Below are 72,089 nucleotides of genomic sequence, written 5' to 3' on the forward strand. Positions count from 1 at the left end.
TTTTTGCTCCTAATTAACTTCTTTTGAATTAAATTTATTTGACTTGCTCTTGAAGACTCAGACCCATTAATTGTTTCTTTTTCCTTAATTAGCTGCCAAACAATAATGAGATACAAAATGAGCCAAAACATGACCAGCAAACTATGACCATCATACAATATCTGAAAATAAAGGAAGATGAAGGTCTCATGAATGCTGATCTGCTCTTAGACAAGAGAAAATCAATAATTTTGGAAATGTCTGCTATTGCACAATGAGAGCAGCAACAAGTCATTCAATTAAAGAATGAGTTTAATTAACAACAAGACTTGGCACCTAATTAAGCAATTGGTTGGAGTTTAAGGCCCTGACTTAGTTGGTCTTCTGTTTCATTTCTGTTTGGGTGCCATTTAAGGAAGGAAATGAAGCAATACAGAGAAACAAATCTTAAAAACAATTCAATTAAAATTAATTCAAAAGAAATGACCAAAACAGGTCACTAATTAAGAAAAGGGTTAGAATGAAAACCTGCAGCCACTGGGGCCCTCCAGGACTGGAGTTGGGGACCCCTGCTTTATAGTTTTGCAAGTCGGTGTATACCTTTCTATGGGTAGATGGATACCTCAATCTTTCCATTTTGTAACCTAATTAAAACATTTTGGGGTCATAGCCACTGTAAACATCTATTTATCAATTCTGTCAATAATCATCCACCTGAAGACACATTTGGCATTGGCACCAATGTAGAAGCTACCAAATAATCAATAGTTCTTTACTTTATAAGTTATTAAGAAAGGAAAAACTCAGTTGCAGGAATGCAGCAAAACATCAGACCTGATAAAGCATAGCTGGCAGCATGCTTCTTACTTGGTATGCAGATAGGAATCAGCCTCAGAAGGATGAACATCACCAGATATAAAAAACAAAATAACCATTTATTCATAAAGTCTATTCAAAGAACTTCAATTCAAAAAAGAAGACTGTCCCAATTAAGCTCCCTCTGTTATTTTCCAAATAACTACCACATGACTGATGCTTCAGATTCTGGACAGATTGCAGGCCAATGTAGTGTTTAGGGGTGGAGCCTGAAGTAAATTTCAAAAACAGCATGATAACTAATTTAAGGCTACTTACCCTTACCCCACCTTCATACGACATAAATAGTACACAGTAACTACCTAAGTGCAAATGTAGGTTACTACTGCATTTAGCAGGGTCTGTAGTCTAAAACTTTACAGTACCAAAAGCTGGACTCTGTGTCAAGGTAACACACTACGCTACTCTATAAACACAGCAATTTAATTTAGATAACTGGCAGACTGCCATCATTCTGCACCTTTGATTTGCCATATCTATCCTTTGTTGAGTTTATTTATTCCACAAAAAGAGAGAAGATCTGGCAGTGCTAAAGTGAATAAAATAATGCGACAAACATTTTGAAGTCCGTAAAAAATTTAAAAAAAAAAACATCCAGGAAAGCTTCTGCAAGTGGAGAATTTGCTGGAATTGTTATGTTGAGGCCCAAGGGGACTACTTTGAAGAGGACAGTCTGCAATAGATTGCAAGTATACTAATTTGTTATTTACAGCCTTGGGTGGTGTTGACCATGAAAAGCATAATTTGAAATAAGACTGATCGATCAAATCAGTGTAAAATCCAGAGTGCTCTGATTAGAAGTAATGATCAGTATCAACACAGTCCTTATGTAGACTCGGCACCTTGGAAGCACTTGTAGTCAGTCACATATGTTAGCTGTTGGCCTTTTTTCCCCATCAACCAGAGGACAGAAGGCATTTGTTCCTGCTGTATGTATCCATTGACTTGTTATATTTTGAAAGCTAAACGTAAACTGACCCTAAATTATTATTTTTTCTGGATTAAAAATATACAAGATGCCTGTTTAGAAACAATTTCAGCAAAGGTTAGTCTAAATAAATAAATCAAAGAAGATAGCTTTTAGAAATGATGATAGCTTTAATTTTAGTTGGAAAATAGGCTGGAAAAATAGACACTTCTTATTTAAGAGGTATAAGAATATTTTGTTTAATGCCCATTACATACCATAGCATGATACTCTCATGCCTGCTTATAATATAGGCTTGTGGGAGATGAAAACAGTGAAGGCATTTACATATTTCATCGACCCCTTTATCCAAGGTGACTTACAACATTTAAGATTTAATTTGTTACATTTCTTTTTGTTTTTCCAGCTCGACCACTTGCACATGGTCACACACTGTCAATAGTGGCATTTGAATCCATAGCCTCAGAGTCTGAAGGCCAAAGCCTTAACCACTACGCCACATTCCCCATATACTATGGCACACTGCCCACAAAGCACAAAACAGGACTGGGTGACACATCATTTCTAAATGCTTACAGGGGTAATTTAGAATCACCAATCAGCCTAAAATACATCTTTTGACTGTGGATTACCAGGAAAAGAACCCACACGGACTTGAAGAGAATGTGCAAACTCCACATAGATAATAATCAAGACCAGCCGGGACACTGGATCCATGACACAGTGCCAATCTCTGCAACTGCATGCTGCCTTTCAATACTTTTGATTTAATAATAGTAAAAGTAATCACCTACTAAAACATATATTGTATTTCTTTCTCTTTCACACCTGTTTCTGTACTAAACAAAAGTAATGGACTTAATCGTTCACTTCAAGATGTGCTAAGAATTAAGCACAGTTAAGTGTGTATAAACTTCGTATTCTGTATATGTAAATACACTGTAAGCCTGTGTGGTACTTGCCAGAGCTGATCCAGTGGATTTTGGTCACATTTTTGGTTAGCTCACTGTCCTTACAAATCTAAATCACTTTAGATACACAAGAATGGCGATCAAATGACTGTGGCAAGTTCAACAGTTTTAAAGGCTCTCATGTGGTGGACACTGCAGCTGCTCTTTTGAAAATGGAAGTTCATATGATTGATGCTATCCCCTGGCTGATGCAAGAGTCAGCCCTGATACAATACTTCTGTTTTTTATTTCATACCAGTACTACTACTTGTTGGATTCATATATTAATATTTACTCCATTATAAGACTGAAGTATGTGGAAGACTGGAATCAATCCTAGACTGAAATACGTAATCACTGCAGCATACACCCTTACTCATACACTCTCACTTTTAGCCTCACTAATCAATTTAATCTGTATATCTCTTCTTCTTTTCCCATTTCTATGTGGAGTTGATGTGTTTGATCAGCCTTCTCCAAATGGCTCAGTTCCTGCATCTCCTTGCCAGTCAAGCCATTTAAATTCAGATCTTCTTTAACTTTACCCATCCACATTCACTTTGGCCTCCTTCACTTTCTCTTCCCCTGTATTTCCATTCCTATCACTCTTTTACTCACACATTCATTGTCTCTCCTCTTCACATGTTCCTACCACTTCAACCTATTTTCCCGTACTTTCTTAGATATTTCTCCCACGTTTGTTGTACCACTGATTATCTCATTTGCTATTCTGTCCTTTTTTGTAACTCCGCACATCCATGTCAATATTTTCATTTCTGTCACATTTAACTTCTTGTCCTGTGCTCCCTTTACAGCCCATGTCTCAGATCCAAACGTCATTGCTGTTCTTACAACTGTCTTTAAAAAAACTCACCTTTAACCTTTGCCTTAATTCTTCAATCACAAATACTCCTAATACTTTCTTCTAATTGTTCAGTCCACACTTCACTCTATGGGTTATCTTTTTATGTCTCTAATATATAGAAAAATTGGTGTCCCCAAACAAGCAACAAACAAACAGGCAATGGGCCAGTATCTCTTAAGAGACACTGCACAGACCTCCGCACCATGTCTTTCCTGATTTCTACATGAAAAGTATGTTCATATCTATAACCAGAACTGAATTTACCAGACAATAAATATACAGATGTAGGTTGGAACAACATTTATAGACTGTGGAAGTGACTGTCTCTATAGTTTCATATTTTATAGGCATTCATGGTTATATTACAAATAATAAAGATTTATAAATAAACAAATATCAAATGAGTTTTCACATTACTTACTTTAAAATGATAGCCTGGGTACAATAATAATATAGCATTTTGCGTTAATGAACTTGCCATCATCCAGAAAGGAAATTTATGCAAACAAAAGCATGAATACCAGTACATTATTATCAAAGATCGGAAGACTTAGACTGAGAACTTGCATTCATTTACTGATTGTGTCCTCGTTGGATAGTAGGGTTCAACATACAATTCTCTTACAGTACTGTGATCGCATCATACACTTGTTTAGCAAAGGCAACAAATGCCAGGCTACTAGTGCTGGATGGATACTAAAATTTTGAAATTGTTACTGATACCAAAATGATACCTAAACAAATAAGGGAGAATTTTCCTCCAGCTCGCATTGGTTCTTACACACCTCACATATCATAACGAATCATAATGAAGAGCATTCCTACACACAGATTACAGTGTGCTGATATGCAAATAGAGCTTTGGTGGGATATGGGGGCATGTGGTCTCCACCTTGGTGCTCTGATCGTGCAGATATAAGACAGGATGTGAGGTGTCTGTCAGTGCTAGTGTTAGGTTATTTTTCACCCTAGGCCAAGCTTATTAGTGCTCCACATCCATTTGGTGTTTTTGCTCAGATAGGTATGATCACTTCCTATAGGAGAACCTGATCTTGATTGTTGGATGTAGAGAGCTTTAATGAGGAGTAAATTATCTCACTCCGAGTCCAATGTCTGTATAAAATTTAGACCATTCAAACACTGTTTAATTATAGAAAATAAATTTACTTTAAGTGTGGAGAGCAGAATATCAATGACCTTTATTCATTTATTGGTAATTAAAGAACTGATTAAAATTTCTGAACTCCTGGTTCGGGTCTCATGGTAAAACAGGGAACGACGTGTTCTACGAATGTAAAGCTTACCATCAGGGCTATTAACATCCCCCTGCTCTTGCAATCAGATCAGGACAACAGCCTTTTATCTCTCTTTTAGTGTTATGTTCTTGTGATTAACCCTGAAGAACATCATGCATGTGAATGTTATGTTAATATTCTGAAGATGTATCCAGATTACGGTATTTAGAACCTAAATGTCTATATTATGCAAGCCAGCAAATAATTTATTTTCCTATTTATCATTCAATTGTATCTCAGGCTCAGATTCTGCTAACTTGTTTTTGCCAACTATGTATCAAACGCAGACTGACAGCCATGAATAATGGGGAACAAACACTAATGGCAGGGTCAAAGCAAGGTAAGTGTTACATATGTTGTAAAATATCAGGAGACAGCTACTGTTTTATGCTCTGAATCCATGATTCAGTTTTAAGTCATCTGATAGGAGTCTGTTTTTTTACTTCCATATCTGATTACAACCGTGCCCTATCTGTTTTCTTTATTATGCAGCAGTGAATGAAAATACGAAGCTAAGAATTATTATTTAATTTGAATACCTGCAATAGTCATTTCTTTATCGGCTGAATTATCTGCTGTAAAGATTCTATCTTTTAACAATAAAATATATCTTCTGCTTGTTGAGCAAGTTTGCTAAGCCTAATTATGAAGTGGCGTATTCATGCTCTCCTGGAAGAACACATAGATGTACACATTTTGGGCTGGTTTGCTTTGCCAGAGTGGGCTTCTACCTTGTGCTCTAAACAGCTGAGACAGACTCCAACATCCTGGTCCTGAATTAGCTTTAGCAAGTCTAAAAGTGGATGATAGGATGGGTAGCAAAGTGAATGGAGTGTGGCTGGGCCTTGACTTAAATCCACTTTTACAGAACCACACACCTGCCCCAGAGTTATGATTTCACCATTTGAGGGACACACAATATCCTTATATTTCAGAAAGTGGGCATATGCATTATTTTTGTTGTTGCTTTCTCAAACAATGCAAAAATATTAGGAAAGTGCTCATCATGAAAACAATCACATTAAAAGTTCAGCAGACTGATTTCTTGTACCAACTTCTTAATTTCATTTTCTCAAAAACTTAAAATGCAGTTCAATGATAATCGTTTACCAATGATCTCATTCTGCTTCTAGCAATTAACCGCCTAAGTGGAGTGGTGGCTCTGAGGCTAAGGATCTGTGCTGCTATCCCAAAGGTTGCCAGTTCGAAACCTGTCACTGCCAAAAAGAGATCCTACTCTGTTGAGTCCTTGAGCAAGGCCCTTAACCTTCAATTGCTCCAGGGGTGCTGTACAATGGCTGACCCTGCACTCTGACCCTAAGGGGTATGCGAAAACTAACAAATTCCTAATACAAGAAATTGTATAAGGCAAAATAAAGAACAAAAAAAAAAAACTCAATTTCATTGCAAAAAACCTGAACTAATCATGGAATAACATCAGTAATCCTACTACTTTCTATTTTTTAGCAACGAGTTAACTCGTGAACTAATAGTAAAAAGGATCTAATAACTAATTCACATTTATTTAAAGATGTGTCTGTGGTTGAAACAGCACTTTTTTACGAGTTGTCTCCTTCCTTGCTCTGGAAATGGATTGATAGATTGGAGAATTGTGCAAAATACTTATATATTCTTTCATGGTAGCCCAGAATACATGGCCTTTAATGTTCTACAGTTAAATCAGGACATTGGCTGATTCTATAGAGGGAATACCCATGTCTCTAAAATTTAAATGTTCAAAACTGGAATTTTCATTTTCATTTGCAGCATTTGTTAACCTTTAAAATTAAAATAAAAGAACAGCTGTCAGGTTTGTGATAAACCATATCAAGGACAAAAGACATCTGCAATGATCTAAGGAAAACGTGTTGCTGCTCATCAGTCTGGCAAGGGTCATCAGGCTATTTCCATCCTATCTGAAATTCATCATTTTGTAGTGATAATTATTATTTATGTACTGGGCTGTATGCAGTGACCATTTTTCCCAGAAATTGTATTCACAAAACAGTCCTCCAAACACCATATCATATAATGCTCTCAGAAATTGCTAACAAACTTAAAGGTTCATCCAATAATATACAGTTACAGTTCACAACTCTATGGTCTTTACAGAAGCTAATGAATATACAATCTATTGTAACCTAATAGTTTGAGGTGTAAAATTAACATAATTTTTTATTTGTACACATTGGCACATATTAGGGAACACTAGTCTAGCTCAAAGTTATATACAATATGGCATAAACTGTATTTGAATTTTGATTTACCAAAAATATATTTTGCACAATGATAAACAACATGGCCACTACTATGAAACATTGTCAAAATTACACAATGGCATAATAATAAATCTACTCTGTATATACAGTATATATAAAATCCTAAGCCTAAAAGTGCAACGATTTTATGTGACATTTTTACATCATGTTTTTTGTCACACTTTAAATCAGGCTTATTTTAAAGCCTACATATATATGTTTGGTATCATTCTTTTCAGAATTTATTGAACGTTAATGTGATGTTGTTAGATTTTCAGATTCTTATTCCGTTTTTAAATTATAAACTAAAAAAAAAACATGAACTCACATCCCGCGAGACGAGACTTTGTGCCAAAAGATTTAACCATGCCCGGGACCGGAAATAAAAGACAAAGAGTAGGACAGCTGCTGTACAGGCTTTTAAATGTTTGAAGCGCCGCGCAAGATGCAGATCACGCAGCACGGCAGCAGCAGCAAGCCAGCAGCTGATCAATTAAAGAGGAGGTAAAAAAAAACTGTATTTGTTTCCCATTGTATCACCGTTTAAGAGGGAGTTTCAGAATAGCGACCTCGTCTCCTTGGGGTGCGTTCAGCCCCTCTCTTCACAACGTGAGTGGCAGAGATGCGAAGTGGCTGGTGCGTAGCACAGGCCAGGGAGGTTGGCGAGCGAAGCGGTCATGGGGCGAACCCCGTAGTAATGATAATAATAACACAACAAATGTGTTAAAAACACCTTCCATGACAAAAGCTGTATATTGATGCATGGTGAAAATCAGATTATCTGAAGGCAATTTCATCAGACTTAGGAAGAACCAAAATTCAAAGTCATTAAACCTTTAATAATTCAAAAAACTGGTGACTTTATCATATTTGTTTGATTAAACTTGGTAATTTTGCTTTCCACTTCCACAAAAAAATGTAAGAGGATTACATCTTCGGAAAGATGGCTACTCTGACGTTACAGGATGGTTTGTGAACACCTGAGGATGTCAAGGCTGTGCAACACGCAGAATGAATAATGTAAACAGATAAAATAATGAAGAATGTATATTTCAAGATGTTAGGAAATTATCACAACAGAACTAATTAAATCTCAGACACCTCCAGAACCTGACAGAAAAGGTTTTAATTTCTATTTTTCAGAAATCATTGCAGATAGATTAAATTCCTTAACTGGAAGTCAGTAAATGCGACTGTCTTCGCTGTGGTAATTACAGGTCAGCTAGCTTAACGTGCATTACAAATCAGTAAATGGAGGAATGATTAAAGACAAGACATAAAAGCAGATCTCCATTACAGATGTGCCAGTGTATCGTTGGAACAGGTATAGAGAGGGAAGGTTCTGCTTCTCTGTTTTCTTGTTTTGATGGAGTTTTATGAAGACTCCTTACAAAGCTGTTAAGCGTATAATAATTTTATCCTGTACTTTTTAAAAGCTTTTTGATGATATGTTTCATGACAGGTTTAGAATCAAACTACTAGTAGCAGGACTTTAGGGAGTCTTGTGCAGAAAAAGTAAATTGCTCAATGTTTTTCAGATTTACTTGAGGCATAACCTTCAAATGAAAATAAAACACACAGGTGGATGAAAGTCATTATCATTGTGGAAGTTTGGCTTCAAAGGCACATTATAATACAATATTTTGGTTGATCTTATATTTTTGTACTTGTAGAATAAACAAATAGCAATGCAACCCACATTGAATAAAAGTTTCAAACTTCTTTATAAATTTTGCCCCCCACCTGCTTTCTTTGACTTTCTAAAATTGTGTTGAGAAAGCATTACTATTACTGTAAATGGGTAGAAGCAATGTCATTTTAACTATTGATCCTGCCTTAAGAAAAACCTTCCTGTTGGAAGTATTGGAATCACATGGTTAAGACGGATTACATTTTGCTATAAATTCCTTTGACCTACCCTGTATACTCAAGGAAATGCAATGCTATTTGGCTGTCATCTGCTGTGCAATATGGGACTTGAGTGCTTTCTAGTCATGCGTCATATTATTCATTACAGTAAAATATGCCATTTAAGAATACCTAATGATTTCATTACAATACAACTATCTGCCTAAGTATGATATGCCATTTACACCTCACAAATGTACTTTTTTATAAATAACATTTAACCCTAATATTATAAAGGCTTTTTTTAGTGGGATTTACTATGTTGCAAGTAAACCAAGCTTTGTACTTAGCAAACTGAAAGCTAGCAATGCAAAGAAACTTAAAGCTAATAGAGGTTTATAGGGATTTTTATTAGATCTATACAGAAAACAGCATTTTACCATTAATTTAACATTACCATTAGTTTAACAAACACTTTATGCTGGATCAGATTAAGCTAAACCCACTTTATCCTCAGCAGGGTCCCAGCAAGATGAGGGCACAAGGCAGGACCCGGACAAGGCACCAGTCCATCACAGGGTGCAAACACACACACATGCACACCCACGCGCACACACGCACACACACACACACACAAGGGTCAATTTAGTATTGCCAATCTACCTATCCTGCATGTCTTTGGACTGTGGGAGAAAACTGGAGCACACATCCATGTGAACACAGAGAGAACATGCCGTCTCAAGGCAAGGAGGACCCAAGACATGAACCCTGCGCTACCATACCAGTCTAGGCTAATGCCCAAAACTGAAATATTCCTAGTGGTGATCAATTTAATGAAAGACGGTGGTTTATTTTATACTTTGACTCTTTTGTCCCACATGCTAATTTGTCCTTATATTTTTGTACTGGCTGCGAAAAGACACCTGCTATCCATTTCAACAACTCAACACTATGACCTATTGGATTTTTTCTTCAGTTCCATTCTATAGTTAAGAGTATCCAGCATGACATTGGGATGATGTTATTCTCCTTAAATCTTTTCCTCTGTTTCAGTTAGGTTTTGCGAACAACAATGAACTTCCATCAGTATTCATAAGGTCACTGTGATCTGTGTATTTAATTAGCTTAGCACTCAAAATACTATACTTAACTTGCTTATAATATTCTTTCATACACAATATATATTTTATTTCTACTTATTCTGTTTATTATTGTTATGTTACATTTTCTTTTTTCCCTTTATGTTTACATTCTTGCTTTTGTTTTCACTACTGTACTGTATCAGTTTGTGAGAAGATACCCCTTGGGCTCTGCAAGGAGAAATACACAGAAAGTTATTGTTCCCCCCACAAGAGATTCCTACTAAAAGGCAGACAAACCTCCCAGGTAAATACTGTTTGGTACCAAAACAATAAAATCTTAAACTTATATAAAGCATTACCACATCCAGGCACTTGAAAGCTCCACAACCCCTGGGCACACTGGGGCACCAAATCTACTGTTCTGCTCAACCCTGGGAACTTTTGAATCGTGGCCCTCCATAACCTTCCACCCTCCAAATTTTTGCTTGCACTGAGAGCAGCGGATCTGAGCAGCAAATAAAGTAGAAAGCTTTGCTTTCTGAAAACAGCTTGTGCTCCTTTCTTTTGGCAACCTCTTTTTGAAAGCTCTCATGATGGAAGCACAGATCTCAGCCATTGGATTAGCTGCTGAACTGTCAGTTGGGAGCCACCCTTCACAGATGTTTGCCTTTTAATCCTAGAACATCTCCAGGTGGTGACAGAGTAGTAGGGATCTCTCACTATCACTCCCTGCAGCAGACCATAAGATCCTTTCCTTTTGATCCACAACAGAAACTCCCTTGCTGTGCCTCCTCAGCAACTTCCCCGAGTGTCTTCTACTACCTAGACTCAATAATCTCAAGTGTCTTCAAGAATTGCTGGGAAGATTTTCCAGTGAAACCTCTGCAGCCAACCTGTACCAGTAAGGTAGATTCCATCCATCCTCCTTCTTTGCATAGCCACGGATAGTTCACTGTACCTCTCTTTTTTTCTCTCAAAGGCTGCCTCCATGCCTTCCTCCCATGGGATAGTGAGGTCAACTATGACCACTACCTTGGTAGAGGTGGATCACACGACAATGTCTGCTCACAGGGGAGTTGCGGCAATATCACATTGGAATTTCAGATGTTGGTCCAGGTCCACTCTCATGTTCTACTCACACAAAGGTGTCAGAGCAGAACACTCCTTCTGACTGAAGTTTTGTGTGCCAACTCCTTGAATGATAATGTTTATCTGCCATTGGGATGTTGACAGGTTGGTCTTATTCACTTTGCATCTGCTTTCCTCCAAAACCTTTGCTATTTCTCACAGGGACTGGTCATGACACCATCGATACTAGCCCTTCGTCAAAGCTACCATGCATCCCAGCCCAATAGAAGGTGCGGCACGCTGGGGTTCTGGGCATTACAGAGGTGGCAGTTCTCTTCTGAGCCATACCTGAGATGTTTTATCTCTGGGGCTTGTGAGTGTGTTGTATGTGGGCCTAATGAGGAAGCTCAGTCTTTCTTATGGAATATTCAACATGTCAGGCCATGTTATAACCATGTTAGTGACTGCTTCATAATTTGTCCTCCTCCCTTGTTGCTATTGGTAATATCTCTGATCTTGTACATTGCATCCTCCATTCTGGTCATGTCTGAAACCACCAACTCTTTGCTGTCCCACTTTATTGCTTTGGACCACATCCTTGCAGCTGGTCCCCACCTGAGCCTGGCCCTGCCTAATTGTAGCCACCTTACTATCTTCTGGTACTTCAGCTTGCTGATAGTATGTGGTTGTTGAGAGTATGTGATTTTTGGATTTGCCTTGGATTTGGAGAATACCTGTGCTTAGAATTCTGGATTCAAGGTTGAGACAAAGGGTTTGTCATTTTTTTACAGTTTAATTCTAGAGTTTTTTTTTACTTTTGTTTTTATTTAATATTCTGGTTTATTCTGTACATTAATTTTTTTGATGATAAATTAGTAAAAATTAATATTTTTTTATGATTTTCTAAGGTTTTATGTGTTTACCTTTATAGGTTCGTTAGTTAAACCTGATGCCCGACTTTCTTTAATGTATGGAGCTCTATTACAATTGTTCATATTTATATTTTTTATCATTAGGTTAAGTGACCTGCTTAAATTTGCACAGTCAGTAAGAAGAGGAGACAGAAGCAGCAACCTTCTTTTATATAGTCCATCTCCAAAACATCTAGATCAGGGGAACTGCCTAAGTGCAATTTAACTTGATTTTAATACACTTTTTCTAACATGTTTGACTCAAAAGTGCTTCTGAGTTTGCTGACCCAACCGACTTTTGATTCTTAGTGTGCCGTCTGCCGCAAAATATTACTGAGGTGGATTCACCTATGTTTCTGACATGCACTTATGATGGCCTTCTGACACTATAGGGATTAGTTATGGGTCAGATGACAAGCAACGAGCATAGTGACTACAGCAAAATGGCCACAGAAGTGTGAAAACAAACAAAATGGCAATGCACCGTATTCCAATTTTTAATCCAAAAGGATTACAGGTGAGAGATTTAGAAGAGCCCAGAGAGGTAATGGGTCTGTCTGCTTTATTTATGGAAATAGTATACCCAAAAATTATCAATTTTAATGTGTTACTTACCCCATGTTGTTTGTAGGAATGGTTTAGAAAATGTAATGTTTTTATTGTGAATGGAGATCAGAAAGCTCCTGACAAAAAATGTTCAGCATTTGTTCATATAGAAGCAAACAGCAAATAATATCAAAATATCCAGGATATTCTCATGTCACATAATCCACATGTCAACCATCCAATTGTGTGCTCACAACATCTCAAACACATGTATTTTGGCTAAAATATTGTTAAATAAACCACATCTGGAAAATTCTCTTGTAAATTATTGGGGAGCATGTTCTCATGAATTGCCAGAGAATGCATTCTAATGAGAGGCTAGGTTTTTAAAATCAAGGTCATTCGTTGGTCATTAAGTCATATTGCTTTATTCTGGGTTTTTCAACATTTTGTTGAACTGCTCAATTAAATTGACCTACTACTTGTTTAAGCACCTCAGATATGCACAGACATGAGATATGCTTTCCACCTGATAATTTTTACACTCGCTTTCCTCATTGTTCACCTTATAGCCATACTGATATGACATGCAATGCTGTTAGCCAATGAATGAGCTATTACCAGGCAGAACACCTGACCAATGAATGAGGAGCATACAATAGGTGGTACTCAATTCAAGTGCTTATTCTTATGAGTGTGTATTTTCCAGTTGTTCATGAGAGAATTTTTTGAAAGTGGTTTATTTAACAATATTTAGGCCAAATACATCGTGTTTGGGACTTTGTGAGCATATGACTGGAAATCAGACTTATGGGTTACATCACATGTAAATTGATATTTTTTTCATGAATTTTGTGATATTGTTTGTTCTTTGATCAGCATTGGACCCCATGGGAGACTTCTGTGTAAGGAACTTTTTATCTCTTGTGGTTGAATGGTAGTAAAACCCAGGTTCAAGGAAGAAATGTTGAAAAACCAATCAGGTTGTCCCATTTAATTCTTTCTGACAGGAAATAATATGCAATGGTGCAGCAAACAGAAAATACAGGCTGTTGAGTTCCTTTTAAGGTATTCTTTGCTCATCTGAGTGGGTCCTGCTTGTTCGAGGAGCTCCATCCTGTTAGTTAGAGTGGGTCAAACTCAGACACCTCCCTCTGGGGATGTGCAGCTTTATAGGAATTTCCTTCAGAAGTGGGGGAGTCAATTGCCATTAGTGGACATTTTCAAGGAGCTTTAGAGACAGAAACAGGTGACAAGGATAGCAACAGCACCTCCTCTCACTTTGGGGTGCTGCTACATTCATACAGAGGCTGGAAGGCAACTCACTAACTCACATGTGTAACACTATGTCCTCCATAAAAACGTGAGGTTGCATTTTTTATAGCCATCATTGCAAACAAAATTGGCATATGAAATAAAAAAAAAAAGATCACTTTTGGATGGACAATTCCTTTAAAGTACTGAAGCTGTCTAACTGAAAGATAAACCATGAAAGGCTAACAGGCTCCATCTGTCTCTTCAAGTATCTTCGTTCACACTACCAGTGCCTTTAAAAGAATCTCCACAGCATTTCAGTCTGTATCTGACGATTTGAAAGAAAATGACTCCCTCATGTCATGTTCTTGCACACAATACTGGTAACTTTTTAACTCCTCTATAATATTAAATAGGGTATCAATTATCTTGGGCCCCAACCTTTTTCTGTTCTGTCTTTTTTCTTACAACAATAAGATACAAATTTGTTGATAATATGAATGCTATGATTATACGTAAATTCATAGCATTAACCTGTAGCCCATTAACCTAGCTCCGTATCAACAAATTCATTTACTGAACACAATGAAACAAGTTTTGATTGCACAGACTTTTTACACAGCATTGGACATTAAACAAGAACAAGCCCTGAATAAAGTGGTAGTAGTAGTAGTAGTACTTGTAGTAGCAGTAGTGGTATTGCCGTGTGTACAGAATAGAGTGAAATTCTTACTTGCATGGCCGACTAACATGCAATACATCACCACTCTTATGAACCATGATAAACCAGAATGTGGTAAAATCCATTTTTTCATTTTAATTAATAGAAAATAGTAACCAGTTTAACTGATGTACTCCTCACTCCTGTTTAGTCCACTGAAGAGCATTCTCACTCATGCAGCCATGCAGCTTAGTAGTGACCAATTCAGTACTGCCATTCAACATAGTACAATGTTTATTCGGCATGTTAGATGATATGGGGAGAATACACATTGATGCTATAGGCAGCTGGAATTTGAACAGTCATATGCATACTGCAATGTCATAGTTTTGCCCTAATACCTTATGTTTTCAGTGAATCACACAAAATTTTGCCTACTCACACCTTTTCCCTTTGAACCATCCTAAAGTCACATGTATTTAGGTTATATACGTTACTTACATCCTATATTATTATTATTATTTTTTTAATATATTTTATTAATTTTTATTGTAATCATTCCATACAAATAGATCAATGTATAACCAAATAAACTGAAGACAAATCAAACCCCACCCCTGAGAAGGAGAGCTTAGCTAAAGGAGAATTGCTTAGGGCTTTTTAATAAGACAACAATAAGCAAAAAAAAGGGAGAAATAAATATATATTTATTTATATATTAATTTATATATTAATATATTTCATCCTATATTATGAATGAACATTCAATGAATACTCAAAGTTAAGTGTGTGTTACCCAACATCTCCTGAGTGCACCACTTTGCACGTTACTAGCACAGAAATGAATTTAGCCATATCTATGAGCAAAATATACCACTAGAAATACAATCAGCTGAACCTTCACTACCTTTGCCTGGTTCAAAAGCCTTCAAATGAGGACTACAGTATATCACACTTTAAGGTGGCAAAATAGTGTGGCTTTACTCTGATTGCACAGGCATTGATTGAATGTATGGTCCCCACGTCTGCAATTGTTAACACTTATTCCATCAGAGAAACTAGCAGAACACTTGCATTTAATTAACTTGAGTGTTATGCAGACAAGCTAGTGAGACATCCAATCAGTGTGAAAGCACAATCCAATTGGGTCCCTCGGCCAAAAGGTAAGTACCAGATAATACAGACATCATTCAGGCCTGCTGAGTTTAATTTCATGTAATGAAACCAATCAATGATACAGAGTAAACTCTCAAATCAATATTTCTGCAACAAACTGAAAATCCCATGAAAGGGCTACCTAGGAATTACATTTTTCATGTAGGATTTTATATTTAACTAGGTTGTGTGCAGTAATAGCCATTATATATATATATATATATATATATATATATATATATATATATATAGTATATAAAATCAATGACCATAAGCCTTGCCCAGTTAATTTTCAGCTATGTTACACAATGTGAATTGATATGATGTATAAGATACCTATCAGGCTGCCACTTCTAAGCTGATGTAGTTGGGCCCAAATCCTGTTAGGTTCACTGAATCTATAATTCTGATATCTTTTTCCCTTTTATGCCTTGGTCATTATATAAAAAACAATAATAAATAAACATTCACGTAAAGTTGCTGATTGATTTGATCTTCTAAAAGAATCAATACGAATCACATCTGTCTACTGAACTATCCATTCTATGGTCCATGCCTAGCTACTCCTAGGCTATGAAGTCTAATGTCTTACAAACATATCTAAAGTGACATCTGTTTAGCATTCTGCAAAAATGACAAAAATTGTCCAAAGAAACTCAGTATATACTGTACTATGATGTACGCTGCACAATTTGTTTTTATACTCTTCAATGTCCAGGAATAATATTGTGCTTAAGGAAGGTTTAATTAATTTATTTTTCTTTTTCTACTATCTTTATAATGTAATTGTATTAAGGTTGAGAGGTCCACCCTTAAAAAAATTCCAGGAAATTAATGGTAAATGTTAGGGTTAAGAATTACAAGCATTTGCAGAAAGCTACCTGAAAATTTTTCGTTTTCTTGTTTCCTTTTAACAGTTCCACTCATTTATCCTCAAGCTGGTGGTGGTGCTGAATTATTCCCTACACGTTCATTGGTTTAAAAGATTTTTCTCTTCAAAGTTTTCCAACTTTTCATTCAACACAAAGAAGAAACAGAGGGAGGCGGGTCACTACACACAAAGGACAATAAGCAAGATGTTAATTTTATAATATTTTTTAGTTTTACAGCTAATTTAGTGGAGTTGTGGGGTTGAGTGATCAAAGCAGCTTAATTCATTTGTCTGTGACACTTTATTGTGTCAGAATCAGCCTGAATCAACTCAACTCACCTGAAAGAAGAGGCGGTGGAATCCTTAAAGATTTATTTTAGCCATTCATTTGTAAACACCAATAAATAATCTTATATTGGTATTTACTTTAAACTGTACAATCCCTAGAATGACTTGAATGATGAATTCACTTTTACTATACACTTATTTCTAAAATAGTTACATTATTTTACTTCGAGTAGGATAAGCTGGTACCAGTGGTGATGTAAATGTTTTGGACCTAAATCTGGAAGAGTATGCTATGGATCTGAATATGTAAATAGCCAAAGACCAGCTCTCATTTACAGATATATGTGGGGACTTTGGCGAGTAATTCTTGTCTAGTCAGTGTGTAACAGGACTCTTCATTTGGCATTGTGAAAAGATGAGCTGCAGAATTCCGTAACAAGGCAGAACATCTCTAGAAAATTTCCCAATGTGCTTGACATAAAAAAGTAAAATGTAATGGAGAGTCAAAGAGTGACTATGCGTGATTGAGATATCAGACACTAGAAATACAGAAAGCATAAAAATGATAAACCATTGTTCTGCATAAACAACTATACTGTACATGAGCAAGGTATATGCATGTTGGGTGTCTGGGAAGTTTACTCCTGAAAAAAAGCATCACTGTATTTAACAGTCCAAGGAGAATCTGGAATTAATGAATTTGGACTGGGAGAAATTTACGAACAGTTTCATTAGTTACATTGTCCAACCCCAAAAAATTCAAGATCCAAATAAGTGCAAGCAAGATTTTGGGCACAATGTTTTATGGTGTTGAGGATGTAGCCTATAATGATTGCATGTCTGAAAATGTCCAAATAAGTGGTCAATATTATGCTAAATTAACTTTGATGTTTGAGATAGTCAATCAGGGAATAGCAACAAGAAGCGCTGTTGACCAACCCTCCTTCCATTTCATGACAATACTCCCTCTAACACTGTGTGGTTTGCAAATTTTGTTCTGCAAAATTGTGTATTCTAAAAGATAAAATACCCAATCCTGTTCTTGAGGACCTGTGGTCAGATTTATAAAACTTGTGTATGCAGATTTTCACACAAATGTCAGGATTAATAAAAGAAAACTTAACGGGAGGACGTGCATATACTTAAGACAACTCTGACCAATCCGTATGCAACATTTTAGAGAAACTGCAAAATGACTACACCCTTGAGCAAGTTGGGAAATGCAGCCAAACTAGCTAAATGATGACTCATGTGTGTAAAAGTTCATGTCACCAAGCAGTTACTAGAATGTGCTTGACATAATAAACCTATTACACCTGAAAAGTGGTAATTATAATGTACAGACTGTTATTTTAGCTCCTTTTAAGAGGGACAATGCTGCATATTTGAAAAAGTGGAACATTTTTGCTTTTTTGTCATATTATATCAGCTACTTGCTGTCACATTTCAGGAAAATGGCCTACAGTTCAGTAATGTCTTAGCCAAGCTTCTTTCCATCATGCTTGTTGTACTGGAAGCCATAACCGACTTGTGAGGTGCCACATCCAGTTCTTGTATGGTGTTTGTATACATACAAAAAAGATAACATGTTTTTGCCAACTTAAAAAGGAAATTGGCAGCAGGGTCTGGTTCTTCAAATGCAAAAGTTCTTAAAGTCGGTCCTGGGGACCCATTGTGGCTCTAGGTTTTTGTTCCAACCAGCTTCTGTTTTTAATTGGACCTTGGGCTAATTAAGTGAACTGTTATTTCCTAGATTCTGTGTTTTGGGAACAATATAGAAATTAGAAAACTAAGTTTGGTAAAAATATATATATATATTAAAATGTACTAAGCAGTTATATGGGAATAATGTATTTTTCTTCTTTTTAACAATATTTTCTTATTGATTTTCATTCTGCTTTTCCAGGTGTTATAATTGTTTAAGTAATCTGTTATTTACTAATTAGTGGGTCTGATGCTAAAGTAGTTGCAGCCTTTCATGATTCAATGTTTTTTGCCATTATTTGTCTTTATTCAGATACAATGAAGGGAGCAAACTGCACAGAGAAAGGGAAAAATATAATGAAAGCAACAGAAGTGAGTTAAGCATTTAAATCTATGGCAAAAACAGAAATATTTCTAAATGTCTTATAAATGTAAAACCCATGCCTCTGTGCTTTCTTAATGTAGAATAAGAGAAAAAATACCAGCTAATTTAATTGAGATCAGTGTTATCAGTTGTCACTGATTATGAACCTGGTTGAAGCAAAAACCTGAAGCCACAGTGGGTCCTCAGGACCGACTTTGAGAACCCCTGTTCTAAAGTGACCGGAGCAATTTACTGCACTCATGTAGCAATAAGGGCATTCTGTGAGAATTAACATGCTTTTATTAATTGTACATTACATTAAAACACAAGCCATCTGTGGTGCCACGATGAGACAGACACATGTCATGGCTTAAGGCCTGGGTCAACACATCGTTCATAAAGGCAAAGTATCTTTGGCAGGTGTGATGGTTTGTATGTGGTGGCTGGCTGGTTGGAAAGGTAACTGGCTAAATCCTCAGTTTTTCATATGGTCTGTACTATTCAACAGCAACCATGTCATTACATGCACCAGATAATAGCAGCTACACAGACAATGGTGCCTTATGCTATTTCCTGACCCCCAGAACACAGAGAACAGGTGCTATAATGCTGCGCATGACCTCGCACAGTTGTGAGGCATTACCAGATACTCTTCAATGCAAGAGGCAGGGTCTCAATGTGTCAGGTGGAACTTTGCACTACAATCCAGTGAATTTCTGTAGCATCATGACTCCATATGTACGAGGGTGATTAACATTGTCCATGTAAGGTTGTTTCAGGGCGGCAACCAGGTGGAGCTTGTAGCGCTTTCACGTACTTACATGATTGTGATATCGCAAAGGTAAATTGAGTAGAAATTTGCTTACACCAGGTTTTATAAATAATATTTTTTTGGTGTGCACATTTTCCTGTTTTTTTGGTGTTTGCATATTTTTACGCCAGAATCCACACAACGTTTTATAAATGAGACCCTGGGCCTGTGTAACTGCCGTTAAAGAGGAACCTCTGTGGGACACTATATATATATGGTGAAAATGCCAAGTCAGCTACTGAACTGTGCTTACGCAAGCAAGAGAAAACATTTCACTTGAGTAACATGTTCTCTTTTACTATCATTCCTCTTATTAGGTCAGGCTCAACATTTTTGATCAATTCTTGTACTTGCCTCTCTCTCTTTGTTTGTCACTGATTGGCAAGCAAGTATGGAAACAACTTTATTAAGTCATTTAAAAGCTATCTTAAATTTATACTGTACATACTGTATATAAGCGATAGACTTGAATAGTTCCAGCCTTATGCCTAAGTATTTCAGAACAGTGAAATAAAAAGGAAAATGTCAAGGATAGATAGGAGTGCCATAAAAAGTATTAACCACTTGGAAGTTTTCACATTTTATGATCATACAACATTGAACCTCATTGTATTTAATTTGGCTTTTATGACATTGGTCAACAGAAAAAGACACTTTAATGTCAAAGTAAAAACAGATCTCTGAAAAGAGGTGTAAATTGATTACATTTTAAGTCTGTGTGCACAGGCGTCTCTATTAGCTTTCTGGTGTCGTAGAAGACACAGGTTAACTGGCATCCCGGCCATGGCAGATGATTCCTTACCCGGCCAGGAAGCCTTGATAAATGAAGCACATGGGTAGACGGGTATCCTGACTGGGCTGGTTAGTGGTACCTTTCCTGGTCGGGAGGCCATTATGAGGGAATGACAGAGGACGACTGCCTCCCAAGCCAATGTGTTTCCCCCAGTACACCGAGTGGCAGTACCGCTTTGGTATGGCTAATGTTTCAACACCTGCAGGGCTTCATGAGAACTGTAGTTTTGTTAACTTTGGGGGATACTTATGCAATTAATTATATTGTGTTTTTGTGACAATGTGGGTTCTGCTCCATGCTCACATCTTACTTCTGGGAGCTCTCGAACCTGACACTGTTGGTAATGTCACCGATGAGCTAGGCAGTGAAGACATCAACCATGAAGCAAGGGGATGGTGCAAAAAGTGCAAAGTGCTTTTATTAAAAAATCAACAAAATGAAAGTGTTCAAATAAATAGTGCAGTGCTTCAAATAAGCCATTAAATAAATAATCCATAAAAACAAGTGAACTGTGGAGGTTAAAAACACCCTAGAAAAAAATCCTTTAAAAACCGAGGTTAAAATAACAGCTGGAAGCAGTCTTTCTTTTAAAACTAATGCCAGGTGCGTTATTCTACTGGCGGCTCCCCTGCTTCTCCCATTCGGGCCCCACAACAGGAGAGTCGCCCTACCAGCAAATGCAGCTCCTTCATTTCTGGTCCGGTAGCCCTTCGATCCCCGGCTACATCAGGTCCAGCCGGAACGAGACTTTGGTTCCTTCCCCAGTGGCCAGGGCGCTCATGCTGGGGCTCAACACGCCCAAAGCCTCCTTGACTCCACTTCCTTCAACGGCCAGTCGACCCCTCTGCCGGTCACTCCAGTTCCTCAAAATTGCTCAGCTGGAGCGACCAGCTGCCCCCTCCAAGAGTTGGCCAAACACTCCTCTGGGGCTCTCCTATCAGCTACCTTCCACCTTCATAGAGCCTGTTTTTGCTCTCACTCTCCCGCACCGGCTTTCTCCTTCCTGCTTCCATCTCCTTTAACCTCCCGTTCTCTTTTTCTTCTCTCCTCTCAATTCTCTCCTCCTCTCTTACATCCGCCTCGCGCTTCTATTAAATATTAAATTTGTTAAATGGTGCGACTTAAACCACCTACAACTGAGCACCAGCAAAACCAAGGAACTGGTGGTGGATTTTAGGAGACCCAGGCCCCTCATGGACCCCGTGATCATCAGAGGTGACTGTGTGCAGAGGGTGCAGACCTATAAATACCTGGGAGTGCAGCTGGACGATAAATTGGACTGGACTGCCAATACTGATTCTCTGTGCAATAAAGGACAGAGCCGCCTGTACTTCCTTAGAAGACTGGCATCCTTCAACATCTGCAGTAAGATGCTGCAAATGTGATGGTTCATCAGATGGTTGTGGCGAGTGCCCTCTTCTACGCAGTGGTGTGCTGGGGAGGCAGCATTAAGAAGAAGGATGCCTCACGCCTGGACAAACTGGTGAGGAAGGCAGGCTCTATTGTTGGCATAGAGCTGGACGGTTTGACATCTGTAGCAGAGCAACGGGCACTCAGCAGGCTCCTATCAATTATGGAAAATCCACTACATCCATTAAACAGTGTCATCTCCAGACAGAGGAGCAGTTTCAGCGACAGACTGCTGTCACTGTCCTGCTCCACTGACAGACTGAGAAGATCATTCCTCCCCCAAACTATGCGTCTCTTCAATTCCACCAGAGGGGGTAAACGTTGAACATTATTCAAGTTATTGTCTGTTTTTTACCTGCATTTTTTATTACTCTTTAATATTTTTTGCTGCTGGAGTATGTGAATTTCCCCTTGGGATTAATAAAGTATCTATCTATCTATCTATCTATCTATCTATCTATCTATCTATCTATCTATCTATCTATCTATCTATCTATCTATCTATCTATCTATCTATCTATCTATCTATCTATCTATCTATCTATCTATTTATTACGGGGATGTGGATCAGGTGTGGCAATCAGCAGCTCCTGGCAACAATTACGGATGCGGACAACTCCTCACCTGAGTGCTTAAGCGAGGACCGTCCGCATCACGAATTACCTGGTAACCGCTCCAGCCACACTACCACGCCCCCTTTCTCAGCCACAAGGGCAGCGATTATTTATTTAAAAAGTAGCCTTTGCTCTGAGCTGTGGACCCGCTATACCACAGTTTTGTATTTGTAATTAATTTACACCACTGTGCAGATTTGTTTTCACTCCTTCAAAAATTACTTTCTATAGATCAGTGCCAAAAAAGTCAAATTCCATCCAATTTGATAAAATAACGTATAATAATAAAATGTGAAAACTTACAAGGCTGTGAATACTTTTTATTAGATAGATAGATAGATAGATAGATAGATAGATAGATAGATAGATAGATAGATAGATAGATAGATAGATAGATAGATAGATAGATAGATAGATAGATAGATAGATAGATAGATAGATAGATAGATAGTGTGGCAGGCGGTCGTGTCCCATGCCAGGCTGGGATGCCCCTTCACTGTATATTCAGGGGGAGCAGCCCTGGATGGTGCAATACCTCCCCCTGGACGCTGGATTGGAGCAGTGCCTCAGCTTGCCGCAGGGCTCCATGGGAGATGGAGTTCTCCACAGCCCTGTTAGGATCTGGGGTGGCCGCCAGGTGGTGCTGCATGGGGCCTGGAACCTGTGTTGTGCCTGTGGGGTTCACGGGGAGGACGTGCCCCACAGGTGAAGAAAAATAAATATTTGTTTTATTTTACACGTGCCTCGGTGTCAGTCTGTGTCGGGTCAGGTGCAATATAGCGCCTTTGCTACAATAGATAGGATATTTTACAGAGTATGGCATTACAACTATATAAATTGTTTTCCTTTACATAAAGCCTAGAAAGATTTTCCTTTCATTTTTTGCATCTTTTATTGATGGTTGATCTATTTTTATATATGACTCCAAGTTATTTTGATGTATGGATTTTGTACATTTAAGTGATATCACCTTTCACCTTTATAATAACAGAGGTGGGATATGAAAGAAAGAGCTCTTATGCCTGTAAATGGCAGAAATATGACAGTGTCATGTAATAGTTACTGTACATTGTTGAGGCTTTTTAGCTGTGTAATTAAAATAACACAGAAGAGTAGGTAAGAAAGGCAAATTATATGGCTCTTCTCCAAATTAAAAACATACTAAACAAAATTAAGCAAATATAGAATTATACTGCATCTGATACTTTGGCAGATATTACTGGTATGTCAAATAGAACATTTAACTTCTTTTAGCTGTGCTAAGTTTAAATTATGTCTACAATTACAAGTGAATTCCTTATTGATTGTAATTTTACTGCAACTTCCGATGAAGAAAGGGCTTTGGACATTAATGTTTGAGTGGAATGAAGATGTAACAGGGATTGAAATAATTGCTAGAACTGCATTAGAATTGTTTGACCATATATATAGTGTAATCCTGCTACATAATCACACAGATAGTAATATTATGGTTTTAAAATACTTATACCCTTATGCTAAATTACAGCTGTTATTCTAACTCTTTCTTTTGTTTATTTTCCTTGGACCTTTTTGTCATAAAACGGAACTTCCAGATATGTAGACCATACTATAGAAACACTTACCCACGTGAACACTAATTACTGACATTTTGCTCTGCTGTAATTACAGGTAGGTCAACCTAGACTTGTCATATCAATGCTTCAGTCCTTGTGGAAGACTTTCTACAACCATTGAGGTATATAAATAGATCAATCAAAGCCAACAACAACTACGTGACTGGGATTAAATCCTTGTTCTTGAAGAGCTTTCAAGTCAGCCTACTTAAGAAAACAGTGCATGTATTGGAACGTGATATTCTGTGAATTTGTGAACTTCTCAACAGCATGATAGGTTTTTCAAGGCCACTTAGCATCACTCAAGTTGAATTTTGACTAAAGAAAAGCTCTTTATGTAATTTTTAAATGTTTTGTTTTTATTTTTATTATTTATATAATTATTTTACTTATTATCAAGTTATACATGCTGTATATTATGCTTTGAAACCAATGACAGCTGACAAGGATAATTTTCTAATGTATAACAATTCAGCAACCACTCCTAAAGCATCATAAAAAGTCTTTGTAAATATTTGACATTTTGTTTTTTAATATACTCAGTGGCAGTGTGGTATTCAAACTGTATGGCATTGAGCAAATCACTTAACGTTAACTGTACCATGTATCCGTAAACAGTTATAATGTGTCCTAAATTTGATAAAGATGGCAATCAATTCTAAAATAATAATCTATTAAAAATGTGAAACCTTCATCTTGGGTGAATTGTTGATTAAGACATTTTGTAAGAGTGATCATACATGTTGATTCCTGTTGTTCTAAGGTTTATAGATAAACTGTTAGTAGTATAGACTGAAACATCCAGAAGTTGTTCACTTTGTTACAAGTAAATATACAGGAGCCTATGGGATTACAATTTGTGTTTAATCACACAGACCTAGAAAATATTCAATATTTTTGTGGGTGCACTTCTTTAGATTAACAGTATATTTAGCAACACTATATGTCAGGTGTTATGCTCTTCATACAGAGTATTGCTGATTTTTTAATAAATTTCTATGTATGCCAGTAGGTTCAGTTCATTGTTTGTACCCCAGCTGCTATTATAAGACAGGTTCTTGGGATTTATCTGAAGGCATTGGTCCTTTAAGGAGCAACAGGGGGCCAGAATTACAGTTAAATTAAGGGCTTCCTGAGGGAGCTCCAGGAAGAGACCCTTTAAGGAGCATTCCTTTTCTCATAGTCCTAAATATTGTCCCAAAAGTATTCCCAAGCTAATCCCAGGTTTAAAACTGTCTCATCCCCCAGAGGTAGGTGGGAAGTTTGTGGCAAATGTTTTTCTGAAGAGAGTTTATGAAAATAAAAGAAAAGTAAAGAACTGCATGCATGGAGAAGTAAATTGCTGTTAAACTTGAGTGGCAGCACCACAAAGTGAGTGTAAGTGTGGAGGACAGAAAATAGGTATAGATCAGTTAAGTACAATGAAAGTAAGAGAAGGTGAGCTTTTAGGGATGATCCAAGTGTTGGTTCAGATAGAGTCTCAGGCATGGGCTTATCTTAGCTATCACTGACCTAGAGAATCTCCAGAGAGCAGAAGCCAAAGAGCTACTGAAGTGATCACCAACACTTTAATACGGCATTGGAGCTCAGCTTTGATTCAGTCATTTCTGAATACTCTAATGACATCAACGATTACCCAACAGTGTTTCCACATGTGCAAACACCATCTGGGATGCCAAATAATAAGCTATTTCTAAAAGAAAGAAATGATTATGTTACTATTGAGAATCATCAACTATGAAAAAAGGCTGCAATGGGACCCAGTTGTTTCTTATGAGACCTTCATTGAAATTTCTTCACAATGGAAATAATTTCAGAATATAGTAATGACAATATTTTCTTTCACCCCCAAATTTACATCCTACCAAATAGTAAGTCTTACTTTAATGCTTTTATGTCATAAACTACTGCTTATGCTGACTTTTTCAGTCACTGTAGATAAGTCTAAAAGATAAATAGGGGTGTTAATTATCTTGAGGCATTTTTTCAGTAAACATTTATAAAACAGTTATAATTAAATGCACAGGTGGAAGTAACTACAACTCTGAATAGAAATCCAAAAATCTGAAGGTTTCCATTGAGAAACAAAGTAAAAAAAATATTAATAATGAAATTCATTCCCACTCTAACTGTAAAATCTTGAGGGTGACAAGCCAGTAAGGTGGAGTGTAAGTTGTCCACCAGACAACTATAACCAAAGTAATACTAATGAGGGCAACATTTTCAAATGCTGATATACATATCAGCAAGCCATCATTTTCGATGGATAAATTTAAAGGATAATAAAACCCTGAAAGCCACAACAGTTTACATGAATCAAATGATATATGGCGACTTATTCAATGACAGAACAATTTTACAGCTTGTATCTCTCTATTATAAAAGAAAATCTTGAGGCGAGACTATTGCCAAGAGATTTTTTCAAGTCCTGCCCTCCTCTCAACCATTTCCGGTTAATGGCCCACACCCACGGTGCTCTCACCTCTCATTCATGTGAATGCTTTTGTCAGACACAGTTCCTGCACTCTCAGCTCTTATAAATTTTTACTTTTTCCTCACTTTAAGTTCCCAATAAAGGAACACTTATTATGTCCAAATCTTATTGAAGAATTTCATCCCTAAGGGTTATCAACAGAAGAAATGAGTACACAGGCAATCCTAGCACCGAGACACGATGAAGTCAAATGAATTAACGTGAAAATTGTTGATCGGTTACACGGCAAATTGGTTAAATGCATATCAATAGACTATGCTGAAACAGTTGGTGGTCATGGTGTGGAAGATGAAAATATCAACTTACAAAATCTCATAGAATATCTACAACCGTTAACACCATCCAGTGTTCCACCGGCCGAATTACTGTTGAAAGAAGGATGTATTGTAATATTATTGCTAATTTATGTATGAGTGATGGGCTATGCAATAGGACAAGATTAGTTGTATTCAAAATTGGTCGAACAATTCTGATATGTAAAATTTTAACAGGCAACAAGAAACGTGATGTAGTACATCTTCCGCAGATAACATTAAACACCAAAGGAGATCTTGATATGCCATTCGTATTAAAATGTTTACAGTTTCCTGTGAGAATAGCTTTTGCTATGACAATTAACAAATCATAGGGACAGACATTTGAAAAAGTCGGTTTATTTATTAGAAAGAAAGAAACGATATTCACTCACGGGCAGTTATATGTTGCATTGTCACAATGTAACTCTAAACACGTTTAATTTTAAATATAATTAACACAGTTAATTTCAAATATAGTTTTTACTGAAGTTTTACAGTAAAAGTGTAAGTTTAAAAAGTAATTGCGTGTTAATTTCAAAGCCAAACAGAACAAAAACATATAACGCAACGAATACCTCTAACACAGCATGAAACATAATTTTTTTCAATCTATTACATTTTAATATTTTTTACTATGGTTAATTACTCGCTGTAATGTAAAATAGTTAGGTTTATTATGCATATGTAACAATCCCCATGAAAATAATCTGTTTAAATTGTACATCCGCTTCCCCATATGCGAGCAGCACAGCTGCGAAGTGGACAGCGCGTAGCGCCTGCCCAGGGGTTGGTGAGCAAAGCGAACAAGGGGCAGAGTCCCAATGTAATACATGAAAAAAATAAAATGCTTCATTAGATACATATCAAAACTTGCAAGCTCCCTATACCCTCATCTTATATATAAACAAACGTCTACTAGGGTGTTTCATTTTCTAAGGCAAAAAATAAAATGTAAAATTTTTGCAGGCTTTGCTTATGCTCTGAGTCTCTGCAGTGATGTAAAAGATAGATATGCCAAATTTCAAGAAGACTGGATAATATTTAGAGGTTGTACACTTTGATCAGTTTTGTAAAAGTAGTAAAAAAATACGATTTTTCAATGTTAATTACTTTCATTGGGAAAACTAGAAATCACAAACTTAAAATAATATTAAAACTAGACACTAAGATTAATAGGTAGTATGCAAAACATGTGTTATATTAATCAACTTTGAACAATGCAATCCCTTCTTTCGTTCGCTTGGTGACGACTTTTCTGTGATGCTTGACTACCCTCAACAAGAATTGTTTTTGTTGTTCGTCCCTGACCGATTCGTTAAACTTTTTTATCAGAGCAATTCCTTTTTCTGCGGTATCATTGACCACCTTAAGAGCGTTCACATGGCTTCTTAGAGAATCACTGCAGTATTCTGTCACGTCGTGGATCCCAGACAATTCAAAGAATGTCTTTGTTTTGTTAGTAACGAAATGGCTCAGGTCTTTTCCTTCAAAAACTAGGTTTTTACCCTCTAATCGTTTCATTTCCTTTTTCTTTGCAGGTTTGGTTTCTAAATTTTTAGACATATTTTTCTTTTCAGCCTGAGTATTACGTTCGTCCAAAAAATCCAATCCTACATTTGTTTCTGACAGATACCAAAGGTGTCTCTTAGCAACTGTGAGAGCACTTTTTTGACGTCTTCATCTGGATAAGTGCTCAGAAGCTGTAGCATATCCAAATCATTCTTTGGAGCCCATCGACTTACAGTTGCCTCGTGCCAAAAGCGAACATATATGAGGCTGACAAAATGTGCAACCCGTTTCATTCCTTTCAATTCTCGTTGAGGAATATTCAACTGTTTAGGGAAGAGGACAATTTTAAGTGCATATATTGCCTTTGCCATCCATCTTGCTTGATGCAGAGCCCCTGGGATCCTGAAACTGAATATTAGAAATTTCACTAGTTTGAAATAAAAGTGATCAACCCCTAAATATTATACAATCTTCTTGAAATTTGGCATATATATCTTTTACATCACTGAGACTTGGGGCGTAAGCAAAGTCATATGAAAATCACATCTTTGGAAAAATGAAACACCCTAACGTCTACGTGTGGAAGTGTGTGTGTCTGTCTGTCCGGCCTGGAAGTGTGAGGCTACAGCATGAAGCTCAAAGAGCCGGCAAGGTGGCCCCAAGTTAACAAGTCGGAAGAAGAAAGAAGAGCAAGGCTACAGCATGAAGTTGAAAGAAAGCGACTCCGTCACCAAAGTGAAACAGACGACAAAAGACAAACTCACTTAGCCACTAATACACAAGCGAAGCAAGCACATCGGCAAATTGAAGCCTCCAGGGAGAGAGGAACTCGCTTAGCCGCTGATAGACAAGGGGGAGTGAGCACGTCCGCAAAACGAAACCGCCGACTCTGCATTTCAATTTTTTTTCCTGACAATTTCAAGGGGAGTGAGCACGTCCGCAAAACGAAACCGCCGACTCTGCATTTCAATTTTTTTTCCTGACAATTTCAATAGTTTCTAGGAGCCCAGGCTTTTTACAGCAGGGGCTTACACAGCTATTATAAAATATTATAAAAAGATTTATTTATATTTATTGTAGAAGTGAGACAAGAGATAATTAGTCCAGTTCTGAACAAGGGATGAGAGATCCAGTTCTGAAACTGGTGCTATTGACTGAGGCTGTCATATCGCAGAATAAGGACAGGTGCCCATCTGAGAAAGTCTTTTAAATTAAAGAGAGAGGTTGCTTGGCTTATAAACAAACAGAAATCAAATATGAAAATTATTTTTAGGATCTTTCACTTGAAGGATATTTCTAAGACAGATGAACAACTGTCTGGGTAAAGAATGCACAATGCACTTCATATAGAATCAAGACCTACCACTTTACTTGTCTAAAAGAAATAATCCTATTTATTTATATAGTAATTTTTTATCATTTGGGGGTTACAATTGGGGTGGTAGCAATAGCTGTCATATGTTTAATTGATTATAAATTCAGATCTATTGTTAACATAGTGTCATTTACAAATGAGCTGCCACAGAATGCTTTACTTTATGACCTAGATAAAAATAAATCGTATACATTACCAATGACAGATCTACTCTATTTTACAAATGAGGAAAAAAAGAAAGCACAAAGGGCATATGGAATATGAGGAGAAATGTGTGGACACAATGCTCACACTAGCAGCCTTTCCTCCATGAGCACTATCTACAACTGATGGCTTTGGCCTGGAGGCAGGCTGTGCTATCTTTCCTCTAACATGCAAGTGACGGCTTGTGAAAGACAGCACTGGTGTATTGTCCCTGGCACACAGAAAGTAGACAAGTAACTCAGTTTTTATTTTATTATAGTATAGATTGTCTTCCCCATGTCTGCGTGGGTTTCCTCCGGGCGCTCCGGTTTCCTCCCACAGTCCAAAGACATGCAGGTTAGGTGGATTGGCGATTCTAAATTGGCCCTAGTGTGTGCTTGGTGAGTGGGTGTGTTTGTGTGTGTCCTGCGGTGGGTTGGCACCCTGCCCAGGATTGGTTCCCTGCCTTGTGCCCTGTGTTGGCTGGGATTGGCTCCAGCAGACCCCCGTGACCCTGTGTTCGGATTTAGCGGGTTGGAAAATGGATGGATGGATAGATTGTCTTTCCTTTGAATAAGACAAGGTGTAATATCTGATATATTTATATAAATCTCAGTTGTAGATTTACCAATACAGTATGAGTAACTAATATCATTTTAGTCAAATGAACCAGTAAAGATGGATTAGGGGTCCTGCACAGGTAAGGCCCGTAATGTGAAGTCAAGCAACAAGAACAAAGGGTTGTATTATTATTTCATGTCTAATTCCGTTTCATAGTAGGTATGCCATAATCAGTAAATCTATTGTATATGCAGTATAATGCTTTTTATTTTTTGTTACATCCTGATTTTCGCACTCCCAAACATATTGCATTTGATTTTAGCACTCCTGAACATCCACTATTGTATTCTCCAACTTGGATACAGGAGGGTAACTGATTGACACACTGCGAGATGTGATGCCACATGAACCTACAAATGAGACTCAAGCTCAATCCACCTTACACTATGAGATGTTTAGGAATATGCCTTATTTTGTTCTGATAGATTAATTTATATAACATGAAATGCAATTTATTATTTTAAATACACCTTATATGATTTTTATTTTTATATTAAATCCTGTGACAGGCGGCCGGGTCCCATGCCAGGCTGGGACGCCCCTTCTGTATATGTTCCAGGGGAGCAGCTATGGACATCTCACTACCTCTCCAAGGACGCTTGGTGGCAGCCTCCCTGGCTGACGATGGTGCCTCAGTTTCCTGCAGGGTTTCCTGGAAGATGGAGTTCTCCACAACCCTGTGGGGAGCTGGGGTGGCCGCCAGGGGGTGCTGCATGGAGCCAGGAACCCACCTGGACATCTCTGCAGCCCCACCCGGAAGTGCAATTAGCCACAGGTGATCAAGCACCTAGAGCACTTCCGGGTGGGCTGTAAAAAGGACCAGCATCCACCACTCATGAGCCAGAATCGGGAGGAAGAGGACGAGGTTGCCTGGGAGGAGTGGTGATGCCAAGGTGGGAGAAGAGAAAGGATTGTTGTTGTGTGGAAAGAGTGCTTTTGGGACTGTGTATTGCCTGTGGGTCACGGGGAAGACGTGCGTCCACAGGTGAAGAAGAAAATAAAAAGTCCTTGTTTTATACGTGCCTCTGTGTCCTTCTGTGCCGGGTCGGGCGCCTGTATAGCGCCTTTTCTAGAATCCATTCTCTCATCCACCAATTTTCTAAACCACTTATCCATGTCAGAAATTCAGGAAGCCAGTTCAGCATTAGGCATAGGTTGAAAACCAGCCCTGGATGGACCAGCAGTTCATTACACGCCCACTCGTACTGGAACAGTTTACTGTCACCAGTTAACTTAACATGCTTGGGTCTAGAAAATGGAAAAAAAAAAAAAAAATTAGAGTACCCCAAGAAGAACGTGATGGAGGTACGGAAATAGTGTGCAGACTCTGCTCAGGCAGGACCTGGATAAGGATTAAAAACTTGGGTCTGTTTTGTGTAGTAGAAGCATTAAATAGCTGAAAGATATTTTAAAGCATAAACAGTATTGTTATATTTTTAAAATGCATAAGATTATAAATGAACAGCAGATAGGGCAAAGTCAACAAGAGTCTTCTACTAACAAATATGCAAATTACCATATAATAGTACATTTGCATGGTGATATTAATGTGCCCTTTGTTCTGCCACTGTGCTTCTCAGGTTTGCTGCATTTCTTTTTTAGTGACACATCAGTTTAGGGTATTTTTTGAGTTTTCTGATTGAACATTACATATCAGCCGAAGGCAATGCACACTCATTTAACCTAGGAGGTCAATGAGAATAACATCTCTTTTCATTGTCTGAGAATATATTCATTTAGACTTTTGTTTACATTCCAAACCTAGCACCTTTTTAGCAGATACAAGTGCACTGCTTATTTTTTTTTATTACTTTCACATGGTGTTTCTTTAATTTGTCACCATAGATTGCCACTTCTTAAGCTTTTGTTTCTTGTATACATTTATGTAATCATCATCATCATTTTACAGTAAGCATTTCCATCATGCAATTTACTGTACTTTTCAAATGGGGTACTAAATGATAAACCAAAAAGCTTTAACAATTCAAGTCATAAACGTGAATGCTTATTATAAAATTTTCTCCTTTTCTTTCCAAAACTGAAAGACAAAAATGTTCAGTCTTACTGTGTGGCCTCAGTTATGTGCTTTTCCCATTATGCACTCTGATTGTACGAATATGCATCCCTCATAGCGACAATACACATGTGGAGCTCATTGGCATGGTCCTAGGCATGTGAGGTTGAGCATATGACTTGAGAATTCTCTCTTTAATTTAGGCCACATTGCTTAAGGTTAAAATGACTTGTGCAACTGTAATAAAAAATATCCCTGATGTTTAAAGACCCAAAATTGAGTAATTTAAAAATCACAAATGCCATGCAAAAAAGAGAATGAGAAAACAACATTAACCAGGTGAAATAGTATTTTTATCTTTGACTTCTGTGACTAAATATTAAAATAGGTAAATATACTTTTAATGAAATGTCTAAATGTCACAGTGGTGCAGTGGGTAGAGCTGCTGCCTCGCAGTTAGGAGACCCGAGTTCGCTTCCTGGGTCCTCCCTGCATGGAGTTTGAATGTTCTTGCCGTGTCTGCGTGGGTTTCCTCCGGGTACTGTAGTTTCCTGTAGTTAGGTGCATTGGTGATCCTAAATTGTCCCTAGTGTGTGTGCTTGGTGTGTGTGTGTGTGTGCGCCCTGCAGTGGGCTGGTGCCCTGCCCGGGGTTTGTTTCCTGCCTTGCACCCTGTGTTGGCTGGGATTGGCTCCAGCAGACTGCCGTGACCCTCTAGTTAGGATATAGCGGGTTGGATAATGGATGGATGAAATGTCTATGAGAGTGTACAGATCATTAGTCCATAAATAGTATATAAAGCGAGTATTTTAACACATCATTTCTGAGTTTAATGAGTCATACTTGGTAAGGTTATGACACAAGGAAAACATTGTTTTGATTATTTCATGTGATTTTTATATATATTTTCACACTAAACTTAAAAAAATTAAAAACATTTTTCTCCACTATGTAACTAGTTTTTTTAACAAAACATTTTGTATCTGTCAATTATATTTTGTTTTTTTAGTATATATTAATTTTTTATTTTAATGATCATCTGCTTGAATTTAATATTTTATAACAACAAAATCCATGTTAAAAGCAAAATAATTATTTTATTTGATAAGAAGATTAGAATACAGCTGAAATTAAACACAGTGATGAGTCATACCATCAGGTAGCAGTATATGAAGCCATTAGAGATAAAATCTTAATATAACCAGACACACCTTTCCCTTGGTACTGAAACAGAGAAGAAGACTTTGTAGCATATTTCAATAAAGATGGTTCCTTGGTTTACTGCACTGATATAAGTGGCCTAGTACAGGACCTTTGAAAAGATTACAATGGAGAAGAATATAGACTATTTATAGACTCCTCTAAAATAATTCTAAAAGGAGTACTTCTTCAAAACAGTAATGAATAAGCACCAATACTTGTGGCCGATTCTGTGCTTTTGAAAGAAACCTGCAAGAACTCCATGAAAAAATTAACTGCAATGATCACCGTTTGTTCATGTGGTGCTCTCAAAGTTCTGTGTATCTTACTGGGTCAGCAGTCAGGGCATACACATTTCCCAGGTTTTCTCTGAGAGTAAAACAGCAGAGTTAAGAATTTACATTGAGTTCAGAAGGAATAGCCAGCTTGATGCCAAAATCATCACCAGACCTAGCTTGGTGGACCGAGAGAAAGTGCTGCTACCACCGCATCATATTAAGCTTGGTTTAATGAAGCAGATTCTCAAAGCCAGATCAAAAGAAATGTCCAGGTTTATCTGAGGTTAAATTGAAAGAGGGCATTTTTGCTGGACCTGAAAACTGATTTCTGAAGCAAAATTTTGGCTTGAGTGCCATTCAGAAAAGAAATTTCCAAGTTTCTTGATAGCAATAAAGATCAAAATTGTGAAGACAATGAAAAAAAATTAAGGAAATGGGGAGCAACATGAGTCTCAAAGTTCACTTTATGAATATCTATATTGAATGGAATATCTTTCCTTAAAAATCTTGGAGCAGTGAGAGAAGAGAAGAGTTAAAAGATTCCATGCGATTATCAAGGACATGGAAAGGAGGTACCAGGGACAATGGAATGTTAGAATAATGGTGGACTATTGTCAGGATGATTCAGAGTGATGCCCCAAAAAAAGGGTACAAAAGACAGGACACCAAACCAAGCTTTGGATCTAAAAAAGCTAAGAAAAAACAAAAACTACTGAAGTTATATGTAGACCAATGAATATGTATTCATTGCCATACATATTTCTTAACAAAAACATAAAAAAATATTAGATTGACTAAATGTTTTCATGTTGCTTGATTTGGAACAATATTTTATGCATGAATAAATTGTATAATTTGTTAAATTTTTATTACATTTCTTTTCAAGTTTTTACTTAAATGTGACGTGGTGGAAATATTCTAATCATATTTTTACATGTTCATGAAGGCAAATTTAAAAAAATATATATTCACAATTAAAACAATTTATGGGTTTAATTTTAATTGATTTATTTACAAGTAGACTTCACTCTTGGAAGAAACGTTTGGTGCGTACATTACAATATATCCACATTACCTCACAACAGGTTTGACTATACAGGTTTCTGAATGACATTAAATGATTTTTGGAACTCTACTGTTGGCTTTAAGCACTATTTCAATTTACTTGACTACACAATCACCCTCTATTTCCTAGCAGGAATCAGGGCAGACCGGGCCACTCTATAACTACATGAACAATGGACCCTCCCAATAGGGCTACAGAGTCAATAGATGGTTCCTTTCAAGCACCCAATCCAAAGTCACTGAAAAGGTCAAATACCTTAAGTAGTTCTAAACATTATTAAATTTCTCCTCCTTATACATGAAGGTGAAATGAGGCAACTTATTTGTCCACTGGAACAAACTATGGTAGTCAGCTTGGGGCTTATGTATATTCCCACAGCTGCTAGGCACTTACTCATGGTACAGATCTAGAGTTAGTAAGAGAGATCTGGAGCCAGAGAAAAACGGCTCAAACATACTGGGCTACATGTCTATTTTGCTTCCATTTGCTTTCCATACTAGACAGCGGAGACCTTCTGATGCTGGCCTTCTTACTGTTCCAAAGCCTCATTACAAAGATAAATACTCATTCATCTTTTAGAATCTATTCTCTGGCAATCTTATATGTAGGTGTGTCTCTGTCAGGCTCCATCATACCATACCATTCAACTCCAAATAGAAGCCGTGTCTATTCTATCTGGTATGTTAATTGCTTCCCTTGTATTTAAGAGAATCTTCCACACTGTTTTAGTCTGCTGAGTCTACTGTACTATAATCTCAGAGTGCTAGTTGTGCTAGTTATGAGAGTTGTGAGATCTACACCAAATGTTACTTCAACCCTTCTTCATAGTTTTACACTGTGTTTGATTTATAAAGCTACTTTTGAAGGTACTTGCCGTAATATTTGTTCATGTTATGCTAAATTCTATTAATGACACTATGTAAAGCATGATGGTAGAATGGAGAGGGCTCTAATCTTGACCCATGTAATATCTATTTGGTATTAGTACAATCTACTTGCATTTGAATGGATTTTTTCCTAGTTACCTCATAGAGATTAGGATATCTGGTAACTCCAAATTAGTCCTGTGTGAGCATACATTGGGAAGGATTGATGTCCCCATCTAAGTCTGATTAAAACCTTGAACACAAAGTTGCTGAGATAGGCTCCAGGCTCTGTGACGCTGAACTGAAATGGCTGTTATGATGATGAATGACTGGTAGATTGGCATTTGCAATGTGTATTCATGATTTTTTAAAGCATACATACATGCTCATTTGTACATTGTTCTCTTTCCCACACTAACTTCTGGAAGAAAGTACCTACTAGTGTACTAACAGTAGACATCTATTTCATGTCAGAGTCATTGTGGAGCACATTAGCAGCCATAAGAGTCTCAGGAAGAAATCCAATGTTTTCTTGTAACACTTTCTTGAAATCGGTGAAATTGTTTAGCAAATTTTATGGAGAAAATCAAAACTTCTCACATGCCTCACCAAACATGATAAAGAAAATTAAATGCACCTCACTCTGTATGGAGTACTGCATTATTATTATAAACTTTAGAAATGTCCCATTCTTTTTTAAAGTACAGTCACATTGCATTCACTATACATATTCTAGTTGCCTTTTATTTTTAATCCAAAAAACAAGTAAAAATGATAGGCTTCTACAGCAATATCATGATTAATTGAAATTTGGTGTTGGTTTGTCCTATAGATAGATAGATAGATAGATAGATAGATAGATAGATAGATAGATAGATAGATAGATAGATAGATAGATAGATAGATAGATAGATAGATAGATAGATAGATAGATAGATAGATAGATAGATAGATAGATAGATAGATAGATTTCTGTTATATGTTATACTTCTTTTCCCTTTAAGTACACAATTTAGAAGACACATTTTTCTTTCAAAAAACTAATTACCTAAATTGATCTTTCTGCTTAAATGGTTTATGTCATTATCTTTTTATCAGCAGAAAAATTGCTGTCTAAATATTAATTATCAAGGATAAAAAAAATTGCAATAGCATTAAAACATATTTTAAATTCTTTATCTAATAAAAAAATTGTAATTATGATAAAAACATACCTATTTCCTGTTGATAATTAATTTATATAGTGCTGTGAACCAATGAAGACAGATGGAGTTATAAACTAACCAATGACATATTTGCAAAATACATTATAAATATCCACATTCAATCCAAATGTATGAAAATTGTTCAAAAATCAAGAGAAAGTACATTTATGTGAAAGCCAACTTTTACTGCTTCAGAGTAGATGGAAGCTGCTCACAAATAACAAACATGATGCTGAGTCCTGATATTAATGATCCAAGAATGCTAATGTGGAAAAAAAACAAATTACAGCTATCAGTCAAGAGGAAGAAATTGCAATCAAACCCTGGGACTAATTTTCAAAAGTGTAGGACTGCTAAAGCACATCACAGAAAACAGCTCTCACAAAATTAGCAACTTGAGAGAGAAACAAAAGAGCAATCTTTTATGACAGATGAAGCATCAGGTGCTCCCCAGGTAGAGGTAAAGGTTTCCATCAAAAACGAGAATATTAGGCAACAGTGAATAAGCTATCTGTGTGGCTGTCATTGATAATGACAGGAAACTACTGAAAACCCTAGTGACACAACATCAATTAAAAACGCAATGATGGTCATGTGGTTAAAAAGCATCTGAACAATAAAAAGACTTTAGAAATTATAGCCTAGACAAACAGTGCAGGCTATCAATATAACCGTCAAAAGGCTTCATTATAAATGATTATTATAACTTTTTAACCATCAAATCATTTTATGAAGACATATGCTAATAAAAAAGCAATTGCACTAAATACTGTATTTGAATGTAAGACCTTGCTCCCTTAGATCTAGTTATTCTGTGAAGAATGCAAAGATTAAATGGGTCAGATGGTGGATTTGCATGGGCCATTTTTTCTGTTATTTATGCTATTGTCTTCTCAGCCTTCTCAATAGAGCCTAGAATTTCTGCTGGTGCGAGTGGCAGTTGAGTTTTTATTTCTTACATCAAATAAAATAATCTGTATATGATTTTGATATAATTATTTTTGCTGGTAAAAAAGGGTTAACAGAGCAAATCAGGCATGTGTATAAGCAAGCATTTAGAGTGCAACTGCATAGAAAAAGTGCAGTGCTGCAGTCATTACGGTCAAAACAGTAAAGTCTAAATTGATTCAACTTTTTAATGCTTGAGTCAAACAATGCAGTCAGTGTTGGAGTTACCTGGCAAATACGAAGATGAACAGTTGTCTGTGTCATCTTGTTCTTGACAAACACTGATAGGTGGAAATGATAACTGGTTACCAGTTTGCTTGACTGCATTTGGATCTCATTATTAATTGGCAACTTATTAAGACAAAATGTAAACATTAACAATAATAGCACTGATAGTGAGCAAGTAAATATTCTCTAGGGAACGAACAGACTTGTGTGAACTTAAAGGTGTGAAACGATAAGCATCTGAATTTCAAAATGAAATCCAATTCAAACCATCAGTCAGATTGGAAACTGAAGGGTGACAGTGGAGTTAAGCCATTTAATGAAAGAGAAGTTCAGTTAACAGCTGTGTGTGATCCAAAATTAAAGTAATAGGAAATAAAACTTGCAGTAACTCTTGAACTCCTGGACCTAATTGCTTACCACTACTCTGGGTGTTAATTCGGAATATCACATATAAGTAGGCCTTCGCTCATTAACTTATTGAACTTCTTAGTCCAGTTTTAGAATAGCAGGCAGCTGAAGTCCATTCTAATAACATTTAGTACAAAGTTGGAACTATCCCTGAATAAGGTGTTAATCCACTGCAGGGTACATTAACACCAGTCCAGTTTAGAGTTACCTTAACATATCATTAGGGAGTGAGAGGAAAACCAAAGTACATGGACAACAATTCACGTAAGAAGAATGTGAAAAATCCACAGAAAGACAATGGCTGAATCAGAATTTAAATGAAGTCTCCTGGAGCTGTAAGTGGCAAGGTTACACTATTTTAAAATCCACCATGCTGCCTTACTGTGGCTCTAATATCATTGGTTTTCAGTTATTCATGGTGCCACATTAAGGCTGTCATTCCAAGATAGCCAACCACCTTTAATCAGCTTTAAGGTTATAGACTACCATTATAGCGCACATAGGCACACAGTTTTACATGTTTCAATACAAAAATTGAACATCATTAAATTACATATGAAATATTAGTGATGATAGGTTTTCTTAGGGCGACACGGTGGCATAGTGGTAGCACTGCTGCCTCGCAGTTAGGAGACCTGGGTTCGCTTCCCGGGTCCTCCCTGCGTGGAGTTTGCATGTTCTCCCCGTGTCTGCGTGGGTTTCCTCCGGGCGCTCCGGTTTCCTCCCACAGTCCAAAGACATGCAGGTTAAGTGGATTGGCGATTCTAAATTGGCCCTAGTGTGTGCTTGGTGTGTGGGTGTGTGTCCTGCGGTGGGTTGGCACCCTGCCCAGGATTGTTTCCTGCCTTGTGCCCTGTGTTGGCTGGGATTGGCTCCAGCAGACCTCCGTGACCCTGTGTTCGGATTCAGCGGATTAGAAAATGGATGGATGGATGGAGGTTTTCTTCCTCCATGTTTGAATGATTTTGTGTGCCATTTAAATCTTTAATGGTCCCAGTTTAATGAACAGAATCCATCCATCCATCCATTTTCCAACCCGCTGAATCCGAACACAGGGTCACGGGAGCCAATCCCAGCCAACACAGGGCACAAGGCAGGAAACAATCCTGGGCAGGGTGCCAACCCACCGCAGGACACACACAAACACACCCACACACCAAGCACACACTAGGGCCAATTTAGAATCACCAATCCACCTAACCTGCATGTCTTTGGACTGTGGGAGGAAACCAGAGCGCCCGGAGGAAACCCACGCAGACACGGGGAGAACATGCAAACTCCACGCAGGGAGGACCCGGGAAGCGAATAGTGGTTAACATTGGCCTAGCATTTATAGGGTTAAGCGATTTTGTACATTCCAGTACCTTCTCTGGAACTCAGTTTTAATAAGCAAAGATAATGCCAGTTTTTTTCTGTACATTTCCTGTGATAAAATCCTCCATGTCAAGTTTACTTTAAAAGTTATGAGATAAATGAGCTGACAAAGTCAGGCTATTGTACTTGAAAGCAATATACAACTCTTTGGTTTATTTGCGTAATTTTATTGAACACCTATTCAAACATATTGTAATTTTGCAACCTCCTGAAAGGTGCCTTTTTCTAAGGTGAGGATAAAAACGATAAAATACAGAGAGCAATTTTGGCAGGTTACAAAAAAATGGGTTTTATATATTCACAAAACCTTATGGAACATTTTTGTCCCATTTACATTTTTTTTCTTACAAATCAGATTGTCAATTTGCAATGACAGGACATGACAACTCTAGTGCCAGCAGGCCTGAGCCCAATAGAAGAATGGGCAAATTCATGTTGATTTTACTCCAAATCATTCAAAGTGGTTCACTTTAATGCAAACTGATCAGAATTTATCCAAAGCACAGCACAGTAAAAAAAAAAAAATTAAATGTGTCATTCTTATAATCATGCATCATTGAGGTGGTTCAGTTTGGATAAGCTCAGCTGGAATCACAACTCATTCTGACCACTTCTAATCACATTTAACCACAGACAGTGCAGGGAATGTTTCTCTATAATTAAAAAAGTATTATGAGTAATATGAAAATAGGAGAGGATCAGTATACGTTTCCTGTGTTTTTTCTTAAGGGTATATTAAACCAGTCATAATCTGCATACTAATTAAAGCAAAATTCTTTATCCTTATATGGAAAAGCTGGCTTGAAACCATAAGGGCTATTAAGCAGATGTCAAAAATGGAACAAATATGGGTCAAGGATAAGTACAAAGCATGAAGCGATGTGATTAGAGAAAGTTACCACCACTGCAGATTTTATTCTCTCGCTCTCTGTCTCTCTACCCTCCCCCTCTTTTTCTCTTTGCCTGCTCAGTATACATTTAACAAAATTGGCAGCAAGTATGACAAACCTCTGAGCTAAAACATGTTTACAATACATCTCACTGCTTTTTGCATAGCATATGTAAGATTTCTCCTAAATAACTGTTTTTAATAATGACAGACACAAGGTAAATACCTGCTGGTGCAGAGAATTGGAAAGGCACATTTGAAATTTGTGGGAAGATATATAATAGACAAAAATTATACACTCACCTACTACCTTGTAAGAGTCACTGTAGGAATTTCTTCAAGCCTAGTAAACATCCTAAGTTTGTGATTTTTTCATATGACTAGCTCATTTACCAGATTGCTCAGAGGGGGGCGATAGCTGAACTTTAATTCTCAGTTTGAAAATGGTGTCAGTAGAGAATTTTTCAATATAAATTTTAGGAAGTGAGATTTGTCATTATTTGACTAGAAACATTCATAGAAACTGAGATCAAGTCAACCTTTATGTTTATGACAATCTTTAATTTTACTTCTTAAGTCATGTGTCAATTAAATGATACATTATACAGTATACACAGTATCTATATTGTGACCAAATGGACAGACCACAAGGATTCAGTGCTTATTGGAGCACCAACCAGGTAGCCCTATTTAATGAATAACAAAAAAAGCAAAAGTGTACACCATGGCACAACTCAAAGAAAAAGACTCTCTACCTGGAATGTGTTGCCAAGGGTTTCAAGGGGGCACCGTTCGTTGTGAGAACTTGGTCAAAAAATGAGATGCCACCTTCCGTGATGGTCCTTTTTATAGATCCCCAAATTGAACATCTGGGGATGGCTCTGGGCACCATGGGTAAAGTTAGGTGCCCTAACTGGGAGCCTTTTCTAGAAGAAAGTGAAGGGACAGGTTAGTGACAGAGCCCCATCTCTTCCATGAGTGGTATCACTTAGTTGAGCCAGAAAAGATGATTCCCCATTTGCACATATACAGTACTGTATATAGCCAAGTATGAGCAAACTGGAGACATCTTCAGAATGTAATTGATACCACTCTGGAAAAAGAGGAGGTGCTGTTACTAACCACCTCTTTCATTTCCACTTGCAGTTCAGAGGCTTGTCATTCACAGGATGTGTGACCTAGTCCCACTTCATCTACAAAGCCCCAATATATAAACCAAGAACCCGCTGGAAGTTGATATTTATTCTACAGCCAGCTCATGAAGAGGAATCAAAACTTCTTATACTCATCTTTTTGTTTGGATAATATCGGTTTTGCACTCATGAATGTTTGTTATTTTACTCTTTCTATCTATCTGTCTATCTATATATGCATAGGTCTGATCACAATCTTATATTTGGGTGGTTACCTACCAAGTAATACTTGTGGTTGGTTGGCCAGTCGGCAGACATCCGCCACGCTCTCTCAGCTACGAGAAGCAGATCATAGACTGGCCAATCAACCACAAGCATTTCTTGGTAGGTAACCACCCAAATATCAGATTGTGATCAGACCTACGCATGTAATTCACTCTCAATCATCGCTACTACCTGCAGTCTTAAACTTCCAACTGCCAACATTAAATTAGGACTAGACTGGTGTTAGGTTAAAGTAATATGTGCAGGTGTTGTCTTCAGCAAAAGTCCCACCACATTCACACATGGAGTCATGCAAACATTTAGGCAATGTGGGCAATATTTTTAAAAACATAGTCAGAACAGTGGTTTTAACACTTAGTGTACACTCACTTGCAATGACCAGTGCCATTTACTAGGAATCCTTTCCTGATATCAATACTCATGAGTACAGCTACGGTCCACTCTGTAGGTTCCACACACTAGTGTCTCCTTTTTGAAATGAGCATTTAGCATCAGCTTCTATGTGCCATAGAGCATAAACATTTGTATGACTGCAGACTATTATGCATAGCCTCTTATTTGTCTAACTCCCTGTCTGGAGACACATTTTAACAAACATCTAAAGTAGCTTTTTTTTTTTTTTCTTTTCTAAATATTTGTGAATTTTATAAAGGCATCCATAAGCTTAAGCAGTTGTAGTGATGATTTCAGAATACTCGGTTTTATAAAGAAAATGTTCTTCTTTAAATGTAACAAAGTACAAAATGAATTTCATTAGACTGAACTAGAGCTGAAACTATTATGATCAAGCCACACACACAAAAGGTAAATTTGCAATCCTTAATAAATATATATACTGTATGTTAAGGTTAACCTGCACTGGGGTTCTGAATGAAATGGTGAAGAGAAAATCATTCCTAATTATGCTTACATTTAAAGTGTGCAATGGTGCAGTGGTTCATGGCAATGACCTCTGACCCAAGGTTTAACACATAGTTGGTTTTAAAGTGCTACCTTCCACAGCTATTGTTCAAGGCCAGACTTGGGTAGATGTAAGGAACATATCCTCGCTGAAAAGAAGAACAGCTAGAAGAGGAGAATGGAGATGAAAAGGACAGGAATGGAATGGCATGTCATGCAACCTGGCTGACTAAGCTGGCACCCACAGACAAATAATTATAATTTAACACAAGGTCAAGAAATCTGAAAATTGATTCAATAACATTTATTCTTGATGTTTTGAAGATGAGAATAACCTTGTGTTTAATCTTGCTTTGCTTTGTAGAGCTGAAAAATCATTGTAATTTAATGCTGTTTAATGCTTCTTTTTGCCTTGGAGACCCAGCAAGTGGCAGGAGCCTTATCCACTACCCCACCCCAAATTTTTTGCAACATTTTCTATTAAATGACATGTTTGCAACTTTTTCTGTACAGCCATGGTTTGAGGACTCAATAGTGGATTTACCAGGTATTTGTGAATAGGATACCCACTGTCCCCCAGTAACCAGCCACCAGCCTTCACGCCACCCCTTGCTACTTGGCTAGTGATGAGCAAACCAGAGTTTGCTTCACGGTGAGTTGGGCAAAATCATGGAAATGCTCATGAACTTTGCCAAATTCTGTGAAGTGATTTTAAGTCATTTAGGGAAGGAGGAACTGAATTAGTTTTGAGTTGCTTATAATATGCAATGGTGTTTTAGGTGTTCCTGAGGGCATGGCAAGCTTCTGCCAACTATGTTGGACTGATTATTGTGACACAAAATTTAATTTGAGCTGTGGGACAGCATTGTTAATCACTGTGCCTCAAACAATAAAAGACATAAACGATAAATGAGCAACAAAAACAAAAAAAAAGTCCTTAAAATATCAATAAGTATAAAAATATATATGTATCATTGTGATCATAGAGTTCCAAACTTGAAACACAAGACTGGCATATTCCATTGCTTGAAGTTTAAGGATCTGGGTGCTTCTGTATGCCTATTTTGTTTCTGATCTCTTCCATAAAGAAGATAGAAATGCCTTGTAAACAGCAATAAATCTTGCATTATTATTATTACAGTAATCCCTCGCTATATCGCACTTCGACTTTCGCGGCTTCACTCTATCGTGGATTTTATATGTAAGCATATTTAAATATATATCATGGATTTTTTGCTGGTTCGCGGATTTGTGCGGACAATGGGTCTTTTAATTTTTGGTACATGCTTCCTCAGTTGGCTTGCCCAGTTGATTTCATACATGGGACGCTATTGGCAGATGGCTGAGAAGCTACCCAACCAGAGCGCGTATTACCTATTAAATAAAACTCCTCAAATATATTGTGAGCACGGGGGCTGTTCGCACCCCTAGAAGATGCGGCCGCTCCTCAAAAAACACTGAAAGATTACCTTCACATTGCTCTCTTCCTTGCTGGGCTTAAATGTGGCTGTTTTGTCAAGCGATATGCTTCCTGCATGGTGCTTCGCATACTTAAAAGCTCGAACTGCACGTATTGATTTTTAATTGTTTGTTTTTCTCTGTCTCTCTCTCTCACTCTCTCTGACATTCTGTGCTCCTGACAGAGGGGATGTGAGCAGGGAGGGCTGTTCGCACCACTAGACGATACGGACGCTCCTCTAAAAAAATGCTGAAAGGCTACCTTTACATTGCTCCCTTCTTAGCAGCTGCGTTGTCCGGCGGTGCTTCGCATACTTAAAAGCCCAAACAGCCCTATTGATTTGTTTGCTTTTCTTTCTATCTCTGACATTATCTGCTCCTGACGCGCACTCCTTTGAAGAGGAAGATATGTTTGCATTCTTTTAATTGTGAGACGGAACTGTCATCTCTGTCTTGTCATGGAGCACAGTTTAAATTTTGAAAAAGAGACAAATGTTTGTTTGCAGTGTTTGAATAAAGTTCCTGTCTCTCCACAACCTCCTGTGTTTCTGTGCAAATCTGTGACCCAAGCATGACAATATAAAAATAACCATATAAACATATGGTTTCTACTTCGCGGATTTTCACCTTTCGCGGGGGGTCTTACTGTATTTTACATGGCTGCATGTTTTTTCTTCCTTGGGGAGTGTTTGGAGTTTGTTGCTGGGCAAATGGCTAATTATACTTGCTTGTACAGTGGCAGAACTCATAATATGCTCATTATGGTCAGCTAATGTACCTCTCAAATGAAAATACTGCAAGGTATTTTGTGGGATGGAAGGCTGGAGTACTGCTGGGTGGGGACATTACACATGCCCGAAACAATTCCACAATGATAATACACTATGTATGCATGAAGGTTAATGTCACACCGGCATTGTAAAGTATCATGGGGTATGGTTAAAAAAAACGTTTTGCTTAATTTCCTGGAAAATATTTTGCGAACAAGGTCACTGGTGAATACAGCGACTGCTTTGGCAAATTATGCTACACTAGTGGTAATGTGCTTTTTAAACAATGCACTGTTATTGGTAATGAACATTCACATTAAGAAATGTATAAGGAACCATGGTTTTGATAAAAGCATTTTTAGATATTGCCTTCACAAATTCTGGATTCTGAGAAATGCCAAGAAGAGCTCATTGACATACATTGCTATGGCTGGCCAACAACAGCAGTCCTTCCCGTTTTTTTTTTTTTTTTTTTTAAACATGCTGAGAAATTCATTCAGTGGTGGCTGACAAAATTTGACCTAAAAGCTTGCCAATGAGATTTCAGTACATAAAGGAAGTGTGAACAACATTATTGATAGCTTAGGGTACTTAAAAGTCTGTGCATGTCCATCTATCAATAATAAAACTGTATGGAAATGAATATGTTCAGGAAGAACTGTTATGGGGGATGCATCATCACTTTGATCTGGAGACCAAGACGGTCATCGTTTGGCATCATCTGAATTCTTATTTCAAGAAAAAACTTCCAATTACCCCTTCAGCAGAAAAGGTCTTTGTCATTTATTTTTGGGATACAAAAGGGGTGGTTTTCTTTTTAGACACTATGCCACATGGTGAACTGTTAATGTATATCTGTACAAGTCAATCTTTCAAACATTTGCATCAGCGTTTAAGAAGAGTTCAGTTCTAGGTATCTGGATTCAGTTCACTGTCCTGTACACTGTTTGCGTGATGCCTGAAGGTTCCCCACATGTTTATAGGAGTTTTCTCAAAATACTCTCGTTGCTCCCACAGTCCAAAGATATGTTGTCAGGATGACTAGCAGCTTTGTATTAACATGGCTTGAAAGGATATCCCCATGTGTTTAGCATGTCCTTCAGGGGATGGTGTTCCAGTCCTACCATGCATCTGATGCCACCGAGCCTGAATTGTGTTCTTCATTACACCACACTGATAAGTCAATTTAAAACTCATTTTCTTCAGGGTATATTGGGATTCTAACAGTATGGGGGTACCCTCTTTTTACAGCTATGTTTATGTATCTTTTCTTCTTTATAAGATTTCTGCTTTATATTGATAACAGTAATCATTCAGTGAATTGAAGTCAAATTCAGGATTTAATTTATTCATTAATTTTATCAGTAATTACTAAGGATCCCTGATTATATTTTTTTTCATATTTCACACACCCAATGATATCACTAATAAGAGAGAAGAATAAGCTAAAGAAAAAAATCCAAGTGTCTAAATATTATACATTAATTGTAATGAGGTCACAAGTTACATAAATAATACATTTTATGGGACGCTTGTGAACTGATGAATTGTCCTTTGCAGACTCTCAGTATTCAGTGTGACAAAAATAAAATGAAATGCCAAGACAGAGTTCCTTTGAAAGTCTCATCTGTCATGAGATCAAGGCCAAGACTGAATGGCTTGCTGCTCTGCCAGGGACCCAAAGGGCACATAGTTGCTTGGGGGCAGGTGAGTAATTCAGTCTTTAGTATATTAAATCAGAGCCAGCTTTTGAGCAGAGACTGGCAGACATGCCAAACAGCAAGTAGGAGTAGACATCAGGGCTATATTTCACATGGGGGTTTTGTAGCAAAACCAACAGGCTGATATCATCTGTGACTTGATACAAATCTTCAGCTTAGTCTCAGGGGGTCAGTGGCTGTAACTTTTTCCCTGGCAAAATGGCTTTTCTTAAACACAAAATATCCTTTTAGGAATCTGACTGTAGATAATAACTGAATAAAAATACAAGAAGCACCCAGAAGCAAAACTTGGTTTCTTATGTTCCTCACATTGCTGTTTATGACATTTCCTGGATGTCGTTTATTATGTGCCAGCAGGTACTGTAGCTGTTTAAGGCGAGGAGCAATCTGGAATTCAATCACCTGCCAGATGTACATTTCTAACAGATTTTTTTGGTCCGCATACAAACTTTTAAACTACAGCTTTGTAAGCCACTCCCAGCCATCCTAAAATGTTCATTTTAAAGGAAAAGCTGCTTTCAGTGCTGTACTGAATATACCCAGATTGTTGTGAAGCTGACTTGCTGTGATACTCCAGGAAGCAGCATGGAGAGATTCTTAGATTAATTACCCGCTAGCAGCCAAGTCAGCAAGATTTGTCTGATGGTCCTCTATCATGTGTAACTGTTAGATTCTAATAATGTCAATCTGATGCTGCTGGATTGCACTCAAGACATTGATGGTCTTGCATTGCAGGGTTTTGCAGCAAAATGTGTAGGCCATCCTTAAGCAATAATTTTTGCATTTTATATGCACAGCTAATAAAATTTAATTTTGATATGCAGGCTGATCCATTAATCATGACAATAATGAAAAAAAAAAACTTCTTGTGGATTCAGTGCTGCAAAGGCATTTAGTATGTATTGACTATCATGATTTTAAACATTTTTCACTCATTCTGAAAGAACTAAATTAATGGTAAAGAATAAGTCGACACATCTGATAGATTAATGAAATCCTAATTGTCTATTTATTATAATTATTGATAATTTTTAGAATCAACACAAGCTTTCTGTTCAGTGATGTTTTAACATATTTACACCATACCCAGAACAGGACAGTCTCATGCAGAATGCTAATCTTCAACCTAGTGCTGATCAACACAACTAAAGTGTAAAATAAAAAATAAAATGAGGAACTGAGTGCAGCTCAAATCTGGCATCAAGACTGCAAAGAAATACATGTGTACAATTATTTCAGTAACATGTAACTTAGGAGTAAGACATCCCAGAAAAAAAATATCATCTCAGACCTGAGATAGTCTGGGTACAAACCATCCAGCAAATTATTTCATAGCATCTGCTGCCTACTAGCACATTCACAAACCATTTTTACCCATGGACCAGTAAATGGTTAGAACTGCTGTTTCACAGATCGAGTGTCCAGTGTATGAATCCCATGTCTGGTCACTGTCTGTCCACATCCCCAGAAAAATGCATATCAATCTAATTGGCAGCTCCAATTCACGCTGTGTGAGTTGGGTATGTTTTAGGGTGGGCCCTCTGCAGTGCTGGGTTAGGTCTTACACAGAGTGCTGCCAGGATTTGCTGTAGCCCTTGTGGCTGACGGCCGGGGCCTTACCTGGCCAGGATGCCCAAAGTGTGGAAGGACCGGGGAAAAGAGGATTGTCGGGACAGTTTCTTCCCCGGGCCGATAGAGGGCAGCCCCCTTGGTCTTCAGTGGGGCCATGGGTTATGAGCATGGAGGCTCAACCCTGTTGGAACCTGTGGCCACTGCCAGGGGGCGCATGGACCTTTCCAGGGCCTTATTTGGTCACGCTTCCACCACACCCAGAAGTGTGGCCGGAAGAAACTCGTTAGGCACCTGTAGTCCATCCAGGTGCCTTACAAAAAGGAGCCGCCTCACCCCATAAGGGGCCAGAGTTGGGAGGAGAGGATAAAGCCTGAAGAGGAGTGGAGGGAGAAGGACTGGCAGCAGAAGGAACTGAAAGGTGTTAGTGGTGCTGCATTGTGCTTATAGATATTGTCGACTGGTAAAAAACTGTAAATAAACATGTGGTGTGTGGCAAAACTTGTCACCTGCCTGTCTGTGTCTGGGTTAGGGTAGTGGTACACCCCCTAGTGGCTTACACCCTTCAATCCATGACTCCTAAATAGGATCACACTATTTTTAAAATGTTATGTTAATCTTTATTGCCAATGCTTTATTTATTTATTTTTTTTTACAATGTACTGTGTTATCCTTGCATGCTTCTGCACCAGTGGCATTACCAACAGAGTATATCAACAATAAATTAAATTACGCTATATAAATGTAATGAATTATTATTATTATTATTATTATTATGTGTAGTGGTGAAGTGAACGCATCAATAACTGAAGTAGCCTTACTTCTCAACTTTGGAATAATATTTCAGACAAAACTAATATGCAAATAAATATGTCAAAGTTGAGAGGGTGGGTCCTAGTGAATATTATTTTTTGATTGGTGAATCAAAAGTAGAATGAACATAAACCTTCGGTCATCAAATGCCACATTTATAGCACACACTTCAGATGCAAACTCCTTATGATGAATTTACAGGTTCTTGAATTAAAGTAGCCACTTCGCAAAGTAATTCTGGGCAACTATTTATTGCACTCATATCTAAAGCGCACAGTCACAACTTTGAGTAACAGGATTCTCAAATCAAGCAAAGTACAAATGTGCCCCCTAAGGATGATCCATGCAATCAACTACAGTACTACTCAGTACTATTGAGAAAGTAATTCATGCATTTATTTCTACTAGGTTTGACTGCTGCAATGCATTATTCACTGGCTGTTCAAATAATTCTTGCAGCTTTCAGTTTTTCAAAATGTTAATACCAGAATTATCACTCAATCCAGAAATTACAAACAAGTAACTACAAAGTCCTTTAAACATACTAATATGGTCAAGGCCCTGCTTACTTATCTTAACTTATCATTACTTACAAACCAGAGTGCCCATTAAGATCTGAAGTTGACAGTTTACTTAAGATTCCAAGGATTAATAAAATAACAGTGAGAAGTCGGACATTTAGTTTCAGCATCCTCAAGCTGTGGAATGATCTGCCTGCTTAAATAAGAGATGCCCCTTCAGGCTCAGCTTTAAAACCCAGGCTGAAAGCAACTTTACTCTTAGCATACCATGACTAGAGCTGCTAAATAGCTATACATACTGCATCTCTGTTTGTTAGTCATTTGTACCAAAATACAAGTAATAATATCTATAAGCCATTACTAATCCTTTTCTATACTGTTTCTGCTCTTAGTATCTTGATGTGGCTCCACCATCAACTGGCCATAGTTCATCAATTAATTATTAGAAAGATATTGTTTGGGTTCCAGTTATGTTAATCTGTTACTGCATTATTTTCTGGGTGTTTACCAAATCTGTAAATTTATATGTGCTAATTCTGTATTTAGTAATTGGTATAATCGATACTTGCATTTTACCTGAGAATTCATTCATAGCACTCTGCATTTGCACTCAGCACTTGCACTCAGCACTATACAAAAAATAAGTTGTTTTGTAATGTAATGTATTGAACTCACTAGAGTCCACTCTCTCTGAAGTGATGAGTGAAAGTGACAGTTTTCATGTCATGACTTTTTTTATGTTGTGTGAAGTAGATGCATAAAGAAACCAAAAATGCATATTTTATGACACATTTAATAACATACTTTCATTTCTTGTTATTGTTGTTTATTTATTGTCATATTTCATGGTACTTTTATTTCCATATTAATTTATTTACTAAATTTTGTCCAAATTATTCCACCCTACTCTGTTCTGTTAGATGCAATTGGTTAGACCAACAGAACAGCTTTTCTACTTAGAGACAGAGAACTGGAAAAAACAGGAAAAACATCCTTTAAAGATATTAAATATGGTGAATTTTCCAAACTCTTGCCATGAAGGATAAAATCTAAAATAAAGTGACTGAATGAATGATTAATTGAATGCTGACCTTTGTGAAGCTGTGAACAACTGGCATAACATTTCATGCTACTCCCCTTCTTTGGTAAGCTTTTAGTTTGTTAAAATGCTTACTAGCTCAGCATAAACAATGAATCTAAAATTTCTGAATTAGCATTTTGTTTACTTTATCCTCTTTTACAAGTAGAAGTGAATTATCTGAAAACATACTTTTAGGGGCAATGACATGGTGGTACAGTGGTTGTGTGTTTTTCCACATACAGTACCTCAGAGGACATGGCTCGATCCTTTATGCCAGCCACTGTGGATTTTGCCCATGCTTCTTTCTTTGTAATTTTTCTGCAGGTACTTTTGTTTCCTGTTACATTCCAAAGGCATGCTAGTTAATGTCATTGGTAATTCTAAATCTGCCTTTTTGTGTATTAGTTTGTTGCTTGCTAAACTGCCATCTTAGCATATGTTAGGTTGTGCTTGATGCACCCAGGATAGGCAAACTGTTTATGATTAAAGAGGTTAAGGAAATGGTTAGAAGGACTCTCTTCCCCCAACCCCCTCAACCCCATATATACATATTGCGGAAAGTGGCCCGGACACAGACAGGCGGACACCAATGGTTCACCCAACACACGTTTATTCACAAACTCCATACAGTAATCCCTCCTCCAAGGTGAAAATCCGCGAAGTAGAAACCATATGTTTATATGGTTATTTTTATATTGTCATGCTTGGGTCACAGATTTGCACAGAAACACAGGAGGTTGTAGAGAGACAGGAACGTTATTCAAATACTGCAAACAAACATTTGTCTCTTTTTTAAAAGTTTAAACTGTGCTCCATGACAAGACAGAGATGACAGTTCCATCTCACAATTAAAAGAATGCAAACATATCTTCCTCTTCAAAGGAGTGCAAGTCAGAGAGAGAGAGAGAGAGAGAGAGAGAGAGAAAAGCAAACAGTCAAAAATCAATAGGGCTGTTTGGCTTTTAAATATGCGAAGCACCGCCAGACAAAGTAGCTGCAAGGAAGGGAGCAAGCATTTTTCAGCATTTTTTAGAGGAGCGTCCGTATCCTCAGGCCAGTATGCGAACAGCTCCTCTGCTCACACCCCCTCCGTCAGGAGCAGAGAATGTCAGAGCGAGCGAGCGAGCAAGTGAGCGAGAGAGAGAGAGAGAGAGGAAAGCAAACAATCAAAAATCAATACGTGCTTTTTGATCTTTTAAGTATGCGAAGCACCATGCGGGAAGCATATCGCTTGCAAAGCAGCCACATGTAAGCCCAGCAAAGAAGGGAGCACTGTGAAGGTAATCTTTCAGCGTTTTTTGAGGAGCGGCCGTATCTTCTAGGGGTGCGAACAGCCCCCCGTGCTCACAATATATTTGAGGAGTTTTATTTAATACATAATACGCGCTGTGGTTGGGTAGCTTCTCAGCCATCTGCCAATAGCGTCCCTTGTATGAAATCAACTGGGCAAACCAACTGAGGAAGCGTGTACCAGAAATTAAAAGACCCATTGTCCGCAGAAATCCGCGAACCAGCAAAAAATCCGCGATATATATTTAACTATGCTTACATATAAAATCCGCGATAGAGTGAAGTCGCAAAAGTCGAAGCGCGATATAGCGAGGGATTACTGTATTTACAAAGTGCCACACAACCCCAAAACTCCCCCAAAGTCCAGGCCTCTATAAAATGCCTCTCTTCAGGTCCTCCTCCACTCCTCTCTTGCCAAGCTTGTGTCTCTCTGCCTCCTGACTCCAGCCATCAAATGGATGGAGGTGGCCCCTTTAATATATAACCGGACGTGCTCAAGGTGACACCCGATTAGCTTCCACTGGCACTCCCCAGTGTGGTGGAAGTACCAGCTGCGCACCCGGGTGTGGAGGAAGTGCTGAGGACCAGGGCTCTCCAGGCATCGGGGCGCCCCCTGGCAGTGACCACGGGCCCCAATACGGTTGAGCTTCTAAGCTCTGTTTCCGTGGTCCCCAAAGCCACCAAGGCGGTCGCCCCCTCGTGGTCTGGAGGAGGCGTAAGCCCTCCTCCGGTCCTTCCGGGCATCCCGGCTGGGTGCCACCCCCAGCCGCTTGCCACAATATATATGAATATAGGGGAGTGTGGCATCCCATTCTGCTCTGATTCCTGCTTCGTGACTGTGCTGCTTGGGTAGGCTACAGCTCTCCATGACTCAGCATTGGATGACTAGGGTTAAACTCCAAACTGGCTTTACATGAGTGAGCATAGGCATATTTATGAGTGTGACCTGTGATAGTGCCATGTTCCTTATGTTACTCGATATGTCCCAGCTCAGATTCAGGGAGTTGAATGGGTAACTGAATTTACCATTTGGTATGGTTAGCTGGGAGTTTGAACAGGGATGAAATCCTTAAGACATTTCAGTGAGTGTGAGAACGGAAGTAGAGACAATTTTTTATATAAAATGTTTAATCTTCCGGGTCTGGCGCAATTGATGACGTCACTTCCGGTCCCGGGGCCATTGAGGATGTCACTGTCAGTCCAGATGACACCACTTCCGGTTCCGGTCCTGAGGACGTCACTTCCTGTCTAGGCTTTTAAAGCTGCCATCTGTACCTTAAAATCAGTTCTGTTTTGAACTCAGACTTGTGAACAACTCACAAACAAATTACCCATTTGCAGCCACGGCACACTATATGGGTGGCTGCCCCAAACCTTTTTTGATGTCTTTTGACTATTATTGTGAAAACATATTGTAGTTTTAACAGTGTTTCCTAAAAAATGAAAAAAAAAAAATAATAATAAAATAAAATAAATTACATACTGAGAAAACCTATTTAAGAAGCGTTTGAAAACTTTTGTGCTTGGTGAACTTCTGTTTAACTCATAGCCATCATGTTTTTTAACCTAGGAACGGTAAATAGCGTGCATTTTGTTCCAAGTCCTTCACTTATTACCAACAATTTTACAACCTTGTCATGTGGCACTTGTTCTCAAACAGTCACCAGACTGATGTTTACTTGACTGTGTTGCCCTGTTTTGTAGATCACTTTGGATAAAAGTGTCTGCTAAGCAAATAAATGTAAATGTAATTGTAAATTGTGTCCGCTTAATCCTTTAAACAGGAATGGAAATTTAAGCTAACATTGTCAACTGCAGTCATTTAACCATTGCATACACTTTCTTTACGTGTTTTTATATTTCACCAATTTTTAAAATTTGTAGTTGTCCAGAATCAGTTACTGCCTTGTGCCCTTTGCTACATGGATAAGCCCCACCATTGCTGCAGTATTGCAATGAGTATTGAGGCAAATTAATCTGTGAATATATATATTTTTTATTTAAGCCCTGTTTCACAAGGTTTATCAGAATTGAATATTACTTCACAAAGAGCGACCTACAAATAATGTTTTTTTTTCCTACTTAAACTAAAGATTAGCTAAGCGACACAATGTAAAGAAAACAGTGTTATTCGTAAGTACCTTGGGTATACTGTAATATTGCTATATAGTACAAATTAAACTAATTTTATTGTTTGTGTGGTATACAGTAATCGGTGCATAGATTTTTCATAGTTTTCACTACTTTTGTGTATCAGACATGCATATTGGAGCAATCACATGTGTTATGTGTTCATATGATCAATCAATCTCAGTGAATAACGAATGATGTAACTAAAGAACGAGTGAGTTTTGAGACTGATTCCAAAGCCCTTTGTTATTCAACATTTAACAAACAAGTTTAATGTACTTTATTGTTTGACTCCTCCCCAGTGCCCACTTCAGAAAACCAGACTGTCAATAACAGGAACCTCAATCCCATGTATTTCAGTTATCTAACCAGACATGTGCAAATGGGAAAAAAAAAGAAAATGATAAAAAGTGATTACCACACAAAAACAAAATAATTTTTCATCTAATAGATGAAAGTACTGCTGGAAGTAGGTCAACAAGCAGCTGAAGCACTTCAGGGTATCTTATAAAAGGAGCCAGCAGCCACTACTCCAGGAGCCAGAGTCGAGTGGAAGAGGACGAAGCTTGCTGGAGGAAGAGGAGTGGAGGCAAAGAAAGAGAAAGGAAGAAAAAATAAGAGAACTGTGTTTGGTGTGCTTAATCTGTGCTGTACCAGTGGGAAATGGGGGAAGGCATTTCTCGTGGGAAAACAAAGAAAAAATAAAAGCTTGTGGTTGCACTTGTGTCCTGCATCTGTCTGTGTTGGGTTTGGGTGGCATGAGTGCCCCCTGCAGGTCATAGCAGACACCAGAATTGTGTCTTCCATATTCCCAGAGCGTACTCTACAACAGTGCACGTGCCTTGGTGTGCGATATTATACTTCAGCCATGGCTTGAGGACTCAGTAGTTGTCAGGTATTTGCATAACACACATAATCCCTTGCCATCTGACTAGTGATGAGCAAACCAGAGTTTGCTTCACTGTGAGTTTGGCAAAATCATGGAAATGTTTGTGAAGTTCATCAAACTCTGTAATTTAGATTGAAATCAATAGAGAAGGAACAGCTGAACTAGTTTGCAGTGGATTATAATGGTGCAATGATGTTTAAATTGTCCCTGGGAGATAGGAGAATTTTTGCAAGCTATTAAATACCATTTTTTTTATATATTTCTAGTTTGTGGCCATTTGTTGCTTTTATGTAAATCATAAATTATAAATTACTAGCTAACCCGCAGCGTAGCATACACCGCATAATCACGCCGCTTTTTTAATGATTTTTAAGCACAGGGAAAAAAATTAACATTTGAAAAATCCGTAATTTAATAAACCACCAAGAAAAGTAACATTGCAACAATGCACACTACGAACCAACATACAATCATCGTTCAGTACGCACTGCCTGCTCATGTGCCCGCCCCCAACTCCTCACCTGAGTCAGTTTTGTCTGTGTACAGTCCACATGCACCTGTGAATCACGTTGACTGTTCATTTTCCAAACACCGCCTCAGTAGCTTTTGTCTCTGCTACAGTCCACATGCACCTCTGAGCCACGTTGACTTATCATTGTTCTTTGCGGTTCTGGCTGCTTTTCTATATATAATCCACCAAGTCACCCGATCATGATAGTAGCGTGGGGGGGGTGTGTGTACAAAGGGCAGGGACGTAATCAGTCCAAGTGTATGACCCGCACTTACTGGGAATTCCTCGTTCATGGGGAACAATTGCAAGGCCTGGTCTCCAGCACGAATGCGGTTCAACGGCTTACCCACGTCTCTCGGCGCCAGGTAGACACACGTTGATCCATTCAGTGTAGCGCGCGTGTAGTACCGGACATCCAAGGGCATCACAGACCTGTTAATGCTCAATCTCACATGGCTGAAGGCCACTTGTCCCTCTAAGAAGTTGGACGCTCACCGCTCTTGGGTCGCGTAACTATTTAGCAGGCGGGAGTCTCGTTCGTTTTCTGAATTAACCAGACAAATCGCTCCACCAACTAATAACGGCTATGCACCACTACCCACAGAATCGAGAAAGAGCTATCAATCTGTCAATCCTCTCCGTGTCCGGGCTGGGTGAGGTTTCCCGTGTTGAGTCAAATTAAGCGAAAGGCTCCACACCTGGTCGCGCCCTTCCGTCAATTCCTTTAAGTTTCAGCTTTGCAACCATACTTCCCCCCCGGAACCCAAAGACTTTGGTTACCCGGTTGGCCGCCCGATGGGTCATGGGAATGACGCCACCGGATCGCCTGTCGGCATTGTTTATGGTCGGAACTACAACAGAATGTGACCGTCTTCAAACCTCCGACTTTCATTCTTAATTAATGAAAACATTCTTGGCAATTGCTTTCGCTCTCACTCGAATTGTTGTCGGGCGTGTGCCATGGTTGGCTGCTTAGTGAATTGTTGGTGGGCGTGGCTCTGTGTTGTCGGTGGGCGTGGCTCTGTGAGTTGTCATCGTATCCCATGGTCTTAGCGTTGGTGGGCGGGTCTCTGTGAGTTGGCAGGCGTGGCTATGCCGTGCGTATCCCATGGTTGTCTTGCTTGTTCTGTCGGCTTAGTGAATTATATATATAGATAATTATCCATCCATCCATCCATTATCCAACCCGCTGAATCCAAACACAGGGTCACGGGGGTCTGCAGGAGCCAATCCTGGGCAGGGTGCCAACCCACCACAGTATAGATAATTATATATGTTATAAATTTACATAATAAAATTATGTAAAGCACTTTGAGCTACTTTTTTGTATGAAAATGTGCTATATAAATAAATGTTGTTGTTGTTTAGTTTGTGGTTATCATTTAATGTACATCTTTTTTTGTTTGAGGCATGGTGGCACAGTGGTTAGTACTGCTGCTTCACAGCTCAGATTACATTGAAGACAAAGCCCACTACCCTTGATACTTATGATCTTGAGTCATGCTTTTATAATTAAAATAATTAAAAATTAATTGGAGACAATATTTTGAGCAATGTGACTTTTAGGTTTGAGATGCTATTATCTCCATTGGCTCCTGCCTCTGGTATTTTCAGATGAATCCACATTGCAATCCACATTTGGTGAGGATCTCACACAGCATCAAACTATACTTAACAAGCTCTCTCTTTTAATGAATATAAAATGCCAACAAATGTAAAGCTTATTTGGTTATAAATGAGATCATTCAGAATTCTGTGAAGCCAAACAACTAGGAATCAGGATTTTCATATGTATGACAAATGGAACTTGTTCATCCCCCCCTTAAGTTTATGACTTTAGGCAACCATTTTCCTCCTGTGGCCTTAAAACAGGCAATAAATGCCAGCTTTGACCAAGTCATCTACAACAGACCTTAGGTTTCTTTCTCATAATATTTTCAGTTCCAGAATTGATAGAAATGCTTGTCTTTGGAATAAAATCATTAGCAAGAAAAGTCAGGATAATGTCAGGTCTATCAACATCCTTCTTCTTACCAAGTATGCCAAACATGAGTTATTGATACAAATACTTTGTACTGCCAAATAACAAACACAGCACATTATAGCAACAGACAAGACAGATGTATTAGCACCTTATTGACTAAGTTGTCTAAACCAATTCAAATACAAAGTCACTGTTTGTGTTCAGAATTATAAGATGACATTATCAAAGATACCTGGAGAACCTGCTCTTTCTTGTAGGGTAATCTGTTTTTCCACTCCTTTATGCCCTGATCCAGCAAAACTGATGTCTGCAAATACTGAAGATCTCAAATATTTAATAAGATAAAACTATTTCTGACAATTTTCTTAGTACACTATTCCATTTAGAAAAAGAGAAAAACTCTTCCTAGAGCTTAGGACATCCTCACCTGCCATTCTTCAACAATAGCAAGGTCACATTTAGATTTTTTGTCTTGGAGATGTCAGCTTTGTTCAGATGAAACAAACAAGTAGATGACCAAGATGATTATTAGATGAAGATATCTTCTGATACTACTTGCTTTATTCCAAAAAATAATTATTCCAGATAATCATAGATTCCACGAACAATAAAAAGATATATGGGTGGACTAAATGCATAAAATAGGTTTTATTTGAAACAAGGAAAGTGATCCCTTTAGTAACTCTTTAAACAAAAGGGCTGGCTTGCACATGAAACTTCAAGAACGTTTAATTTATAAAACTGTCTCATAATCTCAAACAGGCAGTTGGGCAGTGTAGAGCAGTAGCTAAGACATTAGACGTTTAAAGTAAAAAAGGAATCTCTCTTGTTGAAAATTGTTTTGGGTGTCTCCTAAATTACTATTAAAATAAAACAAATGTTGAAGGCACAGATGTTATTAACATTTGAAAACAATGCCGATTTAAAACACCATTAACTGCATAAAATATCAAATCAATATGTGAAAATCATCTACTTATTTGGCTGATGCCTTTATCCAAGGAAACTTTCAACATTTATGATACAATTGGTTACATTTCTTTTGGTTTTTCAATTGGAGCACAGCCAGGACAAGTGTCTTGCTCATGGTCACACAGTGTGAGTAGCTGGATTTGAACCCACAACCTCAGGATTTGAAGTCCAAGGCCTTAACCACTACATGACACTGCCTGCCTGAAAACCAACATATTCATATTATTTAAATACAAGCTCAAAAAATGTCTAAAGCCTTGATGGAAAAACAACCAAAAAACGATTACTGAAAACTTAAGGGGGCATTGAGTGTCACAGCCAACAGCTTATTCTGCAATCTTCAATTCAAGATGTTCAAATGACCAAAAGCCCATGACATCCATTGCTTACCATGCTAGTCTGGCTGTAAGAGATTAAGGAGGTAGGTAGTAACAAAGTCATCTAGTGATTTTAAAAAGAAAAAGAATACTGTTGTTTTAAGCTTAAGTCATTGGTTGTCTTTTACGACTGGTGCGGAGACTGAGATTTGCAATCATAATGAATGTTGGCTGTTGAACAAAAAACAGTTTGATGATTCTAGAGCAAGTATGAATATGAGCCTCAAAGATCAAGTCAACTGGTTGTGAAAGTATTTATCTGTTTTTTGGAAAAGGTTTCATAAAGAATCAGGGAAATTAGCAATATTTTAAAGAGATATTAGTATTTTACATTATTCTGAATATGAAGCACAGAAGAAAGACAAAATCATTTTCTATAGAAAGAAAAGGAGTAACACTAATATCACCTGTATGTAAGACAAAATCAACAGATTTCATCCAGGAAGATTTTTATATTTACTGTAATGAAAGTAAAGACATTTTTTCTGTATCCATATTTACATTTTGGCTAAATGGGGTTTCATGAGTAAACCGAGCAAAGAAGTAGAGAATTAATTTAAGATTTGAATAAACAACAAACAAACAAACAACTGGACATGGTATTTGAATCCAGGATGCTGAATCTGTTAGGTAGCAGCAGCAACTGCAGGACCACCCATCTTTACACACTACAGAACAAATATCATGATGCGTCCTGAATATATTTAAATAAGGACCATCTTTTCTGATTAAATTTTTACATAACTTTATCTAATAATGGCACCTTGGTTGTCTAGCAGATCCAATAGCTCAGCACCACTTCAGTCCCAAGTGCATGTTATTGAAGTAACATTGCCAGCTGTGCTGAAAAATACAGCGTGAATGGAAAACAACCAAACTGCAGTTTTAATCATATGCAAGAACAAAGAGCATCACACAGTAGAAGAAAGTTCTGAACACTCTAAACATTTTTTAAATTTTAAATGGAAATAGAAATATTCCTCGGTTCTTACTTAGAATGGCATAAGAAATAATAACAGCTATCATATTATAGATTCATCTAATGAAAATAAAATCATTTTATAGATTGTATATTTAGCTTGAATAAGTGGACCACAGCATATCACATCTTGTGCATAATACTACTGTATATCTTATAAATTTTACTTTAATGTTAGAATGGGAAATGTAACCCCTGGTTTCTAGAATGTAACCAAAAATGTCCATCCATCCATCCATTTTCCAACCCGCTGAATCCGAACACAGGGTCACGGGGGTCTGCTGGAGCCAATCTCAGCCAACACAGGGCACAAGGCAGGAACCAATCCTGGGCAGGGTGCCAACCCACCGCAGGACACACACAAACACACCCACACACCAAGCACACACTAGGGCCAAATTAGAATCGCCAATCCACCTAACCTGCATGTCTTTGGACTGTGGGAGGAAACCGGAGCGCCCGGAGGAAACCCACGCAGACACGGGGAGAACATGCAAACTCCACGCAGGGAGGACTCGGGAAGCGAACCCAGGTCCCCAGATCTCCCAACTGCGAGGCAGCAGCGCTACCCACTGCGCCACCGTGCCGCCAACCAAAAATGTGTCCCACAGATTTAGTTCTATTTTACAGTTAAAACGGTCAACTGCAGTACTTGCATAGAATTTGTGTAATTTAATAAGTGCATCTTTATCAGCTGTCACTGCTCCTTATTACTTATCTTAAACAATACAGCCAGTTTCAAAAGTTACAAATAGAAATAAAAGTGTCCTCTTTATGTGTTTCCATTTAGAAAGAGGGTTCCAAAACACAACATTAATTTTCAAACAAGTATAGAACTTCAAACCTTTAATGAAACCTGACACCTACTGTTTCAGCTACCTTATTTTTCCTGAGAAGTAAAAGTGAAAGAATGGCAACTATTTGTATTTAATCTATGAAAAAAGAACAACATAAGTCCTATTAGTATGTGGGAATTCTGATCATTACAACGCAAAGTTCAAAACCTGGGAAATCACTCAAAATTTGGTGATTATTTTTCATGCTAACAACATTCACTGCATCCTTGTAAAATCTGCATTCTTCATCTCACAGATATTAGAACATGAAGACAGTTTCTCAGCAAAGAAAAATACAGAAATGCTAATTAATTAATTTGCATCAAATTGATTGTTTTATGGCCTCCTCTCATGCCGTTCAGTTCATTTAGTTCCACCCTATTATATAAAATGCTACAGTGGTCATGTCTAGAAATCAGATGTAAAACTTAAGTCTTTACCAGTGCTCTCAAGCTCCGGTCCTGGAGGGCTGCAGTGGCTGCAGTGGCTGCAGGTTTTCATTCTAAACTTTTTCTTAATTGGTGACAAGTTTTCACTGCTAATTAACTCCTTTTCTTTTCATTTTAATCAACTTGATTTTTTAAGATTTGTTCCTCTGAATTGCTTCATTCCTTTCCTTAAATGGCACCCAAAGAGAAATGAAATGTGAAGTGAGTGAGCCAACAGAAGACTAACTAAGTCAGGGCCTGAAACTCCAACCAATTTCACTCCAAGCAGTTTCTTAATTAGGTGCTGATTCTTGCTGTTAATTAAACCCGTTCTTTAATTCAATGGCTTGTTGCTGCTCTCAGTTTGCAATAGCATACATTCCTGAAATTGTTGATATTCTCTTTTCTAAGAACACACTTAAAATGTTTTGTGAACCTGACCAGATCAACATTCCTGAGACCTTCACCTTTCTTTATTTTCAGATAAAACAGGTGACTAATTAAGAAAAGGGGTAAAATGAAAACCTTCAGCCACTGCAGCCCTCCAGGACCGGAGTTTGAGACCCCTGGTCTATACAGTGCATTGTAAAATAGGAACATTTTCCAATAAATTTCAAAATTTTTCTTTTCTTTTTATATAATACGCTATCAAGGCTGTCCGTTTGTCTGTCCAGGATTTTAAATCACCTGTAGCTCGCAAACCGTATGAACTATTGACCTGAAATTTGGTACACATATATTACGTGAAGTCTACTATCCGCTCAAGGTTATTCCTCTTTTTATTTTTAATTTTATTTTACTGTAGAATCAATGCTTGGCAGTGGCCAGCAGGGCTGCTGTGTGGCACATGCGTATGGGTACCGTTCTCATCCCTACCACCTTCGCCGTCACTTCCTCTACCTCTTCATATCTTAAATAATTCTTGAGGCAGATTGAATACTTAAGTGCCAGCTTAAGTGAAAAATTAAGGAAAACGTACTAAGTAATTGCCACATAAACACTGACTTAATCAGTTTTAACGCGAAAAGATACAGATGAAAGAAGAGAAGAAGCAGGTCGCTAGGGTGGAGAAAAGAAGAGCTGCTCAGGAAGCAGCAAGCGCATCAACCTCTGAGTAAATGAATACTAAACGTACAGAGAAAGAGAATGAAAACTATGAACGTTCAAGTCAAGTGTATTCACTGCACGTGCGCAGTTACTGGTAGTATATAATGCTATAAATACTTTTCTTTCCTTTTACCTTTCAGAGCTCATGTCTATACTGCAGGGTGTACATTTCATCCCTTCAGCAAGTCCTTTCAGTTCCATAGATGCATAAAACTTATGTAATTTATGTAAGCTATGGAGTCCATAACTATTGAATAATCCACATGACAATACTTTAAGATAGCACATTCTTGCTACAGCTACTGGCAAAATTGTTTGCATTGTTTTAATGTCTGTCCAGCATTAAGATTATTTTTCCTCTTCAGTTTCATTGTTGCAATTATCATGACATAATATTATTAACTCTTTTCTGCACAACTGTTGATTCCTGTGTCTTCTTCTGGTGATTGGCACTGCTGCTATGTTGATTCTCTTTAACCTACTGGCCTTGAAGTGAGATATGAGAATGGACAGACCCTGCCTCATAGCATCGTATTATGCTGCCATATACATGGACATTAACATGCACCAAATGCCTAGGGAGGGGCTCAATGTCCAGTTAGTGTAAATAAGTTAGACTTTGATCATGTCTTTTTCAAGGAGAATGGACTTCTAAAGGATTTTTCTTTCTCTCCTCTTTTGGCAATTGACCTTATGCTATTTTAATTTACTTTACCTCATAATAGCTTGATTAGAAATGATGGCTGTGTATTCAGTATATGAATGTTAATGCTGAAATGCTCTGTAATGTGATTTTTGACTCCTTTAGTGTCTGCGACATGGATGACCAACTGAAGCACCAATGACCTCGCATTACAGATAGAAGGCCATTTGACAACATTATCATTCATTTGTAATGATGAGCCAAATGATTCAAACTGAACTGAAACTGAGTGAATTGTTGTGCAAAAATATTTTAAAAATAAATTGTGTTTAGCTTCAGGTAAAATGTATGCCACTAAACACAAGACGAAAGATGTTTAGATCCTTCCTGTAAGTGTTTGCACATATTGGTCTACCTGTCAGTCATTATGTAAAGATTTGTAATTAAAAAAAAAAATCACAACACTTATTTGATGTTTTTTTGAGCTGCCAGACATGTCCTGGTGGTATGATTGCCACTTTGTCGATTATGATGGAGATTACAGTCCTAAAGATACAAAAATTAAAACTTAAAGCACCTTGGAGAGTGCGTTTTCTTAACCTCTTCTGCAGGAATCAAACAGCAAAAGGCATTAATGAACATCAAACTACTAAAATCCTCCGTTTGGCTCAATGTTGGTTTGTCTTCCATTCCTGCAGCCAACCTGACCAGTACACCTCAAACTGTCAGTATTTCTTCTCCTTGACGCTGTAAAGAATGAGATAACAATCTAAACTATACCTTTGTGTTAGGGTCCTTTGTATATTACACATTGACCTTTCCACTGGTTGCTTGATTGGTTGGCTGCTGCTGTCTGGTTTTGGTGAACAGGTATGGGAATTTTTAAAGCTACACTTTCCAAAGCAGATTATGGATTCTGTGCTTCCTTTATAGGTGTTAAGAATTGCTATTCATCAAAATTCAACCTTTTGCCACAGCTGCCACCTCACAGCTTCAGAACTCTGGACTTAAATCCTTGTACTGTGTGTGTGGACTTTCCAAGGATTTCCAATGCCTGCATTTTTTTTTTACTTCTAATTTGTTTTTTGTCCAACACCCCAAATACTGTATTGTATTTTAATTTAATAAATCTCTAAATTATTTTGGTAATGTGTGTGTCTTACCTAGAAATGGTTGCCATCTTAATGCCAGTGCCACCAGTATAGGCACTTACACTCCATACTCTCAAACTAGATAAGTAGCTTGGAAATTGAAAGAAATGAATGAATATACATTCATGAGATTTGTATTATCCAGATGTGCTAAAATGGTTGAGAATTATTCCAAAAGACTCATGGTTGTAATTTATGCCAAAGGTGCCTCTAATCAATATCAACTCAAGGATGTGCATACTAATGGAAAGACTTACTTTCAAGGTTTTGTTATTTATAATTGATTTAGAAGTATTTGAAGGATTTTGCCTTTACTATGACAATATAGTTCCTAATAAACTACCTTGATCAATGCTAGAAAATTTCATGTAAAGACAACAGAATGCAATCCTGTATTGTAGAATACAGGTAAGTCTAGTGGAGAATAATTGTATGCACTGCTTATACTATAAAATTCCCCCCACAGCAGGATATATCAAAAAGAAGTCTACATACAGCGTTCTGACACCTAGGTGTAGTTTTGTTTTTGACGCTTGAGGGAAGAGGGGTCATCTCTAAATAACAAATTATTCTCTTTATTATGCTTTAAGCTGGCAGTCATTAATTAAAGTGTAAAGAAATCTGTTAAGAACTTGCCAATTTCAAGACAAAATCCCCTGCCTTTCCTTAATTATCAATGCATGACACTTCTCATGAAACGATTCAGTTAATCAAGGACTTCAGTGTTTGCAATTTAAAAAGGCTACCTACTATAGACATACTTCTTCAACCCTGAATTGTCCTGTATATTGATATTTTAGGCAAAAAAACACATTCATATATAGCTGGCATCTTTGTTACATTTTGCTTCATTATGTATCGAAGGACTTGTTATTCTTTTTAAGTTCTAGGATTTTTTTGCATTATTATTTTCCAAGTGCTATAGAATACATCCCTTTAAGATGAATATTTTTATGTTTTTGCTACTTTCATTATAGTTTGTACAGAAACTTCCATACAATTCTGATGTCCCTTTTTTACAGTTATTAATGCATATGCAAGTATTCACAGTAAAGTAATAGAATGATTACAGTACAATAAAGCCTACATAACTTAGCTACATTAAAGCAGATTGGCACTATTTCTAATACTTTCACATTTCTACTGTATGCAATGCTAACTTAAACAGCATTGCACAGAGGTTTACATGTTAAAAGCTTTTTCAAAACCTTATTGGGTGATCAAAAACAGTTTAATATAAGGTCAGCATTTTCTTTTTCAAGATATTGCTTTAGGTTGCATTTAATGTGTCAGAAGACAGGATCTAATAGATTGATACACAGATTCTGACGTGCTATTTGACCACGTAGCTTGCTATAATTGGTCACGTCATCATGCATTAAATTAACATTATATAGAGAAGTGCCCCGAAACAAGTGTCTTTAGTTAATCCATCAGATGTCACTTTAAACCACATGTGACTGCTCTCTAGAATCAGCCAATTGGTTTCTCTCTCTCTCTCTCACTCCCTCTCTGTCTTTTTTTGTTTCTTTCTCTTTCTGCTCAGTTGCCACACTTTTTTTCTCCCCAATGTTAAGGGAAGTTCAGAAACCTCTAGAAAAAAAATGCTCTGAAATGATGAGTTATAAAGTGCTAGTAAAATTGGTAATGGTTACCCTACATCTACCTGACCAAATCCGATAAAGGGCAATCTAATGACCTTGAATCCAGATGTGGTCATTATTGAACATGCTTAGCCTTAGCAGTAAGAAAGTGGGTAGCCGCAGCAGATGATTCTTTCCATCCTGTCACAATGTGTATAATCACATTAAACAAAGCCTTCTATGAGTCGTAAAACTGTTCAGAGGAATTGAAAGCTCACTAAATACATTTGCCATTAATTAGCTAACATTTTAATCAGTTCAAATTCCTTTTCGGGCATAACTACCTTACAGCTACACTGAAAATCTCATCTTTGTTAGGCGGTAGAGCAGCCAGTTCACTTTCAATCTGGAGTGGTTGCCTGGCTCCTGTAGGTTTGATTATGGAAAGAATCAAAGAAAATGTAAATAAAGATCACTTAATTTGTATTCCAAGATAGATAGATAGATAGATAGATAGATAGATAGATAGATAGATAGATAGATAGATAGATAGATAGATAGATAGATAGATAGATAGATAGATAGATAGATAGATAGATAGATAGATAGATAGATAGATAGATAGATAGATAGATAGATAGATAGATAGATACTTTATTAATCCCAATGGGAAATTCACATAGGGAAGTGGTCTACTAAAAGAGGTGAAAATTGTGGTGTATATGAAACTCCTTTTACATTTCTATGAAAGTCTTCTGGTGGTCCAAGGTGCTGGGACTAAGCAATTCTTAAGAACTCTTTTTTTAGGACACAGAAAGTAACACTACACAATGGTTCGTGTGCCTAAGACTTATAGTTCAACAGAAATGAAAATATAGTAAAAATGAAACCATAGAGGTTAAAAAACAACAAATTATTGTTTTATTTGCTTTCATGCAGTCTCTCCAATCAGTAGTGGTGTGATAGATGTTGGTAAAAACCGAGTTTGATTGTTCAAACCTACCCAGTAGAATGGGACACAAGGTAGGAACCAGTCCTTGACAGGGTGCCAGCCCTCAGTCTCTCTCTGTCTTACACAGGCCACTTTCAATTTTACGGTCTAGCATTTGAGATGCAGAGGAACTGGGGTACCTGTTAGAAGACCAAGTTGACAGAGAGGTAACATGCAAATTCAGCACTGTGATTAGGCTAAAATTTGAAGCCAAGACTCTGGAGCTTAGAGGCTGCTGCAACAAATGCTACTCCACTATGTTTCCCACACTTGATTCCATTTAGTTAAATTCTGTTTATTCTTTAAAAAACCTAATGGATATAAAGTATTAAACATTCAACATTCCTTTATAAATATGCCCATGCTAAGCAACAATATAAAGATTTCTGTATTTTAGGAAACATATATATACTTAACTTGCATCTCTTTATCAAATATAAGTAATTACAAGACATTAAAATGTGACAGAGTAGGAGTGTGGCACACCAGTGAGCATTGCTGCCTCATCAATCCAACCTATTGGGTCCAAATTCAGCGCCCAGCTGGTACCAACATGGAGTTAGAATGTTTTACCTATGTGCTTCTTATGTGCTTAGATTAACTGGCAACTGTAATTGACCTTGCGTGAGTGTGAATGGATCCTGCAAATTGATTGCTACCTATCCAGAGCTGCTTCCTACCTTGTTCCTACTGCTCCCGAGATCCACAATACTCCACAATCTAATTTTCAAATTAAATGGATTTGAGATTATGATGTTATGTTAGAATATATAATTATTGGACAGTGGAGTGAGGGAGTTACACAAGCTGACAATGTTCTTGTGAAAATCATTTTTTGAAGCTTCATGTGGTCCTTTGTAATAAACAAACTCAAAAAGTCTAGGTTTACCTGAGTCAATTGATTGCAGTTCTGTTTAAAACTACAGAGATTACAAAGCATTTTATTACATTTTATTCCCGTGGACTGTTGGGGGAAAAAGCTGCAGGATGACATTTCCTGTTTGTTAGAACATAAGAAATTTGACAAATGAGAGGAGACCATTCAGTTCATCAAGCTTATTTGTTTAGATATTAACTAAGCTGTTCTGAAATATTTCATCCAGATGCTTCTTAAAGCTTGTCTGGGATTTCTGCTTCAAATGCATATCTTGGTGGCATGCTACAATTTCCAAAACTCTTTAACTAAAGAAGTGCTTCTTGGCTTCAGTCTTAAACATACTTTCCCTTACTTTCCATTGGTGTCTTCAAGTATATGATTCACTATTCAGTTGGAAGAGTTCTGTTAGATCTGTTTTATCAAAACCTTTGAAAATGTTGAAGACTGGGATTAGATCCCCATGTAGTTCTCTACTCAAGACAAAACAGGTTTCATTCTCTAAGTCTATCGGAGTACGACAAGTCCTAGGATATACATGGTTGCTTTGCTCTGTACAGCTTCAAGTGATGCTATGTCTTTCTTGTAGCATGGTGACCAGAACTGCACACAATACTCTTTATGCAATTTCACTAGTGCATTATATGGTCAGCACATAACATCCCTTGATTTATATTTAACAATTTTTACAATATAACCTAAAATTATTTGAATTTGTTTTACTTTCTACACATTGCCTAGATAACAAAAATGTTTGTCGGCATGTCCCCCAAAATCCTTTTCAAATGTTGCTTCCTGTGAGACTGTCTCCAATCTTGTACTCTTGTTGTCCATGCACTTTTCTAAATTGAACTGCATTTTCCAAGTGTTTGTCAAGTCTATTTACTTCCTTGTGATTTTGAACTTCTTAAAAGGTCATTTTTAAAAATATTCATAATAAATAAGGTTCTCTATATCAAAAAATATTTAATTTTAAAATTTCTGCTTTTTTAAAACACAACAGATTTGATAGATTTGTAGCCCAACTTCAAACAACACATTTACTTCTTCCCAAATGTGGTCTACATGGTTGTCCTGTGTGTTTAAGCATTTAGAAGCAGCCAGGGATTCTTATCTTTCTGTGATATTTTCATTTTCTCTTCTGGTAACCTTTATTTTTTTTCCACATTGGTTATGACTAGTTTTGATCATGCTCCAACCCCAGGACCTTTAGTTAAGCCCAACCATGTAGAGCCTAATATTAGAACATAAAGGAGGAAACACTGGTATGATCAATGATCATTACACATAGCAAAGTGCTCTGCGTGGATGAACCCAGGACTTCATGCTGCAGTGCACAGCACCAAAAACACAGCACACAAAAGAGCTGAAATCCCTTGAGGGACCAATTATCTGACATAAATTGCCACATCACCTTGAATAGCCCGACGATCAGTTCGACAGATTTAAAAAAAAAAAAAGTCACACTGCTCGATCTACATTTGCTAATTTAATATATGATTAATCAGCGCCTTTTTTGCCCCTATCAAAAACTGGCACCTAAATTATTGTAGGTAAACAGTATTGTACTGCAGTATTTCTACTGACATCATCTACAGCATTTTGTTCAACTCAGCCACTCTGATCTTTACTTAACTGACTAAAAGTAATACTCATACTATGAAGCGGAATCTACAACTTAAAAGCCAACCACCTAGGCAAAAGCTATCGTTTTATTGCTCTTACATTGTATAAAGGACAATAAGAGAAATGTTATAGGCTGCTAGAAATATAATTGTTCTCATCTTCACTACACTATCTGTTTGCTTTTACAAATAAGCACACTCTTCTTGGCACATATTTCAAAAATGACAAGCAGTAAATTAACTTTATAAGCCAGTACACGCACACATGACAAACTCACATATATGTATAAAATGTGCTGCTCAAGACAGCAAATGTCAGGTAACTGGTATACTACAATGGGAAAGAAAAAGTCATCCTTTGCCATCATCTCATGTGCAGACTTGCAAAGCTCTAGGCACAGATATTCTTTCAGAGAGTCTGCTCCACAGAAAATTCACTGACAACAATGCAAACTGAATGATGTCACCGCCATACTGAATGCATACATAGGGTCAATTGTCCATTTTCATTTTTAAAATCACTTTCAACATTGTTTTTTATGGGTCTGGAAATTAATGTTTAACACTATGAAATCAAAATAGAAGTCCAATCTGGAAATGAGCTACAGAAAGTTTTGATCTGCTATCATACTGAAAGAAAAGAAAGCATATTGTGGAATAAGGAGCAAAAACAGCACATACAAAATGACACGTTTCATCAGGTGTTGCCAGAACAGCCAAAACTAAACCCAGCAGGGTTGTTTTATTTATAACTGGATGGCAGGAACAGTTATGCTTTGCCAAATACAATATCAATACGAAACCTGGCAAGTATAACATGAACGTGGCTTGTTTACTTCCCTGCTTTACTTGCCCTTCTTTAGTATCTTTTAAATAATCATTAGGGAAGCCTTTCGCAAACAGGGCTTCATCTTGCATTATTCCCCCAGCAAATTCTTGTGAACAGAGAGCCGTGTGACTGCTAATAAGGGTATTCATCATGAGACTGCCTATTTATGGCGTTGTCTATGACAATCTCAATAACTTACATTTGTCCCTTGAATATGAACTTATCATTTAATTATGCTCCGAGAGACTGTCTTTGCTATCAACCTGCAAGTTAGTTAACCACACAATTCTCCAGTCAATCTAACTGTGATTCGATCAGTATCCGACAGCAACGCCTCTACCCACCGAGAAGAGCTTCTGATCTGACCGTTTACTTCAGTCTCTCTCTCCCTCCCCTCTCTTTCTTGCTCCGTCTCTCTTTCACTTTGTCATTTTCACTCCCTCAATCTCTCTTTGTCTGTCAGACAGAGTCTGCCAGATGTATTGCAAGTGACATGATATAAAGAAAAGAAGAAAAACAGAAACAAAAACAACAGGAAGCCAGTATGGAAACAACTGAGGCTTTCAGTATTTGTAAACCCTTATTTAAAGAAGATTAAATTACTGGATATTATTATACGTTGATGCCTATTGTTTGCTCAAAGAGCTGTTACACATGTTTTCTCCTGCCTTATTCAATCTGAATATTATTGTTTTGTCTAGCTAACTATTTTTGGAGACAACTTAATCTATCCACAGCCTATACTTTAATTTTTTTCAGTGAGCCATAACATTTAGGATACACAAGTGTTAGTTTCCAACTTTTTATGGAATTATTGGGTATAGACAATATACGGTAGTATATGGTAGTTTTTCATCATTTTTGCTCCACTATCATACCCAGCATTTAACAGGTGAGAATACAGCAGTTTTCCTGTAAATTAAATATCATACATACATAGAGTGAAACATACTCTCACACTAAAGTTTGTGCTTTGTTATTTTTAAAATCACCTCCAGTTAAAAACTCTTTTTTTCCTGATTTTGTTCATTTACCAAAAGAGCTAAATTACCAAACAGGAACACAAAAGGCCAGAGCACATCCTGTCAGCTTCAAGCTCAAAGCAGGAACCAACCCAGAACTGCCAGTTCAAGACATGGCACACATCAGCATGCTTCTCACATCAGGACAATGGAAGATTATCTGTGCCAAAATTAACTACAATCCAACATGTTAACTATATTACAAATATGATGCAAGTGGTGCATTTCATTTTGGCACTTTATTAATGTGTTATAATTAAAAACATATCCACCAAATGATAGATTGCTTTTCACTACTTCACACAGTTTTTGTGTCAATTTAAACAAATTTATGTTCATAGATCATGCATCAAATAAACCAAATACAAAGTAAACATATTGCATTTTTCTTAGAGGCTTCTCTGAGTGTTTTGCATGTTGATTCAAGGCCACGTATTAATCATGGCAAAATTGAATTATAATTAAATGACCAATCATTGTCAAATGTTGGGCCAGAGAGTTGCCGTGAGAGATGTTCCAATCACGAATGTGGTCACTA

The sequence above is a fragment of the Erpetoichthys calabaricus genome, chromosome 9 (genome assembly GCF_900747795.2).
Source record: "Erpetoichthys calabaricus chromosome 9, fErpCal1.3, whole genome shotgun sequence".
Taxonomy (NCBI): domain Eukaryota; kingdom Metazoa; phylum Chordata; class Cladistia; order Polypteriformes; family Polypteridae; genus Erpetoichthys; species Erpetoichthys calabaricus.